We start from the raw sequence: 68288 nt of genomic DNA, 5'->3' as shown, positions 1-68288 counted from the left end.
GAGGAGTCTCTCCCACAATATAAAAACAGCTCTGTTCCTCCTCCCAGACTTAAGTCTTCCGACAGAACTTGCCAACATGGCGACGGTATTTTTTACTGCGTCATTCCAAAGCTCTTATACTTTCCACGATCTTCTTGAAACATGCTTTGGTTAGAAAATTATCTCCACACAGTCATAAATCCACAGCTTAAGTCATTTTACACGGCATTACTAACTTGTGACTAGTGGGGGGGGGGGATTCTTGGTTAATCACACAGAGAAAAGAAAGGAAAGTTTTTTTCCCCTCCCCCATCCAGTCCCTTTGCCATACCGAGCCTCTGTGTGTCTTCTCATGATTTATTCTTGTTCCTCCGACCCGTCTTGTTTATCAGAGATCTCTTCAGTTAGCAGTCTTTACTCCCCCTTCTTCCTTGAAATATGTGCATTCGCTTCCTCCTAATTGTTTCTTTTGAAGTTGCTGCAGCTAGGGGCACGGATCAGAGACAGCGTCCAGGAGCACCGAGATCCACAGGAGGGCTTTCTGCCTAGTGCCCCCATCCCCACAAATTCGGGTGGTGGTATAGGGCACAGCAGGCAAGGGCTGTCCCCCCCACACCCTTGGGGGGGGGCAGGGAGGCTATTTACTCCCATCACAGCCTCCTAATTACCTCGTGTGGGTCGGAGAGATGTTATTGTCAGCCATCTTCCGATGCGCCCCTAGTGGCCCCTCCTGTGGGATAGCCACTTGGGTGCATGGAGTGGCGTGTGTGCCCTGCAGCCAGGGGTGGAACGAGCCGCCAATGGCGGACATTTGGCGCACTGCCCACCCACAACTCCCAAGCCTCCCCCAAGCTGTCAAAACGAAGGGGGAAGGGGGGAATGCAACCGGCAAAGCAGCGCAGCTCCCCACTTCCCCCAACAACTCGGGGTAGGCTTGGGAGTCGAGGGCGGGCAGCACGCCAAATGTCACCCCCTCTTTTTTTTTCCATTTTAAAATTTTTTATTAATCTTTCCATATATATACATTAAATCCGTGTTTCATACATCTCATTCTTTTGGACTTCCTTCAACGTCCTTGACATTCATTCGTATTTATCTCTTTATAACGCATTCCAATCTTTCGTACTGCCATTAGTACCATTTTTCAGACATTGTTTTCCATAAGCAATACTTCTTAGTGTTTTACAGTGCCTCTTTAAATCCTACTAGCGTTGTGTTTACTAAACATTTGTTCTCCAGATAATCCGCAAATTTTCCCCAGTCATCTATAAATTTTTGATCCTTCATATATCTAATTTTCCCTGTTAATTTATCTAACTCCGCATATTCCGTCAATTTTAATCTCCACTCTGTTAACGTTGGGCTTTCTTCCTGCTTCCACTTCTGCGCCACCACGATTCTAGCTGCTGTTACCGCATATTGGAAGATTTTACAATCCTTTCTTTTAATATCTTTTCCGACCATACCTAATAGAAAAGCTTCGGGTTTCTTTACAAATGTGTAGCTTAATATCTTTTTGATTTCATTATAGACTTCGCCCCAGAAGCTTTTAACCTTCCCACATTCCCACCATTGGTGATAGAACGTCCCTTCTTTTTGTCTACATTTCCAACATTTGTTATCTGTTTTATACATCTTGGCTAGTTTAACGGGTGTCATATACCACCTATATAACATTTTTAACATATTCTCCCTTAACAGTACACATGCTGTAAATTTTATATTCACTCTCCACAATTTTTCCCAATTCTCCAATTGAATATCATAGCCGAGGTCCTTTGCCCACTGAGTCATCACTTTTTTGACTTTCTCATCTTTCATGTTCCATTCTAACAGTATTTTATACATACTTGACAGATTTTTCCGATCACTGTTTATTATCTCTCTCTGAAATTTCGATATCTTTTCATCGTAGCCCCTCTCTTTCACTTCTTTTTTAAATATCTCATTTATCTGATAGTAACTCAGCCAATCGTATGTATATCTTTTTACCTGGTCGTATGGTTTAATTTTCCACTTCCCTCCTTCCTTCAATACCATTTCTTCGTACCTACCCCATTTTTTCCCCATATTGACTTTCTTTACACTTATTAACTCCACTGGTGATAACCAGTGTGGGGTTTTTGGTTCTAATATGTTCTTATATCTATTCCAAACTTCTATCAAAGGTCCCTTAAAGATATGGCTGCAAAATCCCTTATGTACTTTTATCTTATCTCTCCACAAATAGGCATGCCATCCAAATTTGTTCTTATACCCTTCTAAATCCAATAACTCTGTATCCTCCAACTTTATCCACTCTTTAATCCAGCAAAGGCATGCCGCTTCGTAGTACAGTCTCATGTCTGGCAGGGCGAAGCCCCCTCTTTCAGTGGTATCTGTTAATATCTTAAACTTAATTCTGGGCTTCTTTCCTTCCCAGACAAATCTAGAAATCACCCTTTGCCATTCTTTAAAGTTTTTTGTGCCCTTTATTATCGGGATTGTTTGGAATAGAAAAAGCATTTTGGGGAGTACCATCATTTTGACCATGGACACTCTACCCCAGAGTGATAATTTCATCCTTGCCCAAATCTCCAGATTTTTCTTAATTTCATTCCACACTGGGATATAATTATTTTGGTATAGGTCAATATTTTTATTGGTAAGCCAGAGTCCTAAATATTTAACTTTTTTAACTACTTCAATTCCTGTTTGTTCCTGTAGTGATTCTATCTTGTCTTGGTCTAAGTTTTTAACGATCATCTTTGTCTTATTCTTATTTAGTTTGAATCCAGCTAACTTCCCGAATTCCTCCATCTCCTCCAGAATTCCCTTTAAGCTGTTTATAGGATCTTCTACCGTTAATACCACGTCATCAGCATATGCTTTAACTTTGTATTCGTTTGAGCCTAATGATATTCCCTTAATTTGTTTGTTTTGCCTTATTGCGTTTAGCAGAACCTCCAACACCACTATAAAGAGCAGCGGAGAGAGCGGGCAGCCCTGTCTTGTCCCTTTAGATATTTTTATATCTTCTGTTATGGCATTATTTATTATCAGCTTCGCTTTCTGTTCGGTGTATATTGCTTTTATCCCATTCCAAAATTCTTGACCCACTTCCATAATTTCTAAATTTCTCAGCATGAAGTCCCAGGTGACGTTATCGAAGGCTTTCTCCGCGTCAATAAAAATCAGACTAGCTGGCTTATCAATTCTGTCTGATAAATATTCTATTATATTAATTATGCCTCTTGTATTGTTTTTTATTTGCCTTCCCGGTAGAAAACCCGCTTGGTCCTCATGCATTATCTTCACTAATATTTTTTTAAACCTTTTTGCCAAAATTCCCGCAAAAATCTTATAATCTGTATTTAATAAGGAAATGGGTCTATAATTTTTTACTTGGGTTGGGTCAGTATCTTGTTTTAGAATTATTGTGATAAATGCCTCCTTCCAGGTGCTTGGGATCTCTTTTTCCTTTAGGGTCTTATTCATCACCTCAACTAACGGAACCGTCAATATATCTTTCATTTCTTTATAGTAGCTCGCAGTAAACCCATCTGGGCCCGGAGCTTTACCTCTTTTCAGTTCCTTTATCACTTCCTCTACTTCCTCTCTGGAAATGGGGGCATTTAACATTTCTCTTTGCTCTATCGAAATCTTCCTTACCATTTTCTCTTTTAAATATCTCTCTATTTTCCTATTGTTGTTTCTATCCTTATTCCTGTATAGTTGCTCGTAAAACTCCGCAAATCCTCTTCTAATCCCTTTTGGTTCAGTTATCTCTTCTCCGTTTATTTGTATTTTGTTTATTGTGTTTTGTTCCTTTCTCTTTTTGACTTGCCACGCAAGCCATTTTCCTGGCTTATTAGCAAATTCAAAATTTCTCTGTCTTAATCTTTTGATGTTCCACTCAACCTCCTTATTTATCAACATTGCAAATTGGGTTTGGAGGGATTTTATTTCCTGCAATATCCTTTCATTATTTGGTTTTTTAATTAGTTTTTGTTCACAATCCATAATCTGTCTCAAAATCTCCTTAGTTCTTTTTTCTTTATTTTTCCTTTTCCATGCATTTTGTTGGATGAGCAGGCCCCTCATGACTGCCTTACTCGCGTCCCATACCACGTTTATTTTAACCCCTTTGTCTTGGTTATCTATGAAGTACTCCAATAATTTCGTCCGAATCTTTTCCACAAATTTTTGATCATCCCATAAGTTATCATTTAATCTCCATCTGAAAGTTCGTCCTTCAACCCCCTTCATCTCCATTATTATGGGGTTGTGGTCGGAGATAATTTTGGCCTGTATTTCAATTTTTGTAGTTCTTACTGTTAGTTCATTTGATATCCAAATTTGGTCTAATCTTGACAGTGATTCATTCGGTCCTGAATGAAATGTAAATTGTTTCTCCATGGGGTGTCTCAATCTCCATATATCTACCAAGTTATAGTTCTTCACCATTTCAAAAAATATCTTAGGTAGTTTCCCTCCTTCTGTCTTAGTTTTCCTTAATCTATCTATTTCTGTTGAGACCACCCCGTTCATATCTCCCATTATTATGATTTTTTGGTCCATGTAGTCAAATAATCTCTCTTCCAATGATCTGAAAAATTCTGTTTTATTGCCATTTGGTGCATAGACTCCCACTATTATCATCATTTCCCCTTGCCATTTAATGCGGACTGCGATCATTCTCCCTTCCTCATCCTTAAATAGCTGGTGTGTTTCAATGTTATTTTTAATATATAATACTACTCCTCTTTTTTTCTTTTTATCGGAGGAGATAAACTCATTTCCTAACCTCTTATTAATAAGGATTTTCTTATGTTTACTGGCCACGTGGGTTTCTTGAAGGCATATGATATCTAAATTTTTCTTTTTTAGAATGCGTTCAATTCCATTGCGTTTTTTCTTATCATTCATTCCATTAACATTCCAATTCCATAGTTTTAAAGACATATTATTTTAGGTGCTACTCTGAGTTAGGTGTTACTCTGTAACCTTTCTGTTTCCTCTCCTTCTTCCTCCTCTTCTTCTTCTTCTAGTTCTCCTCTACTTTGTTCTTCCTCTTCACCTAACTCTAAATCCTCCCTCAATCTAGATCTACCTTCTGCACCCTTCTCCTCTTCCTCTCCCACTTGGAGCTCTTTATATCTTCTTGTGAATTTTCCTATTTCTTCGGGACTAGTCAATCTTCTTTTAACACCTTTATAGAAGAAAGAGACCCCTTCCGGAAATTCCCATCGGAAGTCAATTCTATTCTTTTTAAGTAGTTGAACTAGTGGTTTATACGATTCCCTCCGTTTAAGCAACCTTGTGGGGATGTCTTTAAATAAAATAATATAATGCCCATCGATGTATAATCTTTTTTCCCTGTTTCTTTGCAAAACCAAATTTCTCATCTCTCTGTCTTTAAATGTAACTAAACAGTCCCCTGGATATTTCCTGGCTTTATTTGTTTTAATTTTCATTCTATACGCATTTATGATTGTTCTAGCCACATCTTCCTCTTCCACTTCCATCCACTGTGCTATTTCCTTCACTAATCTTTCTTTTATATTCTCGTTTTGTACTTCTGGAATTTGTCTCAATCTTAAATTAATCTCCCTCTGTTTTAGATCGTTCATTGCGATGGAGTCTTTAATTTCTTCCTGTATTTTGTTTAACTCTACTATCTCATTTCTCAATCTTTCCTCCTCTCGCTTCATCTCTTTCATTTCCTGCTTTGTCTTTTTTAGTCCCTCGTCCACTCTTTTTGAAACCTCTTTAATCTGTCCTTTTAGCTCGCTTACTGTCTCTTCAATCTTTTTGTCCATTTTTCCGATTTTGTTGTCCACCTGTTCCAATTTTGTTTCCAGATTTTTTTCGCTTTGTTTTATTTCTGCGAACATCCTCAGTATTTCTGTCCTAAATTCTGTTTCTTGTTTTGAAGCTCTCCTATCAGTTGGGGTACCTCCCTCTGCCCCTTTCTTCTGCGTATGTGACATTGTCCTTAAACCTTGGGAATTCCTTTTATGCCGGAAAAAAAAAATGTAAATGTATTCCTTATAGTTAAACTATTCAGCTTTCAATTAGCCCCCAAGAGGTCTTAGTCCCTCGGGATAGTATAAACCTTCTTAAATTTAACCACTTGAAATAGTCCCTTGAAGTCACAGAGTCTGTTTCCCCAACAGGAAAAAAAAAAAAATAAAAAGAAAGCTATCCCTCCCCTCCAGAGATTTTAAAGAGGTTAGTTAGGTCCACCAACCAGATTCTGATTACACTCTTCCCGCCTCAATTCAGACTCTTCCACCCACTCTTTAACAACCACTTTAACAACCACTTAGCCTGTGAGAGTCTGAATCTCCAGTTAATCTTTTCCAAAGTTTAGGTGCAATGCTTAATTTAGTCCAGCAGGGGGAGTCAGTTCTTAAGCAGAGTTCTTAAGTGTAAAGAGAGTTAGTCAATTAGTCTTTCCTGTTTGTGGATTCACGCTGTTCACACTGTTCTTCCCCCGTTCCTGCCTCTTCCCGTGACCCAAATGTTAAGTCCAAAAAAGATAGAGAAAGCATAACAAACGTAGCAGATAAAGAAAGCTCCCAAACAGCGATACAATAACAAACGTGATTCCGAATGTCCAAAGAGTAGTCTTCCCTACCCCCGGAGTTTTCTTATAAACCACTTGGCGTAATGTCTCACAGGAGTCTTAGTAAAAGTCCTCTTAACAGTAATCTCCTTTTGTCTTTTTTATGTAGATTGCTCTTTGTAGTTCTGTGTCTCCGTTGCCATGACGACTAAGTTTTTTTCTAGTGCCGCATTTCTCTGCCCTCCCTCGGTTGTTTCCCTTTCCCCTCTACAGTGGGAGAGGGTCTAATTTCAAAGTGAGTCAGTGGGGGAGGGACAGACAATGTAGCCACTAGCAGTAACTTACTTTCTCCTTCGGCTCTGCAAACCACACTGCGTCTTTTCCCACTGAAGACAAGCTAACGCTGAACTCGGCTGTTTCTCTTTCTTCTCAGATACTTCCTTACGCTCTCCCCTTTGCAATTTCCAGCACTCTTTCTGCGTATCTGAGTTTCTTTGTATCGAGGGCAAGGCGCTTAGCCTGCAGGCTCGAGGCTTCGCTAATTCGCCGCTGTAATGGCTGCCCAAATTGCCGTCTCTCGTTCCGTCGCTCTCTTCGCCTTTATACAAAGGCTACCTGACGACCAGACGAGTGACACCTTCGCACTGCTGGGCACCAAGACCTCTGGATACCCTCCAGAGGGTTAGCGGGAGTTTTGTCGCCCTCAAAAACTCCCAATTCGGCCGAAAAGCTAGAGCTCTCTCCGGAGAGACAAACCCTCGCCTGCAACCGGATCTGCGCCCGCCGGAAGTCTGCTCAAATGTCACCCCCTCTTAGTGAAGACACCTGGAGCGGTCCACCCCCACCGCACCGCCCTTCCTCCGTCCCTGACGGTGGGGATCTTCTGTATGTTCCAAAGCTAGGCATTTAGGAATGCTGAAAACAAGTGCTTCTGTTTCCAGAGATTGGTGTGCAGGTTCTGTTACGTGCAATCGAACTTCGTGGAAAGCACAACTCGGGTCAATCCAAATTAAGGTACTGGAGCACTCAAAATCCTTTGCCCAGCTTCGTGCACAGAAAATAGCAGATCTAACCGAAAGGCAACACATGGATCCCCTATCATTATTACTGTATAATAATGTTGTATATTATTGTTAAAAGGTAAAGGACCCCTGAACGGTTATGTCCAGTCAAAGGCAAATATGGGATTGTGGAGCTCATCTCGTTTTCAGGCCGAGGGAGCCAGCGTTTGTCCACAGACAGCTTTCCGGGTCATGTGGCCAGCATGACTAAACTGCTTCTGGCACAACAGAACACCATGACAGAAACCAGAGCGCATGGAAACACTATTTACCTTCCTGCCGCTGCAGTACCTATTTATCTACCTGCACTGGCGTGCGTTCGAACTGCTAGGTTGGCAGGAGCTGGGACAGAGCAAGGGAGCTAACTCCATTGCTGGGATTCGAACCGCCAACCTTCTGATCGGCAAGCCCAAGAGGCTCAGTAGTTTAGACCACAGTGCCACATAATTTATAAGATTATTGTACAGGCAATTTTCATTTTGCATGGGGGTTCCGTGCTGGACTCCCGTATGTGTTGATGCACTGTGCCTAGAACCATACCATTCTATTATTCTATGACCCCATCTGAAACCCAAACAGCCACTGCCAGTCAGTGTAGGTGGTACTGAGATAGCTGGACCAATGGTCTGTGTTATGTACTGAAGTTCTCACCCTGAGCCAGCAGGGGGATACTGTAGATAGTTTTCACTCAGGTCCACATATGCAAATAAGGAATTGAAAGTGACGTTCAGTGATTGGATAGTTACAGAAAGTTGTTACTGTTGCGTTGTAGTGGAGCTCTACATAAGCAGGCTGGCTGAACCCTTCAGTTCAGTTCTGTTCTGGCCTGTGAATAAACAAGAGCTGTTTGAAGAATCACTGTGTCGTCTGATATGTTCACCCACAACTTAACAGTCTGACTCAGCCCAAGGCAACTTCCTAACCTACCCACTTGATGGACATGTGCTTCCAAGAAAAAGGGAAGCTGGGTAGGGAACTGAAACCCAATTTCAAACACTAATTTTTTGGGGGGCCGGATTTACCTAACAAACCCAGTGCAAAGACTTCTCTTGCATGATGGATCTTTCCCCCTTCTTCTTCCCTGCGCCCCCTGAGGTTGGCTGGGGGTGCGTGTTGTTTTTTTGGAAAAACTCCCTGAACAGAGTGTGGAGGGATGAGAGGGAGGATCTTGCCATCTGGCAAGATGAATTGCATGTGCAGGCAGAGAATTTGTAAGAGAGCAACATTGAATTCTACTCGGATAGCCTAATATTTATCAAAATATTTCAAAGGCATATGTTCCGACCAAGACAAGCAAGTTAATTGCTTATTATATAATTACCAGTGCATTTTTTAAAAATAATTATAATAAAAAATTGTGTCCCAGGCTCTCCCAGCTAGAATGATGTAGAAGCCTCCCCGCCAGCCGCCTGAAAAAATGTTGTTTGTCTTAATGGCATTCTTTTAACTTCTCTCAAAATCCTCACAGATGTTTTGCTTCAATGGGACTCTCCAGATTTGCTTTGAAATGTGGTGGCAGATCTAATTGTGCTCCTGGTTCCTGCCGAGTAATTAAAGGTGCCATTTTGCGCTTCCCGTTGCGCTTTAATTTGTTGCTTTGCTTCCTCTGCTCTTGTGCCTTTAACTGGCATGAAAAGATAAGGAACTGCCTTTCCTCCCTTAACTGATGCACGACAAGCTGCGGTTAATGCCATAGGAAGAGGGGCAGCATTTTTTAAAAAAACCAAACATTGGCAATCTCTCTGCCACTCATCCAATTGTTGCTTATTATTTCACAGCAATGGCCAAGACTCTCCCAGTTGTGTGTTTACTGTGGGGCTCTCGAAGCTTTATAATAACCACAAATGTCGAGGTGCAAAGCCCCTGAAACTGAACTGGCACATCGCCAAGGGATTGGGTGCCAATTCTGGGACAAAGGCCCAGGTAATTAGCTTCTGGGACACCTGGTTTTATCGTTAAAACATTACTCCGTGAGCAGTGTGCGACATCTCCAAAGGGCCTGTATTTGAGTTTTGTTTACTTGCAGTCCCAGTTTCTGATTTGATCCCAGAATGTCCCTATTTACGACGTCTCTATTTCCATTGGAGAAACGTTGGCGGGTATGGAGCTATGTGACCCCCGAGGCAAGGAGATATGTAACTACCCTACTTTTAGAAGATGTCTGAAGGCAGCCCCAAATGTTTTGTTTTTATATACAGTGGTACCTCGGGTTAAGTACTTAATTCGTGCTGGAGGTCCGTTCTTAACCTGAAACTGTTCTTAACCTGAAGCACCACTTTAGCTAATGGGGCCTCCTGCTGCTGCTGTGCCACCGGAGCACGATTTCTGTTCTCATCCTGAAGCAAAGTTCTTAACCTGAGATACTATTTCTGGGTTAGCGGAGTCTGTAACCTGAAGCGTATGTAACCCGAGGTACCACTGTATGTTGGAATCCACCCAAAGTGGCTGGGGCAACCTAGACAGATGGCCATAAATAATAAAATTATTATGCTTATCATTATTATGGAATAGGATGTCCCTGTTACAGATAGGTAGCCGTGTTGGTCTGCCATAGTCAAAATAAAAAAATTCCTTCCAGTAGCACCTTAAAGACCAACTAAGTTAGTTCTTGGTATGAGCTTTCGTGTGCATGCACACTTCTTCAGATACACTGAAACAGAAGTTGCCAGATCCTTCTATATAGTGAGAAGGTGGGGAGGGGTATTACTCAGAAGGGTGGTGGGAATGGGAGATTGGCAGATAGCTGAGATGAGCCTGTTGACGACTCTTAACGACTGTAATAGGTCTTACAGGAAATCTCTCCTTTCAGCATAGTTTAGATTTTGTTGTAAGCGATGGTGTTTTCTGGTCACATCTGTTTGGATTCTGTGGCGGAAGCAGTCAATGTACAAGTCCAGTGTAGGATGTCCCTGTTTTCATTGCAGAAATGTTGGTGGGTATGAGGGTCCCCGTGACACCAAAGACTTCCTGAGCCAGTGCTTCAGCATCCAACCCAACCAGCCTTTGCCCCGCCCACCCTGCTCTGTGATGTCATTGGGACTCATAGTTTTCTAAGGAAAGGACGGAACCAGCAGCTGCCCAGCCCACTTGGGGTACAACAAACCAGTCCCTCCATGTGAAGGTGGTGATGGATGGACCCAGCTTCTCCTTTCCCTCTTAAGCGGTCAGTTTCCTTCTTGCTGTTTGTGGGTAGCCAGGGGATATCCTGAGTGGTTATTTCCTTATAGTGTGCACAAACACAAGAATTCTCATGGCACAAAACCACTCTGAAACGGATGTTGCGGCTCACCTCTTGCAGTGTTGACTCTAATAGCTCAGAGCAGAGGAAAACACCTCACACAGGCCTATGACCACCGCTGTTTTACTATAAAGGTGCCCATATTCATGTCTGAGGCCCTAAAAAAACCGACATCAGCCCCAAATACTTGAAAAACAGCCTCTTTCTCTACAGACACTCTTCGGTGTTATGATTGTCAGAGGTGAGGGTCCCTGGACAGTTTTGCTGCCCTCAGAAGTTCAGGGGGTGGCAGGCCCAGGAAAGGGCTTTTTTTGTGGTAGCCCCTCAGCTGCAGAATTCCCTCCCCACAAAGGTGAATCTGCCACCTTAGTTATGTACAGTGGTACCTCGGGTTAAGAACTTAATTCGTTCTGGAGGTCCGTTCTTAACCTGAAACTGTTCTTAACCTGAAGTACCACTTTAGCTAATGGGGCTTCCCGCTGCCGCTGCACCACCACGGTACGATTTCTGTTCTCATCCTGAAGCAAAGTTTTTAACCTGAGGTACTATTTCTGGGTTAGCCAGGTCCGTAACCTGGAGCATCTGTAACCCGAGGTACCATTGTAGTTTTTGTTGAATGCTAAATATGCAAATATTTGCCCTGGCTGTTGACGTCTGAGCTATATAGATTTGGACCCACCCTAATATCTCGATTGTCGGATGTTTTAAACCTTTTAATGCTCTGTTTTCTAATCACTGTACTGTTGTTGTCAAATTGTTGTAACCTGCCCTAGGATCTCCTGGTGAAGAGTGTGTGAGAAGGCATAAAAGTATTAGTAATCATCATCATAGCAACAATATCATATTTTATCTTGTTAAGTTGCTTTGATATTTTCTTTTTTGCAAAAACAACAAATGTAAACAACAACAGCAATAAGGCTACCCCAATCTTGCAGAGGCCCAGCTTGCCTCAGCCAGAAGTCGGACATTTAAGTTTCTCCATTCCCGTACTTTTCCAGCAGAGATTCAGCGGGCATCCTTGCTTTTGACTTTCAGGTGTCTCTTGAAGGCTTTTTTTTTTAAAAAAAAAATGCCCACAGGTCTATGCAGTTGTTCAAAAGTTTTATTTCATTTTAACGATCTTTTGGTATTGTTTTTTAAGTTTTCTCTTTGCAGTACACCTCCCTGATGTCTTACGAGAGGGTGATACTTTCATAAACAAGATAAACAAAAAGACATATTGCAAGCCCAGTTTTGAAAAATGACTCCGAGAGTGAGCATCCCAGAACAGATACCTCAGAAAAGAGTCTCCGCCCCACCCCACCCCCGCAATACCTCCCACGCCATTTGCTAGAATGGCCTCCCCAAGTAGACCCACCCTTACACCCACTTTCTTAAGGTTTAGGTGCTAAGTTAGGGTGCTTCCATTTGGGCATATTGGCAGAACACGGATTTTCAGAGCAGGGACCTGATGGGATATTCATATCGCATTCCTGTAATCACTGTTTTATCTGGGGTGTCTCATTGTTATGCTGCTTCTGTCGTTTTTATGATTTCTCTTTTAAGCTTCTAAATCTATTGTTATGGTGATTGTCTCGTGCTCTTTTTTTATGATGATAATGTTATTTATTATGTTGCCTTACAGTGATTGTTCTGTGTTTTTAGCGTGAGCCGCTTTGGGAATGTTAGCTTGAAATGGGAAATGGGCTATAAATATTTGAAATGATATATAAATACAAAACAGTCCCTTGTCACCAACCAGTGGCCCAATACATTAACAGGGCTGCTTCCGCTAGTCCATGTTGGTTGATCCCTGCTAATGCTCATGATTTTATTTAATTCATCATTGCTGCGTCGACAGATGACACAGGAACCTTTGGATTTGTCGGCCGCTCTGATTAGCTTTTCTTGTGTCACAGGGCGGGAATAAAAATAGCTTAAACAAATAACTAAACAAATAAACGGAAGGCTTCCTAGGTAAAGGGTCCAGCTGGAGTAAGTGCCTTGTGTTATCTCTTCCTCCTCTGTCTCTGTCTCTCTATCCTGGAAAGCTTCCCACAGTTTTCTTGGCTTAGTTGACTTTGCACAGATAATGGTATAAAGTTCTTACTGTTATTTCGAAGGAGAATTTAATACATTTGTGCCTTATCTAGCCTGGCTAGGACAAATGCAGTTCCCACGTGGTTATTCTCAAGGTTATAGCAACAACCAAGTTACTGTGTACTTTATAATACTTGAAATAAATGGAAGGAAGTTTCAGTGGTGGTAGGCTGGTAATCGCAGCAACGAAACTCTCATGATCTCAGGGAGAGGGTCATACAGACCCCCCCAGGTGTCCCTATTTTCCAGGGACAGTCCTGGATTTACAGAAGCTGTCCCGTTTTCTGATTTTATCCCAGAATGTCCTGCTTTTCTTTAGGACATCTCTATTTTCATCAGAGAAATGTTGGAGGGTTTGGAGTCATGCAACCCCTCCCCCCACTTGAGCCAAGGAGATAAGTAACTATACACCTTTTAGAAGACATTTGAAGGCAGCCCTGTAAAGGGAAGTTTCTGAATGTTTAATATTTTATTATGTTTTTTAATATATGTTGGAAACCACCCAGAGCGGTTGGGCCAGATGGGTGGGGTATAAATGTTGTTGTTGTTGTTAAATAGGATGTCCCAATTTTCATTGGAGAAATTTTGGAAGGTATGGGGAGATACATGTATCTCCGCACCCCAAAATTTCTCGCACTGCTCTTAGCCCAAAATGGTTGGCACCCAATCCAATCCTTCTTAAAACTAGGGTCATATATATACTATTAACTGTGTGACCTACAGACCTTAACTCACTTTAAGTCCACTTATATCCACACTGTAAGAGTGAAATAAAAAGCAAAGGTTTGGTCTCATGTCCAGTGAGTGAGCAGCCATATATTTACCCAGTTCAGGAGTGAATTACCGTATTTTCCGCTCTATAACACGCACCAGACCATAACACGCACGTAGTTTTTAGAGGAGGAAAACAAGAAAAAAAATATTCTAAACGAAATAGTGGATATATGATTTTTGTGGTTCATGCTGTGGCCACAGACATGTGATCTGACAGTGAGTTTGGAGTAGCCCAATGCAAAAATCCTGAGGATCCATGTGGATCCATGCTTTGTAACCACGGAGGAGGGAAGGAAGGGGAACCATGGATCCTCTGCTCACGACTGCAGCAGATCCCCCCCCCCGCCACCCGTAGGCATTCCCTCCATAACACACACAGACATTTCCCCTTACTTTCTAGGAGGAAAAAAGTGAGTGTTATGGTGCAAAAAATACGGTACCTGAGTAACCCCTGAAGGCTGCAACCCCCATACACGCATTACCTGGGAGTAAGTCTCACTGAACCCTGAACACTGAGAATCTACAGGAGCCTCCTGTGTGAAAGGAGCCCAAAGTTTCCAGCTGGCTGCTTGGTTTTCAAATGCCAGCCTGCTTGTATTTTGCTGCTCATGAAAATGAGCCCTTCTAGATAAGACCAAGGCCATGTTCACTCCATACACTGAAAGCCCTATGCTACCACTTTAAATAGTCATGGCTTCCAGCAAAGAATTGTAGAGGGAAGAACATAAGCTCCAGCATTTCTCCAATGAAAATAGGGACGTCCTAAGGAAAAGCAGGACCTTCTGAGATGAAATCAGAAACCGGGACGGCTTCTGTAAATCTTAGAAAATAAGGACACTTGGAGGGTTTGGAAGAATTCCAGGTTTGCTAAAGGTGCGGAGAGAGCTGTTAGGAGACCCCTGTTCCCCTCACAGAGCAACAATTCCCAGAGTTCCCTGTGAAAAGGGATTAGTTGAAAACAACTCTGAGAATGATATATCTGTGAGGGGAACAGGGCCTAACAACCCTCAACACCCTTAACAGACTACAGCTCCCAAAATTCTTTGGGGGACACCATGACCTTGTAAAGTGGTACCATAGCGCTTTCATCTTTTGGTGTGAATGGCCCCCACTATTATATCTAATACAGCAGGAGTAGCCGATTTCATGCCCTCCACATGTTGCTGGACTTTAATTCTCATCCCAGACCACTGGCCATGTTGACTGATGGGTGCTGGAGGCTGACAACATTTTTGAGGGTACCACACTGACTATCCCTATATAACACAGCAATCTCCTTCCCAGGGTAGCCAACCAGATAACTCCAGAAAGCCCACAGCCAGGGCTTGATGGCAACAGTCTTCTCTTATTAGTATTCAGTGTAGGGTACCAGATGCAAAAGATGACAGAGCGCCAGCTTGTCTTGCATGACAAGCTACACCTGCTCAAATTCCCTCTTCTAACATGAACAACTTGCCCCTTCTGCATGACAAGTGACAACGCAGTTATTGCAGGCGCAGGAGACCATCTCGATTCGTATCTGGCTGCTCCAGCCAAGATTGGTTCCTTTTGCTTGTTGGGTTCCTTGCTTTTGCCACTCTCTCTTCTCTCTAGACCCGCCCCCCCTCCTGCCTCAGAGCCCCTTTCCTGGTCTGCACCTGGCCTGGCATGATGCAGGTAAATGTGAATCTCCATCAAGAGCCATAGAGGGGAGTGACTAGTTAGCAGGGTGGGCAGGTGGCAAACCTTCTGCACAGCTGCTACAGGTGCAGGAGCGTTGTCCGCTTTTGTATCTGGTCACCCTGGCTGCTACTAGGAGAAGGGCTGTAGATCTGTCGCAGGCAGGTTCCACGGTTCAATCTCCGACAGCTCCAGGTAGAACCGGGAAAGATCCTTGCCTGAAATCCCAGCCAGTCAGTGTAGACCAGGAATGAGGAACCTACAACCCTCCTGAGGTTGCCTGACTACAACTCCCATCACCCCGACCGTTGGCCATGCTACCTGAGGGGAATTGTAGTCCAACAATATCCAGAGGGCTGCAGGTTCTCCCCACTGGTGTAGACAACATTTAGTGTACACTGGTGTAGACAAGATTTAGGGGAACTAGTCTCAAACGTTTGTTGGGGGAGACCTAGGTTTTTTTGGGGGGGAGTTATTTGTCCGTCTTCACGCTTTTTATGATGGAGGACCGCTGTAGCCACCCCCAACGACACGTTCTCAAGATGGAGGGGGAGGGAACAGCTGCAGTCGCCTGCGGTTCCTGCGCAATGTTTGCCATCTTGCCAAAGGTTGCGGGCAGCTTTACCTGCAGCAATTGCATGTTGATTGCCCTCTTAGAAGACAAAGTCCAGCAACTGGAGGAACGTGTAGCTACGCTCCAAAGAATTAGAGAGCTGGAGCTCTTCTTGGAAGCAACAGAGCACACCGTCTCCACCAAGGAGGAGACAGGGGACTCCCCTGAGAAGGAGGCTAGTTCACCAACACAGGAGCCAGATATATGGAGAAACGTGACTCAAAGAAGTAGGAGGCCCAGGGTTCGCTCTGATTGTTTAGAAATACACAATCACTTTGAGGTCCTCTCCCCTAGCATGGAAGACGGAAGAGCAGACTCCATTTGAGGATCTCTCCCTCATTACAGTCGATCAGGTATATGAAGACGAGCAGCAAAGTCAGTCCTCAGGGAATGTGCAGGCGACCTTGGAACGGACAGCCCACGGAAGAACCCCGACCAAACCTAAGAGGAGGCGTGTAGTGGTGATAGGGGATTCCCTACTGAGGGGAACAGAAGCAGTAATCTGTGGGCCTGACAAGATGTCTCGGGAAGTGTGCTGTCTCCCCGGGGCTAAGATCCAAGATGTAACTGAACGACTGCAAGGAATCATAAAACCCACTAACAAATACCCCTTCCTCTTGGTTCATGTGGGAACCAATGACACTGCAAGCAATAGCCTCCAGAAGATCAAAAGAGACTACGAGGCTCTGGGCAGGAAATTGAAGCAATTAAATGCACAAATTGTCATCTCATCTGTCCTCCCAGTTGAACGACGTGGCCCAGGGAGAGAGTGAAAAATAGTGGAAGTGAACAGCTGGCTTCGCAAATGGTGTAAACAGGAACGGTTTGGATTCTTAGATCACGGACTGCAGTTTCTTGAAGATGGACTTCTGGCAAGCGATGGGCTGCACCTCACAACGGTTGGGAGGAATGTTTTTGCTAAAATCTCAGAAACCTCATCAGGAGGGCTTTAAACTGACTAATGTGGGGGAGGGAGACAGTGCTCCAGAAGGTAGGAGTCTATCAATTGATGAAGATGATCATCCAAATGTCATAGACCAAATGGAGCAAACAGCACGCAGACCTAGTGGTGGGAGGAAAAAATCCTTAAATAAGAGACACGGGGGAATGATTAATGGACTTCAATGTCTGTACAGTAATGCGCAAAGCATGGGAAATAAACAAGATGAGCTTGAGCTCTTGGTACAGCAAACTAAATATGACAGAATAGGCATCACTGAAACCTGGTGGGATAAGTCCCACGATTGGAATGTAATAATGGAGGGATACAATCTATTTCAGAGAAACAGACCAGACAAGAAAGGAGGAGGAGTGGCGTTATATGTCAGGGATGTGTATACCTGTGAAGAGATCCAAGATTTAGAACCTCAAAGCCAAAGTGAGAGCATTTGGGTCAAAATTAAGGGAGAGAAGAATAACAGTGACCTCACTGTGGGAGTTTACTATAGATCCCCAAGCCAAACGGAGGACATAGATGATGCCTTCCTGGAACAGATGGCCAAGCATGCAAAAGGAAGGGAGATAGTACTAATGGGGGACTTCAATTACCCGGATATTTGTTGGATGTCAAACTCAGCCAAGAGCATAAGGTCAAACAGATTCCTCACTGGCCTTGCAGACAACTTCATTGTCCAGAAAGTGGGAGAAGCAACAAGAGGAACAGCCATTTTAGATCTGGTCCTAACCAATGTTGATGACCTGGTTAGTGGGGTAGAAGTGGAAGGATCATTAGGCGTGAGTGATCATGCTCTTCTGAAGTTTACTATACAGCAGAAAGGAGCAGCCAAGCATACTAGGACTCAATTTCTTGACTTTTAGAAAGCCGACTTCATAAAACTTAGGGAAGTGCTGGGTGAGATCCCATGGACAGTAATACTAAAAGGAAAGAGAGTTCATGATGGCTGGGAGTTTGTTAAGAGGGAGATAGTAAAAGCACAACTTCAGGCAATACCAACGAGACGGAAACATGGAAGGTGCCTAAAGAAGCCAGGGTGGCTATCTAAAGAACTTTTAACTGAGTTAAGATTAAAAAAGGATGTGTACAAAAAATTGAAAAGGGGGGAAACCACCAAAGAGGAATTCAAACAAATAGCCAGCACGTGTAGACACAAAGTCAGAAAAGCTAAAGCACAGAATGAACTCAGGCTTGCTAGAGAGGTTAAAAGCAACAAAAAAGGCTTTTATGGGTATGTTCGTAGCAAAAGGAAGAACAGAGAAACAGTGAGGTCACTCAGAGGAGAAGATGGTGAAATGCAAACAGGGGACACAGAAAGGGCTGAACTCCTCAATGCCTTCTTTGCCTCAGTCTTCTCCGATAAAGAAAACAATGCCCGACCTGAAGAATTTGGAGCAAATGATTCAGCAGAGGAAACACAGCCCAGAATAACTAAGGAGATAGTACAAGAATACTTGGCTAGTTTAGATGTATTCAAGTCTCCAGGGCCAGATGAACTGCATCCAAGAGTATTAAAAGAACTGGCAGATGTGATCTCAGAACCACTGGCAGTCATCTTTGAGAATTCCTGGAGAACAGGCGAAGTCCCGGCAGACTGGAGGAGGGCAAATGTTGTCCCTATTTTCAAAAAGGGGGAAAGAGAGGACCCAAATAATTACCGCCCAGTCAGTCTGACATCAATACCAGGGAAGATTCTGGAGCAGATCATTAAGCAAACAGTCTGTGAGCACCTAGAAAGGAATGCTGTGATCACCAATAGTCAGCATGGATTTCTGAAAAATAAGTCATGCCAGACTAACCTGATCTCGTTTTTTGACAGAATTACAAGCCTGGTAGATGAAGGGAACGCAGTGGATGTAGCCTACCTTGATTTCAGCAAGGCATTTGACAAGGTGCCCCATGATATTATTGTAAAGAAGCTGGTAAAATGCGGTCTTGACTATGCTACCACTCAGTGGATTTGTAACTGGCTGACTGACCGAACCCAAAGGGTGCTCATCAATGGTTCCTCTTCATCCTGGAGAAGAGTGACTAGTGGGGTGCCACAGGGTTCTGTCTTGGGCCCGGTCTTATTCAACATCTTTATCAACGACTTGGATGATGGACTCAAGGGCATCCTGATCAAATTTGCAGATGGCACCAAACTGGGAGGGGTGGCTAACACCCCAGAGGACAGGATCACACTTCAAAACGACCTTGACAGATTAGAGAACTGGGCCAAAACAAACAAGATGAATTTTAACAGGGAGAAATGTAAAGTATTGCACTTGGGCAAAAAAAATGAGAGGCACAAATACAAGATGGGTGACACCTGGCTTGAGAGCAGTACATGTGAAAAGGATCTAGGAGTCTTGGTTGACCACAAACTTGACATGAGCCAACAGTGTGACGCGGCAGTTAAAAAAGCCAATGCAATTCTGGGCTGCATCAATTGGAGTATAGCATCTAGATCAAGGGAAGTAATAGTGCCACTGTATTCTGCTCTGGTCAGACCTCACCTGGAGTACTGTGTCCAGTTCTGGGCACCACAGTTCAAGAAGGACACTGACAAACTGGAACGTGTCCAGAGGAGGGCAACCAAAATGGTCAAAGGCCTGGAAACAATGCCTTATGAGGAACAGCTAAGGGAGCTGGGCATGTTTAGCCTGGAGAAGAGGAGGTTAAGGGGTGATATGATAGCGATGTTCAAATATATAAAAGGATGTCACATAGAGGAGGGAGAAAGGTTGTTTTCTGCTGCTCCAGAGAAGCGGACACGGAGCAATGGATCCAAACTACAAGAAAGAAGATTCCACCTAAACATTAGGAAGAACTTCCTGACAGTAAGAGCTGTTCGACAGTGGAATTTGCTGCCAAGGAGTGTGGTGGAGTCTCCTACTTTGGAGGTCTTTAAGCAGAGGCTTGACAACCATATGTCAGGAGTGCTCTGATGGTGTTTCCTGCTTGGCAGGGGGTTGGACTCGGTGGCCCTTGTGGTCTCTTCCAACTCTATGATTCTATGATTCTAAGAATTATACCATACTGGTGTAACTCGGTATAATGCAGCTCCCTATGTACAAGCCTTCTCCTCCCAAGAAGGGATGGGTGGTTTACACCGGTGGGGGTTCATTTGTGTATCTATGTACACATGCCAGAACCATTTCACCCACAATGTGCTATGCAGGGGGGAACTGTGAGGGTTGCGGCAGCTAGACTGGTGACTGGGGGCGGCTGCCGAGACCACATAACACCGGTCTTGAAAGACCTACATTGGCTCCCAGTATGTTTCCGAGCACAATTCAAAGTGTTGGTGTTGACCTTTAAAGCCCTAAACGGCCTCGGCCCAGTATACCTGAAGGAGCGTCTCCACCCCCATCGTTCTGCCTGGACACTGAGGTCCAGCTCCGAGGGCCTTCTGGCGGTTCCCCCACTGTGAGAAGCAAAGCTACAGGGAACCAGGCAGAGGGCCTTCTCAGTAGCGGCGCCCGCCCTGTGGAACGCCCTCCCATCAGATGTCAAAGAGATAAACAACTACCTGACATTTAGAAGACACCTGAAGGCAGCCCTGTTTAGGGAAGTTTTTAATGTGTGACATTTTAGTGTATTTTTTATCTTTGTTGGAAGCCGCCCAGAGTGGCTGGGGAAACCCAGCCAGATGGGCGGGGTGCAAATAAATAATAATTATAATTATTTACCTTTTCGGGCACAGAGTGAAGTGACTTGGATTCCTGGCTTGCTCAAAGTTTGCATCCCACCTAGAGCGGCTGGGTGCAAAAGGGGAGAGAGTTCCTGTGCCCTGAATAGTTGTGATGAAGAGGGGATTTCAGAAGGGAGAGCTTGCTGTGCATGCTTAAACCTGCTGAAGTTTCCTCTACTATGCAGCTACTCAAAGTGCCAAAGTCCTGTCTCCTTTTGCACCCAGTTAAGCTAATTCAGTGGTACACGGCCTCTGAACATGGGAATGCCAAATGACTGTTGTTGGTAAGAACCATAAACAGACCCATCCCCATCCCAGCCACCAGCCATCACCTCATCTGGGGACAAAACAGTCCTTGAATTAGGAATGGAGGGAAGCTGTGGACCTTCGGATGCTGTTACAACTCCAACTCCCATCAGTTCTAGCCAGCATGGCTGTCCAGGATCGGGGCAATACTGTATCTTTGAAACATAAATTACATTTCTTAATGTTCCTAAGCTAGCACAGCTTTGCCTGTTTCCATAATGCCTCTGTCCACCACAGAAAGCTGCTTTTCCTCTAGGACTCGCAATGGGACAATCCTTTGGGCACTGAAGAGTCTGAATTGAACCTTTCAGTGACGCAGGTCTAGATCAGGGGTGAAAAACGTCATGCCTGGGGTCCAGGCCTCTCTATTTGGCTCTCGGGACCAGGGCCCACTTATGAGGCAAGGTGATCCACGGGGGCAGAAGATCTCAATGCAGATCTTCATTATCCCCTTGTTCCTTCATTATCCCCTTGATCTTCCCTCCTTCCCTTGTCGGGAGGAGGTGAAGCATTTTGTGGTTCACATCAGGTGCCAAAATATATTGGTCCGGACTTGCTCAGGACTCTTTGCAGGTCACATGACTCACATCCCTTCTCCCCACCAGACCCCACCCCTCACTGGCCTGCTTCACCCCTTGGGTCTATTTGTCTGTCTGGAATGTGTCCTTGAACTGTGATAGTGCCTCTTGAAGGAGAAAGGTGTGCGAGCTTGTGTAGAAATTAAGTCTACTGTACGAAGGGAAAATGTGCACCCGCTCCTCTTTTGTCTCTGGACCTGCCCACCGTTGCCATGTGGCCCTGGAAAGGTTCCCCAGAAGAGAATATGGCCCTTGGGCTGCAAAACGTTCCCCACCCCAATAGAGGACTTTAACTATAGAGACACTAGGGACCAGACTGTACCAGCAATACCACTCTGCTGAGAATCAGGGGAGCTCTCCGTTTAATACAGAAGCACAGCCCATTTCTGACTTTTCGGTCGCAATGGGCTTACATTACTTTCTAGAACACGACTCCCTTGTTGCGCTAATGATGGAGGGGAACGCATTTCTGTAAAATGAACATGTGAAACACACGGCATCTGTACAGTACCTAATGCTTAAAAAAAGAAAGAAAAATCGTTCGTTCCCCTGAAGACTGTTTTGGCTCGTCCAGTGTTCAGTATGAGAAAAAAAATCGCACCAATGTCCGGCTGCTGGCAAAAATGCAAGAGTCCTGTAAAGATTGGGAAGGAAATGTCGGCTCTGAAAGTTTTTGTTGTGCGAGGCTGGGGCCAGTTTTACTTTCATTTCTGCACAGCTGCGGACTTTGTTCCCCAAAGCAAAGAAACACTTGAGGGGAAAACCTTTGTGTGATGTGCGTGCACGAAGAGTCAGGTTGCGCAAAAACTTCAGCAGCTTCCCTGCGGCAAGCGAGGCCAAAGGTCCAAGTGGAAATTCCCCAGGTGGAGAAACCCGATCTTCACATCGCTTCAGGGGTCTGACTCCTGCCAATATCTCAACATCTCAAGCCTTGAGATACGATCACAGATTCTGCCCCCCACCACGCAAATTTACTCTGCTCTGTTTATCTCACCGCTCTTTGCCCAGTTTTCTTGAGAGGGGCTGTCATAATCAGACCCCCTGCCGTTTCCTGGAGGAGGGCATTCCGGGCCTATCTGCTTGCTCTGCTATGCGAACGCTGCGTCTGCGAAAGTTAAACGGGCAAACAAAGCAATTTGTTACGAGGGTTCGGTTCCGAAACGTGTCCTCCCACCCCATCTCCAACAGGCCCAGCCCATCAGGGGAATTATTATAGACTGCAAAAAAAATAACAGCCTGCAGTTACAAGAAGTAGACTTTGCGTCGTACCCCCACCACTCCGTAATTTCCCATGCGGAGAACAGCCGCCCGATCTGGTTACGGCTGGCACCATCGGACTCTCCTGGTGTGTGCGCGCGCGTGTGGGGCTCCCCAAATTCTCAGACCCATCATGCCTGACCCTAAGATTCAGCTCCTTCTCCTGTCGGCCGGCTGCGAAAGTTGCGGTTGGCCGCAGAGTAGGAGAGGGAACTTTCACCCACCGCAGCCGCCTTTGCGGTGGCGCGACTATCTTCCCCCGCGTCTGCAAGAACTTAGAATTTAGAATTGCGCCTTCGGTTAGAGACGCGCCAGCAGACCAACTCCGCCGGCGGGTGAGTTGGTGCTGGGGCAGAGAGAGACGCAGGGCGCCCTGCCCCGCTACCTTTCACTTCCCGGCTGCCTTCTCTACCTCATCCCCGCCCCTTGCCCCCCCCCGCCTCCTTTCCCGTCGCACTTTCTTTGTGCCTTTCGTGCTTGAACTTCTATACACCCCGACGGCTCTCTGTGTGCGCGCGTCGACGGAGCTGCGTCTTCAGTTCCTCAACTGGCCGCTCCGGTTTAGTTTGTTATTAACTTCTTCCCCCACCCCTTTGGCGCGGGCAAACAAGTACAGAGACGCCTCTCGGTCTCGTGGGGGGAGAGACACAGAGAGAGAGAGAGAGAGAGAGGAAGAGAAAGGTTGGTGCGCAGGGGAAGCAGAGGTTGGGGAGACGGTTTGTTTCGGGGTCGCAGCCAGAGCGCCCCACTTCCTTCTTCTGTTAAGCACGGCCGGTTTCCCACGCGCGGGTGCGAGGCTGCTAACGCGGTGGCTTTCTCGCTTCTTTTTTCTCTAAGGGCGAACCAGGAAACGGAGGAGGGAACTTTCTCATTACCCAAAACAGAAGGCAGGCAGGCAGCAGGGCGATGATGGCGCAGTTTCAACAGAAGCTCTTCTGGCTGGTGGCGGCTGGCCTGGCTGTGACCCTGCGCACCAGCCAGGCAGGTGAGTCGAATGGCACAACACTCTCGAAAACAAGGAGCCGGTGCGGAATTCACTTCGCTGGCCTACCTTTTAAAACTGCCCCGTGTTCCTCCTGCCCCTTTGTTTTGGGAGGCCAGGGTGGTAGGGCGGGTGCTTGGCATGCAGAAGGTCGGGTGTGTGTGTTAATCCCCGGAATCTCCCATTTAAAAGGACCAGAGAGCAGTTGATGGGTTGTACATGTTTGCCTCAGACCCCAGAGAGCTGCTGCCAGTCAGAGTGGGCAGCGCTGAGTGAGATGGACACATATGTAGCAGCTTGACATTTTGCAGGCAAAACCTTTTGATTGCTTCCTGTTACTTGAGCATTCGCTCTGCAAGTGTTTTTCCACACTGCAGATTTGGGAAACTGGACTTGTTGCACAAGAGCGCTAATCTCATTTTAAGTTGTACAACCTGAATTTGCCGGTGGGTAACCAAATCCAGCATGGAAGTAGCGAGCGCCTGGAAGCTTTTCTGGCTCGATTTCTGCATTTCACATTGTTGCCGAAGGCCTTGTGAGAAAGAGCTGGCAATCTTCTTTCCCACTCTCACGAAGCTTTAGTTCTGCTTCTGTGTGGTAAGACCAGTTGGGCTGGGAGATCTTGAGAGGCAAGGGAAGAGCCAGTCCACCCCAGAATCAGCATCAAAAACAGAGTTTGTAATTAATGAAAGGATGGCGAGAAGATGAACAAGAAGTGTTTTGTTGAGCCAGCTGTATGGTCACCTACACACTGCAGCCGACACACTAATGCGTCACGACGCACAGTTTGGAAATCTCCGGTGTAGTGGCCAGGAGACTTAACACACACAGCATACCTTTAAAGCACATTCAAAGCGCTATTCCCCCTGAAGAACCCTGGGAAACGTCATTTGTTAAGGGTGCTGGGAATTGTAGTTCTGTAAGGTGCAAACTACCATTCCCAGGATTTTGTTGTGGTGGCAGGCAGGGGAAATGTCCTTTGAGTGTGTTTTAGAGGTGTGGTGTGTATGCAGATTGTGTTACAACTCAGAAAGGTCCACTTGAATCTTAATAATAAGTATTATTGTTGTATTATTTATATACCCATAAACTCTTTTGACTGCGTTTGACAAGCCAGTCTGTCCCACCTACTGTAGCCACCCTCTCTAGAAATTTGGAGGTCACCTTTCTTGCAGGATTGTTGTAAAGACTACAACTGGATGCAAATGCTAAATATTACTGAAAGAGATTTTCGGTCTCAGGCCTGCCTGGGTGCTTGTAGACATGTGTGGGCTGGCTTTGGGTTCTTGGAGAACAGATCTAGGAAGTGTTTGCAGAGTCAGGCCATCTGTCTGTCTGTCTCAGTATTATTCATGCTGACTAGCAGCAGCAACTGTCCACAGTTTCTACAGGGGTCTTCTTCTCTCACTGCCCGACTTTTGAGATACCTGCAACCTTTTGCTTTCAAAATGCCTTCTTAGCCGCAAGCTGTGACCACATCTTTTAACAGAAGGTGCTCTGTGCATGCTTGTTTTGCCCCCAGAGTTGTGTCAAGGGCCTATGGGACAAGTTCTGAGGTTGAGCCTCCGCAATCAGTAAGATTAGGAGGCAGTGTGGTGCAGTGGTTAGAGTGTCGAGCTAGGATTTGAGAGAGACCAGGTATTCAAATGCCCACCTGGCCATGGAGCTCACTGGGCGTCCTTGGGTCAGGCACTAGCTGCCTCTCAGGCTAACCTACCTCACAGGGTTGTTGTGGACATTAGAGGAGAACGGGGAGAAACATGTATGCCACTGTGAGCTCCTTTGAGAAAGAGAGTGGGACAGAAATGCAATAAATAAATAATAAAGATATGGTTTGGCGAAAGGGACACAAAGGTGTAGAAATGTTTGCATATATATAAATAAACATTTTCCTTCCTAACTGAAAGCACCAATCAAGGCTGCTTAAGACATTTAAAGGTTTCAGTTTCAGTATATATCTCAAGCGCAGTGGCGTAGCATGGGTTGTCAGCACCCGGGGCAAGGCAAGTAATTTGCGCCCCCTAACCCGTGGATTTGCGCCCCCTAACCCATGGATTTGCGCCCCCTAACCCTAACCCCCAGATGTTGCGCCCGGTGCGCCCGGCCCCCCCTGCACCCCCAACGCTACGCCACTGCTCAAGCGTGAAGTTTATTAGGGGCAAAGTGTTGACAGTTAAAAACCTAAGCAGAAAAACAAGCAGAAAATCACCAACTGAGGCTGCTCAATACATTTAAATGATAGTTTCATCATAATGATGATAATGATGATTTTAAATTTGTACACCACCCTTCAGCCAAACATCTCAGGGTGGCTCAAAGCACAGAAATACAAAAGCACGTAATAAAGACCAGAACAAACCCATAATCCCTCCCCAACCAAAATGAAGGACACAAAAAGGTTTCCAGTGTAGAACAAAAATAGAATGAAAAATGACCTTTAGCAACAAAGAAACCAAGAAAGGAGCCGACCAAACTTCATGGGGCAAGGAGTTCCATAATCTCCCTCTCACCCCTTGTATCCAGACGCACTACGGCCCTGGGTGAGACAGCAGGAAAAGCCTCTCCTTCCCACCTTAAGAGAGCAGGAAGGATGATACAGAAGGAAGTCCACACCATACATTTAAATCACTCTTATGCTCCCCCACCTCAAAGGAACTTGGGAACTGTAGTTTGTTGCAGGGACTGAAAGTCTTTAGGATACCCTCACAGACCCACAATCAACTACTGTTCCCAGGATTCTTTGGGGGAAGGCTAGGCTTAGATTCGCCATCCCAAAATGTACAAGGATTACATAACATAATTCTTCATGTGCCTTATCCACGAAAGGTCCGGAGAGTGTCAACACAAGTAAGGGCCTTTTCTGCAGTGGCTCCCCGTTTATGAAATGCTCTCCCCGGGGTGGTTTGCCTGGTGCCTTCATTATACACATTTAGGCACCAGGCGAAAATGTTCCTCTTCAACCCAGCCTGTGGCTGATTGACGTCTGATGCCCTTTTAAATGTGCTGTGTGGAACAGAGGACTATTGGTTTGTTTCCGTTCTTATTTTTGACATGTATTTTGTTTTGTTTTGTAATTTTGTGTTGTAAACCACCCTGAGACCTATGGGGTAGGGCCGTATACTTTTTTAAAAAAATAAAAAAGTAGAAGATGAGAAATAAGAAGTGGGTGCTGGAGATGATCTAGCCAACGAGCTTGGGGGACCCTTGGCTCAAGAGTGTGGGTGGCGGCCTCTGTCTCATGCCATCCCCTCTTTTATAATTCCAGAGGTCTCCATCGTCCTTCGCAGCGACCAGGAGGGTCCTGTCCTTGAGGGCGGGAACGTGACTCTGGAGTGCCTGGGCAATGAAGGAGAGGAGATGAGCGGATTCACTTTCCAGAAATACAGCAAGGTCAGAATAAACTTACAGGTGTAATTGCAAGACAAAGCAGCGAGGAGGGAGATGGGTGGCTTGCTCAACAGGGGGCGCTGTGCTGCAGTTGCGGAACACTTGGTGGCAAATAGTACAATGGGCAGCACCCAGAGGGGCATCCAAAGTTGTTTCCTAAGTTCAGGTGTGGGTGCTGTTGCTTTTCAGCGTCCAAAGTGGGCCCCATCCACGCACAGCGGAGGAGCGATGCAAGTAGGACGAGTGGCTGCAAGGTTTGCAGAAGTGGAACGTTGTTGTTTTGAAAAAGCCTAGGGCAGGAGATGGGGAAATCCCAGGGCAGCGCAAGGGAAGCTGAGCATGCTCTGTGCTGCGGCTGCCGAATGCTGACTCACTTGCGGCTGGAGATAGAGAAAAAGAAATTATAATACTGGAATGTAGCAGACAGGCTCCTGAGCAGCAGAACTCCATTCTGCAACACCCCCACTTTTGGACTTTGTAACAGCCAGGCCTTTTTCTCAGGGAATCTGGGAGTGGGGTTGTATTAGCTATCCTAGAAGCGTAGAGTTGGAAGGGGTCCCATGGGTCATCTAGTCCAACCCCCTGCAATGCAGGGATAATGATCCTGACCTGATAATCCTCAGTACTACTTCACCATGCTAAAATTCCCAGGATTCTTTGGGGCACAACCGCGGCAAGACCAGTATAAAAGGCAACATCCTAGATAGCTCAGTCGGTAGAGCAGGGGACTCTTCATCTCTGAGTTGTGGGTTTGAGCCCCATGCAGGACAAAATATTCCTGCAATGCAGGGGGATGGAGTAGACCCTCGAGGTCCCTTCCAATTCTACAGTTTGGTGGTTCTTATGTGGGCAGGACCCTTTTGCTAGGCCTCAGGTGGGCAAGTTTCAGGTAACTCTCAGCCTAACTTCATGTGGTGGGTAGAATGTAAATTGGGGGTGGGGAATGGCAGAGAGATAGAGAGAGAAAAGGGCGACAGAAAGGAAGCGAGACAAAGGGATGGATCTTCTGCTCTGATGTCACCTACACTGGGCTCCAGCCCACATTAGGCTCCAGCCCTACCGTCTGCCAATGTCTACTCTACCCCCAACCCCAAAGGATTGCCCCAAATGTGACAGCTGCCCCATCTCTGACTCAGGCAAGAACAAGCTAAGGACAGAGATTGGTAACTTAGGCTGAGCACACACTATACATTTGAAGCACGTTTCCCATCCCTGCAAAGATTCCCGAGAACAATAGTTTACCCCTGGTGGTGCTGCACCCTTACCAAACTACAGTTCCCGGGATTTTGGTGGTGGTGTTTTTTGAGGGGTTGTGGTTTGAATGTGTGGTGTGGGCAGCCTTACTAGTAAGGATTTGGTAGGATAAGAACCATGTGATAGCATGGACAAGTATATTTCAGAATTGGTCTGGACCCAGTTTCGTTGTAGCAACATCCCTCACTGAACTTGAGAAATTGTACATTTGCAGTGCGGCTGGTAATCACTTGTCCCAGAATCCATGCTGCTCTTTGAACGACGGTTCTCCTCTACCCAGCCCACTCAGGTCTCTTGGTTCGCAGCCCCTATAGTGAAACAGGTTTGTTGTGTGAACATGCTGTTCATGAGGAGGAAAGGTCTTTAAAGAAAGGCTTTGCTAAACCCAAGCTGCTCACATGTAGACTTGAATGAAGAGTTCTGGAGGAGGTATTTTATGACAGGTGTTTTGTTGACTGGAGAGGGAATGGGAGGCTGCTCTAAGCAGGATTGGGAGATGGGAGAAATGGGGAGGCCACAGCTCAGGATTAGGGAGTGTCTGGGGAAAACAATAATCAAGGCCACCAAGTGGCCACTAGGGGGCACTGTTTCTAGGATGTAGAACCATTCTCCTGCAGCTGCTGGGAGTCAAGAAGGCAGCAATTAGAGCAGGGATTGGGAGCTTTTGGTCCTCTAGATCAGTGTTCCCCAACCTTGGGTCTCCAGCTGTTTTCGGACTGCAATTCCCATCATTCCTGACCACTGGTCTTGTTAGCAAGGGATGATGGGAGTTGTAGTCCAAAAACAGCTGGAGATCCAAGGTTGGGGAACACTGCTCTAGATGCTGTGGGATGACAACTCTCTTATTTCCTGACTGCCTGTTGGCAATGCTGGCTGGGGCTGATGGGAGCTGGAGTCTAACATGATCTAGAAGGCCACAGACTCGACATACATGGCAGGAACACTGTTAGAATTCCTGCTCTGTGATTGCAGTCATGGGATTATTGTCTATCACATGACGGTGTATGTTTTGACTCCACAGAGTGGGAAGTGACGGAGACAGGATGTTTGTGTTACTGTGTTCCGTGAAGTGGGACTATAGTCCTTTGTTCTTTTTCTCTTTGCTGTCTGATGCTAGAGAGAGAGGGAGCCATGTTGCAGTGCTCCGTGTGTTTATATGTAAATAAAGTAGATTAGCCAAAATGCTGAGTTGCTGAGGTCTGTTACGCAAGCTGCAAAGACTCTGCGGATCCCTAAGTGTGCCGTTGTCTGTTGGCATCGGTCGCTGGGATGTTCAGGCTGAAGAAAGCTTTTGAAGCTCCCGAACGATCGACCAGGAGGGAGAGAACATGCCAGTTGGGCATGTGTCTCTGCCAGGCTCCTGCTCGAGTGTAGGACAAGCTCCTGACAACTAAAGGCCAACTAAAGGAACCTTATTTTTGGCTCCCTTTGCTTCCTCGCTCAACCGCGGTGCAGCTGCTCCGATTGCCGTGTGCCACCCTAGACTCCAAACACAACGCTTAACAATGGTCAGGTCTCCAACCAAAATGCCTTAACGTTCACTGAATGGCCCCAGAGTGCATTGAAGCCCATGTCGGTGTGGCTTGAGTGGCGTGGTGCTCAGAAGGGGACCTGTGCCACCGCCAGTTGGCATTTCGGGTAGCGCCATCTTGCAAAGGGCGTTGACTAATGCGAGGCATTCCTCTCCCTGTTGCAGTGGCTCCACTCCTGGATCTCCCTCGACAAAGCCAGCGAGATGCGCTGCTGGTTTTACGACGTCAGTGTCAGCTACGACGACGGCCGCCTCCAACTTGCCATCAGTGGACTGAAATCTTGGCACGCTGGACCTTACCGCTGCGCTGGCTCCAATGGCACCAACAATGCCTCTGTCTCCAATGAGCTGGACCTGCAGATGGAATGTACGTGAGAAAGTTTCTTCCTTCCTCTGGCTCCTAGTGGGTGATGGAGAAATAGCAGGTGGGGAGGATTAGCGGGGCTGCCCTTGCAACTGGCCTTTGGCAATTTGTAGGTAACTGGCAGGAGTGTAACCTCTTGCAGGGACTGTTGATGCCAGCCCTGCCCTCGCTCCCTTAGCCACACACACCCCAGCTGTGGCCATGGCCTTTCTTTATGGAAGAGTAATAAAGAAGAGCACTCCTGAGCACCAACAGAGTGCTTTCTAACTTATCCTGAGCACATGCAACTTGTCAACACACATTTAGAATATGAACGCCACCTGCACTCTCCTCAGGACACAGGAAATGATCAGCCCTCTTTTGACAGCATCCTGAGCCCATAAAATATTTCAAAACTTTTCTTCTTCTTCTTCTTCTTCCTCTTCTTCTTCTTCTTCTTCTTCTTCTTCTTCTTCTTCTTCTTCTCCTCCTCCTCCTCCTCCTCCTCCTCCTCCTCCTCCTCCTCCTCCTCCTCCATCATCACAGATGTTGTTGTTATTATTTTGTTATTGCTTATTAAATTTGTATACCGCCCTATACCTGTGGATCTCAGGGCAGTTCAAAACATAAAACCGCAATATAAAAAAACATAAAATACATCATAAAAATGACAATGAAAACAACACATTTTAAAGGGGCATTAGATGTCAATCAGCCCAAGGCCTGGCTGAAGAGGAACACTTTTGCCTGGCGCCTAAAAGTGTATTATGAAGGCACCCGTCTCAGCCTCCCTGGGAAGAGCACTCCACAAATGGGGTGCCACCACAGAAAAGGCCCATTCTCGTGGTGCCACCCTCTGGACTTCTCGAGGAAGAGGCACACGAAGAAGGGCCTCAGAGGGTGATCTCTGGGTCCGGGTAGGTTCATATGGAGAGAGGTGGTCCTTGGGGTATTGCAGTCCTGAGCCGTTTAAGGCTTTATAGGTCAGAACCAGCACTTGGATTTTGCCTGGAAACTAATTGGTAGCTGGTGCAAGTTGGACCAGTATTGCTGAACTCCAATCCCCCATCAGATTACTTGCCCCCGGTATAAAGCCCACTCAACTACTTTGATCTGTGGAACTGACACATTTACAAGTGCCACATGATGTTCTGCACTTGCAAGGAGCTGATCCCTCAGTGTGGTGTCACTTTGGGACTCCCTGCCCATTGATATCGGGCAGGTGACTTCATTGGGCTGCTTTTGGCACCTGCATGACTAAGCCGCTGAATCGAGCGCCTCCAGACATGTAGATTTGGTGTGTATTTTAATACGCTGATTTTATTTCAACCGTGCATATTTTTAAAACTGCTGATCTTAAATACAGAAATGAATTAAGCCAGCTTGTTTTTAAATATCTGGTTTTTATTGGCAATCCTCCTGCATGTTTTATGCAAACCACTGAAGAGCTTTTGATGATTAAGTGGTACGGAAATCCTCTCTGAATAAAATCAGCCCCATCTGGTGTGGTCAGTGATGATGAGAGGTGATGAGCCCAACCACATCTGGAGTGCCACAGGTTCCCGAACTTTGGCTTACTGCGAAACCCTTGTGCCACAGCGAGAGTCTGTGCTGGTGCTCTGTGCCTGATTGATTTAACCACGGACTGGTGCATATGTGTGCGGGATTGCAAATTCTACAAACTTTGGTCCCAACGGAACAGTAAAGGCAGCGGCTCATTACCCACGTTCTGTATTTCCGGGCACGCATGACCTGTCATCAAATGACAGCACATACTGAAGATCAAACCTTCAGGGATTTTCTGCATGGGCCGTCGCAGCTCTTAATGGAATGGGGAAGCCTTTTAAAAGTTGTCTCTCACAATCTAAAACATCTCTCTGGAGCGTATCCCTGCAGCAGACTTTTTTAAAACAACAACAACAAACAAGCATCACCTTCTTCCCAGGGAATCCTGGGAAATGTAGTTTTGCAAGGCTTCATTAGCAGCACCCTTGCTAAAGAGAAATTCGAAGGATTGAACTGGGCAGGAGTCATAGGAAGTTATAGTGGACCTAAAACCTACCGTACACAACTGTTTTATAGCATTTTGATTTAGCTACTCACTTTCATGATTACTTTGTACTCTTTTTCTTTTGTTGTATGCTGCTGCCCTGGTAGTGTTTGTTTGTTTGTTTGTTTAATGCCACGTTGGCATATACAGAGTTTTTATACGTAGATTCTATCAGCAAAGCTCAATCAGCACAAACTCTCATTTTGCATAACTTGCACCTAAAACTCAGTAAAGAAGGGGTTAAAAAAGGTAAAGGGACCCCTGACCATTAGGTCCAGTCGTGGCCGACTCTGGGGTTGCGGCACTCATCTCGCTTTATTGGCCGAGTGAGCCGGCGTACAGCTTCCGGGTCATGTGGCCAGCATGACTAAGCCGCTTCTGGTGAACCAGAGCAGCACACGGAAACGCCGTTTACCTTCCTGCCGGAGTGGTACCTATTTATCTACTTGCACTTTGACGTACTTTCAAACTGCTAGGTTGGCAGGAGCAGGGACCGAGCAACAGGAGCTCACCCCGTCAAAAGGATTCAAACCGCCAACCTTCTGATCGGCAAGTCCAAGGCTCTGTGGTTTAACCCACAGCACCACCTACTAAAAACATCAAGAAAGGAAGGAGAGAGAGAGAGAGAGAAGGGAGAAAGAAAGAAAGAAAGAAAGAAAGAAAGAAAGAAAGAAAGAAAGAAAGAAAGAAAGGCAGGCACATCTGCTTAAGCCTCTCCTTCTGCTCATATTATTTTGCTAGGGAAAAACAAAAGATTTAAATGGTTAACCAGGCTTGGAATTCCTAAGTTTATGCCTTCATATAAAAGTTGCTTGAATCCGGTCAGGCTGGAGATATTTATAGCAAATGCTTTGAAATTGTGATTATGGAATATTAACAACAACAACAACAACAAATATAAAATATCAATAATGTGTCAATATTAGCCCTGATATTTGTTATTTATTTTGTTGAATGTTTATTCATTTTGTTAAATCTGTGTTCTACCCTTCATTCAAAGACCACAACATATATTAACTTTTAAAAAATGTTTAACGGTTTAAACCAATCAATCAATGCAGGTTACTTGTTTACACAGCAGCAATAGGATCTAGGTGACAAAAACCCAGGGGTGGCATTATGATGATGATGGTGATGATGATGATTACTATTACTATTACTATTACTATTACTATTACTATTACTATTATTATTATAACCTCTCTCTTGCTCCAGACCTGCACAGCATCCTCCTTGCTCGTACAAACACCTGGTGTGGGACAGTAGGAGATTCTGTCACGATGCTTGAAGGCAGCGACTTGCACCTTCGGTGCTCTGCAGGTGCTTCAAAGCCCCCACTCTACGAATGGACCCGAGAGGTGAGAAGACCTTTAGATCTTTAGAGCAGGGCCAGGGAATCTATCTCTGCCAAGGCCCAGCGGCCCGCAGACCAGTTAATTATGTTATAAAATACATGTTGCAACACGTAAGAAAAATAGCACAGGGCTGGTTGCCAGGTGGAGAGCGGCGCGGTGGCGAAGCTGCCAGCACCTTTGCTAAGCTAAGCAGGCTCCGGTATGGTTTCAGATTGGATGGGCAACTGCGCGTTGAGATTCCTGCATTGGGGTGGGCGGGCTAGATTACCCTCAGCTCTACAACTCTGTGGCCCTTTCAACCCTTGGCTGCTCCTATTGGGATCCAAGAGGAGGCCTAGCCAAGAATATGTGGTTGGGGCAGGGTGGGGGCTTAATGTAGGGGAGGGGAGTGCCTGGGCACATGTGGGGTGCACCAACTCCACCCCCAACCCATGGGTGTTTATGGGGGATTTTTCCAGCGGAGGCCAAAGTAAAACACTGAATGTTGGGAGCAAGCTAGTTTCTCACCCAAAAACTGGGGAGAAAAGCGCCTGAATATTTTGCCTCATATCTCAGGTTTTGCAAATGCTGTAAACTTTTTTTTTTCAAGATTAAAGGCTGGCAATTACGATTTCTGCGTGGGGGAGGGCAATTGCCAGCTGCACACATATACGTGGCCGTGCCTCATGCCTAGGAAAGCGCCTCATAAGGATGGTCAGCCTGTCAGAAGCTGCTTTTGCACCCAGGCCTTTAAAGCACGTAGCTTCCCCCAAGGAATCATGAGAAGGCGTAGTTTGCCCCCCTTCCCAGAGCTACAGTTCCCACCACCTTGAGTGAACTACGGTTCCCAGGATTCTCTGAGAGGGATCCATGTGTTTTAAAAGTATGATGGGGGGGGGTGGATGCAGCCAGACCTGTCCAGAAAGAACAGGGAGAAACGGATGCATGAAGCATGTGCAAGGACACATGTCCCCCTCCTGGGTTTAAGCCCTCGCATGTCCCCTTAAAATGCTTGATTAGGACTCAGAGCTACACTAGAACTAATCCTGAAAAGGGAGGCAGCTGAAATGGCACACCTACCCCTTCTATTGGAGAATATAGTTTTAAAATATACACACGCACGCACGCACGCGCACACACACACATTTTATATATATATAATAAAAGGTTGTTCAGGTTGTTGGGTTTTGTCCTAGGCAAACAGTGTGGCTACTTAGCAACCCTGGAGAAAGGAGTCGTTTCCCCCCACTAAAAGTGGGCTTGCAATATCCTGACCCCTCTGGGCTTTGAAGAACCTACCTGCTCTTTCATTCCAAGGCAGTCCAATGAGATTTTCGCACCACAGGGAAGGAAGGGACCCCCCCCCCCAGCCCCAACTCTCCAACACATACGTCAAATGTTTGCCCCTTTTCTTCACAAACAGGGCATTTCCTGGAATCTGCACCCCCCCACACACACACCATCATTCACTGCTGCTGAGGCAATGTTTGTCAAAAACCCAAGTCCATTGTCTTTTTCCGCCCTCGCCTTATTTGCACATAGTTCGACATGACGATGGAGAGTGCTATTAAAGCCATTGTGCGAACGCAGGGGAGAGCATTTCAAGGTGAAACCGGCTTCTTGTCCAAACACAGTGGCTTTCCACCTGTGAATTTTGCTCCTTCGTAGCCACCTCAGCTCCCCCTTGGCCTTGTGCCCATGTTAGCGTTGTGAGGTAAAACACAGATCCAGGAAGCCCGTGTTTAGCTCATCGTCATAACAGGCTGTCCTGCTCTTCGTTAACAGGACTCACCCCCCAAAATCACAAGGTGAGGAGAAAAGTGTGGGTCGTACATATTTGGGGATTCGAAGATGGATCCCCAAATGTGCTCGGCCAACATTTCCCCCCTCACTTTGCGATTGGGGGGGGGGCGAGTCCAGTAAGCAGACATTTTGTGCTGAGGGGAGCTGAAGGGGAAGGATACGCTCCTTCTTAGAAAGACAAAAGGGCTGTCTCAGTTAAATCCTACTCAGGCTGGGCCTAAAGTTAGTCACATCCATTGTTTTCAGTGGGTCTACTCTGAGTAGGACTAGCATTGGCTGCAACTCAAACTTCTATGTCGTCATTCTCTGCCCCCGTTCTACTAGGACGCCTGGCTCCTCAGGGATACCCCAGCCCCTATAACTATTACACACACCCTCAATGTAAAAAACACACACTAATTTCTAGAAATTTAATTGCGGAAGAGGGGGCGGGGGATGAGTGCAGGCAGTATTTGACTCAGGTGTTCCCAGTGTTGTTAAAGGGTGTGTGTCAACGAATGTAAAGATACTGCAATAACTGATAACCAAGTTAATCTTTCTGTTTGTTGTTGTTTTGTTTAAATGGAATAACTTTATAAACCTATTGCAGGCGACTAGGATTTAGGTTTTTACTGTTTAGCATCTGCTTCTCTTGCCATGCCTAGTTCAGTGCTGAGTTTGCAAATGGCTGGAGGCTTGGATCTTTAAAAAAGTGCTCATAATTTTAACGGGGTTTCCCCCCCCCTTCCCTGCACCCCCTCTTGCAGGGAGCCGACTGGGTTGTGGTCTCCAGCGACTTGACGCTTTCCAAGGTGGACCGGGAGCAAGCCGGGACCTACACTTGCCGGGCGCAACACCCCACCTTGCCCCAGTTGACCAAGAGCAAGTCGATCCGTCTGTACGTGGAGGGGAGCGAGCGCGGATTCACCCTCGGTGAGAACAATCCTTTGGCTTCACCCACTGAGCCCTCCCTGAGCCCACGTTTCGGAGGGTGAACCCCAGGCACCCCACCACCCTGGGCTGTGCCTCCCACTTCCTTCCTGAAGGCAGCTGGCACCTCCCTCGTCAGGGACCGTCTTCAGTCTTTACCCCCCAAGTCCTCTTTCTCAAAGAATCATAGAATTGCAGAGCGGGAAGGGCATGGAAATTCCTGAAATGCAGGAATTCTCCCTTTACTAATCCAGTAGCATCACGAACTTGATACAACCATAGCCCAGTCCTGAATGCGTCCGTAGGGAAGGAAAACCCCGCTCAGTCCAAGGGGGCTTTATCCCAGTCAGTATGCCCAGGGCATGGGCAAAGGCATGCTAACAGGACCATTGGTAGCTGCTAAGCCACAGAAATAAACCGAGCCTCCATGTTTGCAGCTGTAGCTAGTTTCCGCAACACACAGACACAGAAAGTGTGGTTTCTAAGAGGAGTCCACACATGTCACCAACCTGCAAAAGCAGGTTCAAAGGCATGGGCAGAATAATGTCCAGGTGGACATTATTATTGTTATTGTTGTTAGTTTTTTTTCTGGGGGGGGAACTCACCAAGAAGTTTGTTTGTTTGCTGGGGGCCCAGTCACAGTGCCACACACCCCGCCCCAGGCAGTGGCTAAATGTAACATGTGATTAATAAACTCAAGCAGTCAATGATCAAGAAAGGGCCACAACTTTATGTGATGATTGATTTTTTTTGGCTCAAGCATTGAGTGTAGGCATTCCAGCCTCCAGACAAAAAAAAAAAAAATCATTATTTAATTTTTAAAAGGTACAGGAACTCAGTTCCCCTGAGTTCCTGCTAAAAAAACAGCAGCCTTGGTGATGATGCTTACTACTACTACAAGTCCCCTCATCCCTGACCGTTGACCTTGCTGGCTAGGGCTGATGGGAATTGGAGTCCACCCCCATCCAGACGACCACAGCTTCCCTGTCCTCCTTTTCTAAAGGGCTGCTGGTCAGAGGCAGCAAGACGTCTGAATGCCAGCCTCTGGCAACTGCAGGAGAGGAGGGCGAGTGCCCCAAGTTCTGCTTACCACTTTGCCACGGGCACCTGATTCACTACCAATAACCACTGGCCTGATCCAGCAGGCCTCTTCTGGCACCCTCCGCTGAAGGTGCTGACCTGGCTTGCCTTTGTCATGTCTGCCTTGTTCCCTGCAGAGTCCGTGCTGTCCCTTAGCACCCCAATGCTGGCCCTGGCTGTGGCATTGCCTGCAGTGCTGCTACTGCTGGTGATCTTGGTCTTTGCCTTCCTGATCCCCCGGCATCGGGCAGCTGCCAAGAAGAAAGCCGGCCTGTGAGTACTTTGCGGGGTTGTATTGCTGGGGGAGCTTAATGGTCTGCTGTAACCCTGCTGCAGTGGGTGGGTGGGGTGTTAAAGGGACCCCTGACCATTAGGTCCAGTCGTGACCGACTCTGGGGTTGCGGCACTCATCTCGCGTTACTGGCCGAGGGAGCCGGTGTACAGCTTCCGGGTCATGTGGCCAGCATGACTAGGCCGCTTTTGGCGAACGAGCAGCGCACGGAAACACCGTTTACCTACCCGCCGGAGCGGTATCTATTTATCTACTTGTAATTTGACGTGCTTTCGAACTGCTAGGTTGGCAGGAGCAGGAACTGAGCAACGGGAGCTCACCCTGTCACAGGGATTCGAACCGCCAACCTTCTGATCGGCAAGTCCTAGGCTCTGTGGTTTAACCCACAGCGCCACCCGTGTCCCTGGGTGGGATGTTACTTCACTGTTAAAGCAGGAGCAGGGAACAGATCAGGCTGAAAACCTGGGGTTTTCCATCTCCTTAGCCAGATCCTTCTCCCCAGGCTCCCTCAAATACTTGCACCCCAAGTATTTGTGCATGGGTGGAATGTGTCCTTGATGTCTATAACACCTCTTGTTTGTCTCTATATAGTGAAGAGAGAGGGGTTTGTGTGTATGAAACCTTTACACGCTATGAAAGGGGAGCATTTACCTTTGTAGCTCCACCCACTTTTCCCTCTGGCCCCACCCATCTCTGGTGTGCAGTCCCCCCAGGAGGAAGGAAATGTGGCCCTGGGCTGAGAAAGGACAGCTGGCTGTGCAGATAACCCAAACGGTGGTGGTTTAATTCTTCCTTCCTTGGGGCCTCTTGCGATTAATTGGTTCCATTAATATACACATACGGACGAACCTGTACATGTAGAATGATCTTGAAAGATGAACCTCCTCCACTGGACTTTTGTGTCGGTCTATGGCAGCTTAATTTCTTTTTTTTAAAAAAAAAAAAAAGAAAGAAAACGTTTTGCACTCTTATTCAAGTGATGGAGAAAATGAAACCCGAATGCTACTATCCACCTTTCTCTTTCCAGGGAAGACTCCGGCCAGCGTACCCCAATCTACAAAGGCAGCCTGGAGTCTGTGCCTTCCTCCGTTGGAGATACGCATCCCCTGGTGATGTAATAAAGAAGACACAGGTCAGCAGAAGTGCAAAGGATGTCTGACGCCATCCCCTTTCCTGTCCATTCCCTTCCTTTAATCCAAAGGTCCAAAGTCCTGTAGGGGCAGGTGTTTGCCTGTTTTTGACGACTCCTCAGTTCGGAATTCCGTAGGGGATCTAGAAAGCAGCGCAAAATCTGGGGTCCGCCTGAGAATATTTGCAGCAGACGGCCTCTTGGTCATTTATCAAGGGCAATCTGCTGTGGCATCCGTAAGTAACAGCTGTGCAAATGCTCCTCCGTGTGGACACAGGAGGGTAGTGCAGGCACAGGTTTCAGGCAAGGGTGTAGTAGGAATGGCTGAATCGGCCCAGTTTGGTTTCTCGTCGTTCCTCGCCCCCCCCATCTTGAATTTCCTCCCCCCCCCCCCCATTTCTGCTAGAACACTTTTTTTAAAAAAAGCCCACATGAAATTCATATGCATTTTCAATATTATTCCTCTGGATATATATATTTTTGTGTAGGCTTAACTCTTCATGTGTGCCTTTGGGGAGCGTTGAAGTCAACTGCGTCAAAAATGTGGAGACATTCGCTTCGCATATTGGTTTGGGAATTGCATTTATACCCTAATCTCCAATTTAAAGACCAGTTGGCCGGCCCCACCATTAGGGTGAGGCAGTCACATGGGGCAGCAGCTGCTGGGAGGTGAGGCAGCAGCAAGGGGTCGGAGCTTTGTGTGCCACACAACACCCCCCCTCGACCCACTAAGCTATCCTCCTGTCTTGAGGTATGATAAGAGGACACCATCTCATTGTCACCGTTGAAGTAAAGTTCAGTTTCTAGTCCAGTTAGTTCTGTACTTGGCAGTGGGAAGACACCTTGTTGTTCGTCTCAGGCAGTTAAAACATCTCAGGCCTGTCCTCCTGAGTATAGCCTGGCCAGACAGATATAGCGGATTGTGCCCTGTTCTTTCTCCCTCTCCGCTGCCCCAAATCTGCCTCCTGAGGTGCTCACCTCAGCTCCTCACACAAGGACTGCTTCACCCCTGAGTGATAAGCGGCACCTACCAGAAATCCCCCCCCCCTTATTTCTGTAGAACCGTTAAAATATACAGAAACCTTCACCTCATATGCAGCTGTACTAAGATGGATGTTGCAAGCAGCCCAATACGTAACAGCGACTTTAGCTTAAAAGACGTGCACTCACTTACCACGTTGCTACTTAAAATATCACTTCCTTGGGGTACCTTTCCTTACCCTCCAGCTCTGGTTTAAATATTTAAGCAGCTGGCTGGATGCAGCTGAAGAAACAGATCCAGAATAATATGAGAACCGGAGATGTAATGAAGGACTGCTCAAAATTAGGGGAGTCACCGTAGGGATGGGGGAAGAGGTCTAGAACAACACGTGGCTGTCATTGACTGTTTTCATTCTCAAGCCTTGTGTAAGTGGCAGGACCAGAGCTAATTTTTTTTTATGGGGAGGGGGGGTTAAAAGAAAAAAAGGTGCCAGTATTTTTACCTTGATAGAAATGTTGTAGGTCCCAGCATAAAATGGCTACTGTGGACAGCAAGAAAGAGAAGCCGCTAATTTGTACGGGTCATAAAAGAAACACCATCACAAAAGAAGCCCTGGGTATAGCCCACACTTCTTTTTGTCCTGCTTCTTTTCCCCTGGGGGAAAACCGCTCTTTAGTGCTCAGTCAGAGCAATTGGCAGTTCAGATTTCCCTTGGATTGCTGTTTGTTCCGATCAATCGCTAAAGAGCAGGCTTTCCCTCGGGAAGGAGCGAGGCGAGAGGGAAACCGCTTGGGCCTGTGTGCTTTCTAAGCATGCTACAAAGGAAAGTGTGTGTGAGCCCCGTGTGGCCCCCTAAGGGAGAATGCCCTATTTGCCTGCAGTTGGTTGCTGCGTTCCATTGGAGATGGGAGGTGCCACTCAAAGCGGGGTGGAACTGTGCCAATGCTGTGGCTCAGCCCACAGTCGTAAGATTTCACAACATCCTCAGCTCTTTTCTTTTCTTTTCTCCCAGGGTGAAATGGATCTCCCTCCTTTCTTTTGTCACTTTCAAGATCCAGCTTCTTCGGAAACTATGGGATGGTGGGGATGCTAACAATGTACAGCGGTTGTTTTTTGTGTATATGTTTGGGGCAGTCATTGAGTTGTTGTTTTTTGGAAGGAGGGAGGTTGGAGCTATCGAGACCAAAAATGTAAGGGGCGATGGTGATACTGAAGTGTGTATGAATCCCCCCTCCCCTTTCTGGGTTACTTGCTCTTTGCAGTTCTCCCCTTCAGGAGGTTGAGATGTTCTTTTCTGCCAGCGGACTGCTTTTTGACCTTTTGCTTGTCCTCGCAAGTGTTGGCCCCTTCCGGTTCAGAGGGACGCATGCCACCTCGGAAAGCGGTTTTGCTTCCGGTCGATTGGCGAGAGTTAGGCTCAGCGCCACTGCAGAAGGTCTGTGCCCTGCGGGATTTCAAAACAAATAAACCTGGCCCCTCAAAGCCAGAACTTGCCCCCTAGTTCCCCACAGACTGTTTCGCTTGCCAAGAAGGAAAACCGGCACAAGAGTGTGGCTGAAATTCTTTTAAAGATCCTATCCAGGACAGGAACTTCCTGGGCTCCTTGATGAGGAAAGGCATGGTATAAATTATATATGTAATATAATATTAAGCTAAGTTTAAACACTTTCTAGAATCCCCAGGCAGCAAAGAGGGGCTCCTCTCATTTTTTCCTTCCGAGAGCTCTCATCCTGGAGTCTTGGTGTCACCTGCCATTGCTGTTTCTTTATCTTGTTCTGCAGCAGACTCTGGATTTCTGCCTGACACTGCAAAGAGCAAGGCTAAATAATTAGTAGTCCCTTTGTTCCTGTAGCGATTGTTGAGGAGTTCTCCCACTTTGGGGGAGGGAGGGGGGTTCTGCTCCTTGCTTCGAAACGTAACCCCTGCTCAGGGTTCCTTGGGGTTCTTCCTTTCCGTGCCTTCCTTGGCCTCCGCTGCAGTCCTGCACCAAAACGCACAGAGCCTTCTTGCCTGAGCTCTGTGCTAGTTCCGAGACCAGGAAGCGGCAAGATGTGCCTTGGAATTTCTGTTGTTCCTCGCTATTATTTGCATGCTAACACGCGGGGGGCGGGGGTTGTAAAGAGGAGTGAGTGTATATCATGCTTGTCTCTGCAGCACGCAGTTTAAATGTCCCCCTATCCGGCACTTCCTTTCATCAAAATAAAAAATAACAAAATCTTGCAACGGTGGCTGTTTGGAGCGTGCGGCGCCGGGGTTCCCCCCTCCCCCTTTTATCACCAGTGTTCTCCATGGGACCCAGGGGGAATATAAACCAAGCCAAGCCACGGATGGGCACGGCTTCTCACCACTTCTTCCAGAACCAGAGCCATAAAAGGCCTCTCTTGGAAATTAAGTCCTTGTAAAAACACCACCATCCCCTGTGTCTGCATATAGGTCAGAGGCGGAGGCTGTACATCACGCAAAACCGGCAGTCAACTCGTTCACCCTGGGCAAAGGGTGAGCAGGATGGTGCAGTGGCTGCAGCGTTAAGAAACCGACCTGCAGCTGGCTTTCTGTGGCGGCTGTTTCCCTGCTGGGGCAAACTAGCTTTTGGTCTGTTTTGGCTCTGGCGCATGTTACTGTGCTGGCCTTTGTAATAATTAATTTTATTATTTATACCCCGCCCTTCTGGCTGGGTTTCCCCAGCCGCCCTGGGCAGCTTCTGGCACATATAAAAACAATAATGAAACGTCCAACCTTCAAAACTTGTACTCTGCATAGAGGCAACTGTTGCCCCAGCTACATACATCTGCACACACACAAACCACCTCAGTGAGCCTTATCAAAGGTGGCAGAGCAGGATATGGCTTGACATTTTTAATGCTCCAATTCAACTAGCTCCTTGTATAATCCCCGTTGCTGTATTGACTAAAAATGGTGTTCACAGAGTTGGAAGGGACCCTCCCAGGGTCATCTATTCCAACCCCCTGCAATGCCGGAATCTCAACACATCCAGTTTGAAGCAACACACCCCACCTAGTCCTGGGTTAATAGCAGAGCAAACAGTACATTGCAAACCTCTTCCCCAGAGCGTTGACCCCCAACTGTAATGCAATCTACTGAGAAGTACAGTATAAATGCAATTGGTGGGGCTGGTCACTTAATAGAAACTCAAAGTGCATTCAGTGAGCTCTCCCCAATCTAGTGCCCTTCATCTGCTTTGAACTGCATGTACGCTGGCTAAGCATGGTGGGATTTGTAGTTCAAAATGTCTGGAAGGCACTAGAACAGGCTTCCTCAAACTCAGCCCTCCAGATGTTTTTTGAGACTACAATTCCCATCATCCCTGGCCACTGGTCCTGCTACCTAGGGATCATGGGAGTTGTAGGCCAAAAACACCCGGAGGGCCGAGGTTGAGGAAGCCTGCACTAGATTGAGGAAAGCAGAGTTAAGCGGTGTAATGAGGAGGCTTCTGTTTTTGTCTACATCAGTGTTTCCCAACCTTGGGCCTCAAGCTGTTTTTGGACTACAACTCCCATTATCCCTAGCTAGCAAGACCAGCAGTCAGGGATGTTGGGAACTGTAATCTGAAAACAGCTGGAGAACCAATGTTGGGAAACACTGGTCTACATGGATGTAAGATGATGCTCAGCATATTATTTCTCCTGCCATAACCCTCTCTCTCCAACTTGTGTGAGGTCTTGTAAGATAGTTTGGGACAAATGGAACATGCTTTACTCAGCAACTTGCAATCACACCTTAGCACAAATGTCTTTGAGCTGGAGGCTCCATGTGTTTAAAAACCTCCAAGGAAGAAGAGCTCGCCACCTTCCAAAGTAGTCCATACCACTGTCAAACAGCTCTTAACATCAGAAAGTTCTTCCTAATGTTTGGTCATAGTCTCCTTTCTTGTAATTTAAATCCATTGGTTCAATCCCTCTGAAGCAATGAGAAAACAAGCTTGCTGCATCTTCCCCAAGATACTTCATAGCCCTTAGCTGACCCTGCTTTGCCGTTAAAGACAATTTTTTTACTATAAGGGACAAAGATTGCCAACACGCTCAGTGTAGCTTAAAAGATGCCTCAGTCATTTGCCGTCAGTCATCACTGCCCAACTATCTCTTGCAGTAATTTCATTTCTCACTGAATCCCAGGACACGAGACACAAGAGGGTTTTGTGCCAGCAGCTGCAATCCTAACCCCACTTTTCGGGGAGCGAGCCCTACGGAATGCACCGGGACTTCCTTCTGACTACAACTCCCAAGTTCCATCCTCAAAAATGACAAGTTGATTTGAAGAGGGGAGGGCATAAGATTAGCACAGTGGGTGCCCTCCTTCACCGCCCCCAGTGCCCAGTAGGGAGCTGTTTGCAGAGACAGAGCGGTAAAAGTTAATGTGGGATGTAATGCATGCAGCACAGTCTTATGAGCTGTTGCCATTTGATGGCCGCCATGAAAGTTGGTGCCCATGACTGCAAAAAGAGAACAGAGTTTCTGCAAAAGGGGCAGAGGCGGCACTGCCAGGCAGCCTTCTAAGCCAGCTTGTTGCAGAAAGGGAACTTCAGTTGCAGATGCAAGCCGGAGAGAGAGCTGTGCCCCACAGTTTGCATTGCTAAATGTCCTCCCACTTCAGTAGGGCTTCCTGTGCTTTGGACAGCTGTAGGACAGGTTGTCATCCAACGGGTGAAGCTTTCCTCTCTGCCATGTCAACATCTTGTTTGTGAAATTCAGCCTAGCCCAGTCCTTCCCTTCTCCCTCTCTACCAAAAGGCACCATTTCAGCTTTCAGGAAAGAGGGATGGGGTGGAGGGTGGAGTGCGCTCAGCTTCCAGCAGCGGGGAAAGGAGTGATTGACAGCAAGGCTCAATTTTCTCTTGGATGTATTCAAGATTAGATTGCAAAACTGCAGTGCATTTTAAGAGGATGTGGCTACATCATCATCATCGTCGCCAGAGAGAGAGAGACGTGATCCTGAAGAATAATTACACGCGGATGGAAACACAAGAGGACTGCCCCCCCTTCTCCCTACTCTCCCTCCCAAATACTGAACCCAAAGAGGGTCTGGTAGAAAGTAGACTCAACTGCTCATACTCACGGCAGGCTGCAAATTTATAATGCCAGATAACCCACAGCAGATTCCTCTCCCATGCTTCGCTCCCTTCCTACTGATGAAGCTCTCCTGGAGGTCTTCGTCTCTCTCATCACCTTGCACTTTGTTCAGATGCTGTACCCTGTTTCCGCAAGGCCCAACCTACCCCAGCCCTCTCTATGGGGTGGTACAGCCCTCAGTTGCTCTTCTATCACTCTTCTCTTCCCCCCGCCTCCAGGGAAATAAGTATTGCTACTTTATTTCTTTCTGGTTCACCTGAGTATCATAAAATTGTAGAGATGAGAGAGACCCTAAAGGTCCTCTAGTCCAACCCCTCTTGCAACGCAGGAATCTTTTGCCCAACGTGGGGCTCGAACCCTCGACCCTGAGACTAAGAGCCTTGTGCTCTCCTGGCTGAGCTATCCCAGTCAAGCCGGCAAGCAGGATTGAACTTCCCTGTATCACCTGATGGAATACAGAGTTCAATCCTGTTTTCTGAAGGGCAGGTTTTGGCTGCATGTCTCTATGCTCCACACCAGGCATCACACAGGATGTCCAGTGTGGGGCAGGTGTTTGGGGCATGGAGGAAACAGTCCCATGGGACACATGGGGAGGTCTGGCAGACCGCATCTGGCACAGAGGCTGACCGTTCCCCACTACTGCTTTAATCAGGGACATTGCAGGGGGTTGGACTAGATGCCCCTTGGGTACCTTCCGATTCTAAGATTTATTTATTTTTTCATCAAAAAGGGGAGGAAGGGGCTTATCAGAGGCCTGGTACTTGAGCCCCCTGTGCCTGTCACTCTCCTTTTATCAAAGTTCAGCCCCAACTTTTCCTTGAAGTCTCATCCCTCCTCGCCAGCTGATGCAGAAGCTGAAACGCAAGGAAGGCTGCCTTGCCCTCTCCTTATCCTTGCCTCTCCTGCCCCACTGTCTAAATTTAGGCTGCCAATTCCTCGGGGCAGGGACCTGCCTTTTGTCTGTGCATCGATGTGCCATGCAGCCTACGCTCTAATGGAGCTCTGCGTGCAAATCAATGAAAACACAGAAAACCAATTACCATCCTAATTCTAGGTTTGCTCGAGAGACATGTTCCTGAAGAGGAAGCGGCAGAAAGGTCCCACTCGCCGCCTGCTTTTCCTTTTCCAAGAATCTCGTTCCTTGCAGCTCTCTCGGTTCACAGCTATGGCCTCTTGTTGCCTCTACCCTAAAGAGGCCGGGGAGCCCTCTGTCCCTCCGTGGCGTAATCCCATCATGTCCTGCCCATTCTCCCTGGGCAGCACTTGGTTCTAATCTCAGGACTCTCCCTGGACTACAACCCTAAAAAGGAGCATGTTGCTATACCCAACGGTGCAGTGGTCCAGGGTTGTGCAGGGTCAAGGAGGGACACGGGTGGTGCTGTGGTCTAAACCACTGAGCCTCTTGGGCTCGCCGACTGAAACGTTGGCGGTTCGAATCTGTGCGACGGGTTGAGCTCCCATTGCTCTGTCCCAGCTCCTGCCAACGTAGCCATTCGAAAGCACACCGGTGCGAGTAGATAAATAGGTACTGCTGCAGCAGTAAGGTAAACAGTGTTTCCGTGCGCTCTGGCTTCCATCATGGTGTCCCATTGCACCAGATGCGGTTTAGTCATGCTGGCCACATGACCTGGAAAGCTGTCTGTGGACAAACGCCGGCTCCCTCGGCCTGAAAGCAAAATGAGTGTTGCAGCCCCATAGTCACCTTTGACTGGACTTAACTCTCTAGGGGTCCTTTACCTTTAGCAGCAGCAGCAGAAAGAGGCGAAGGAGGAAGTGGGAGCGAGGCAATGGGGTCGCCACCATCCCCATCCATGTCCCCACCATGGAAGGCTGTGACTCTCTGGTCCAGCGGGCCTCCAGCCATCCTTCCTGCCGGCCATGTCAAATGAAAACAAGGAGAAAGTGAGCCAGGACTGGCCTGAAGAGAAGTTGGCAGCTGGAAGAGACTCTGGGTGGGGAAGGGTGTAGCTTGTAGGGTGCAGGCAGGCCCGTAGGGGGCTGGAGTTTGAGGGGGGGGGTCGAGGAGGTTATGGGGGTCAAGTTAGCTGGAGCTAACTGGGCATCATAGGTGGGGTGGGGGGTTGTCTGTAGCATGAAAAACTTTAATAAAAATCTTAACGTGCCAAAGAAAAAAGCCCTCTTTTCCTAGTGATGCTGCTGTAGAATAGAATGTCCCTATTTTCCTCTGAGGGATATTGGAGGGTATGTCAACGTAGCCACTATTCAGTCTAGTCAGGTTCTCTACATGGGGAGGGGGGGTGCGTCTTGTCCTTTGCCTCAGGTGGTAAAACATCCCTGTCTTCTTATCCGCTCGGCATCTTAACCGGTCGCTTTGCTCCTGCCCCGACAGTGGCTGGGGGCTGATTGGATTAGGCACCCAAGGAAACCCTCTCGACCAAGAGGCCAGGAAGACACTCACCTAGCTAATGAGCAGAATGAGGCTCGTTAGGAACAATTTGATTCCGAGATGAGTTTGCTGCCCCAACGATCAGGCGCCATCCATCTTTGTTCTGCTGGTCGCCGTGACATTTGGGATTCGGGGACAGATGGGCCCAGCGGCCTGATTCGGAAGAGGCTGGTGAAGAGCTGCACGTGGGCCTTCTCAAACGATTACAGGTGGAAGGCTAATAAAAAGGGCCAAGGGACAGGTAGGTGCTTTTATTCCGTACCGCAGAAGCCAGGTAAAGGAGTGCAGGCAGTTTTGTTTTTTTTAACCAAAACTGAGAAGCAGGGGCTACTTAAACTTTGCGCTAAAAATGGGATGGTATCCATGTTCTACCTCCACTGGTAGGAGCAGAGTGTCTTTGAGTACCGGTGGCACAGAATCACAAGTAGGGATACAGCTCTGTTGGAAGAGCGTGAGACTCTTAATCTCAGGGTTGGGGGTTCGAGCCCCTCATTGGGCCAAAGATTCCTGCATTGCAGGGGGTTGGACTAGATGACCCCCATGGTCCCTTCCAACACTACAGTTCTATGATTCTTAACTGTTGTGCACAGGCCCTGCTTTTGGGGCCCTGGCTTCTTCCCTCCTTGTCCCATTGTGTGCTGTGGTGTTGTTTCTTCAGACCGTAATCCTGCAGGTAGAGACTGCCTTGTTTTGATTGCCTTTGAGCTGCTCCGGCAGCCTTTTGGCAGAAGGTAAAGGTAAAGGGACCCCTGACCATTAGGTCCAGTCACGGACGACTCTGGTGTTGCGGTGCTCACCTCGCTTTACTGGCCGAGGGAGCCGGTGTACAGCTTCTGGGTCATGTGGCTAGCATGACTAAGCCACTTCTGGCGAACCAGAGCAGCGCACGGAAACGCCGTTTATCTTCCCACCGGAGTGGTACCTATTTATCTACTTGCACTTTGACGTGCTTTTGAACTGCTAGGTTGGCAGGAGCAGGGACCGAGCAACTGGAGCTCACCCCGTCGCAGGGATTCGAACCGCCAGCCTTCTAATCGTCAAGTCCTAGGCTCTGTGGTTTAACCCACAGCGCCACCTGCGTCCCCTTTTTGGCAGAAGAGCATGGTACAAATGCTCTAAGCGATCATCATCGTCACCATCTGGCTGGCCAATGTGAGGACAGGATGCTGGACTAAATAAGCCACTGGCTGGAACCATTAGGGGGCGCTTCCATAACCTCCAGATGTCCCTATTTTCGAGGGATAGCCCCAGAATTACGAAAGCCCTTTCTGATTTGATCCAGGAATGTGCCTGTTTCCCCCACCAGTGCCAAGCTCAGGGCGGAGGAAGAGCCAGTGCTTGTCTCAAGCATTGGTGGCTGTGGCAGTGGGCGCTGTGAGGGAGCATTCCATGGCCTCTCTGTGGCCGCCACTCCTGGCCTCCTCCCTTGGGCAGCTCATAGTGGCTGCTGGAGAGCAGGCGAGGAAGAGGACAGGCTGTTGCCTGATGTGCTGGCTCTGAGGGGAAGGCAGAGGGCAGGGCTGGGTTGGAAAAAGGGGGGCAGAGCAGGATGAAAGGAGCCTTGATTTAAAAATAAAAATGCTTTGTGCGTCCGCATCTAATCTTGCCCCTTTTCCAAAAGAGCCAGTGTGGTGTAGTGGTTAAGAGCTGTGGACTTGTAATCTAGTGAAACGGCTTCACATCTCTGCTCCTCCACATGCAGCTGCTGGGTGACCTTGGGCTAGTCACACTTCTCTGAAGTCTCTCAGCCCCACTCACCTCCCAGAGTGTTTGTTGTGGGGGAGGAAGGGAAAGGAGATTGTTAGCCGCTTTGAGACTCCTTCGGGTAGTGATAAAGCGGGATATCGAATCCAAACTCCTCCTCTTCTTCTTCAAAATTAATTTATTCGTGTGTTTTTCTTCTTGTAAATCTACCAATGAATAAAATAAGATAAAATCTGGATTCATGTTTTGTTTTTTCAGGATAGTGGAGGGCATGTGTGCTGTGTCCCATAGGTGTGGTGACACTCGTCCTTCTTCTGACAGGAAATGCTCTGTGGGGTGGGGGGACCAAAATTGGGGGCTGAGGAGTGTCAGTTGGGGGAAGTGAGACATGTCCTTATTTTCATCTGACGAATGCTGGAGGCTATGTATGTGCTTCTTAATGCTCTGAGAGGATGGATGTGAGAACAACGGCAAGGGCCTTCAAAAAGCTACTGTCTAGAAACACCTATCAAAGTGGTTGCGCTGCAGCAAGGATCCAGAAGGGACAAAGCTACAAAGATGACCTGGAAGCACGAGACAGATAGAAAAAAGGGTCCATTGTTGTGGAGAACAATCTCTGGAGAGGGGCAGAGTTAGGTTAAGTGGAAATATGGCTGTGATCCAGCAAGATAGAAAGCGCTGCAGGTAAATTCAGGCCAGGGAGATGAACACTGCAATCCCAGGCAGGGCCGGGGCCTGAAAAGAGGAGGGTGGGCGCTTTCTTTTTTCTTTTTCTAGAAGGCAAATTCTTCTCCCTCCTCCTCCACTTTTCAAGAGCCCTCATTTCTTGGCTGCTCAGCATTGGACTCGCCGTTCTGCGGTGGTGGAGCTGGGCATCTGGTCATATTAGTTGCCCAGCGAAGCCCAGGACTGTGATGATGGGAAGACACTCGCCCGCTAATGAGCACAGCGAGACTCATTAGGAGCGATGTGATTCCCAGACAGCTTTGCCTGCCTCCAGCTTAAGAGAGTTCACCGCTGTGACCCGGAACGGGGAAAAGGCAGGCGAAAGGGCACACCGAGGCAGGCAAACAGAAACTCTTAAGAGCGATGAAAGCGGTCTGAGCAACACACACACACACACACACACACACACACACACACACACACACAAACGGCAGCCCAAGGCTTCTCTTTTCTGGGCAGAGACACTTCCTCCACTTCTAAACTGCTGTGCTCCTTACCATATTACCTGCCTTCATCCTTAGCCTATGTGTGGAGGAGGAAGTGACAGCCTTGGCAGCAACAGGGCCGGCTCATGGCATTTTGACACCCGAGACAAGCTACAAAATGGTGCGCCCTTCCCCAGCCAGGGAAGGAGAAGTGAGGAATAAGGGTGGAAAGAGACCAGCAGGGCTTGCTGTTCACCAAGACTCTGCTGTAGAGGCAGATACAGCCTTGCCACGGCCTTAGATGCCACCACAGGGTGGTGCATTCCTTGGAGGCTGATCTGCTTCCCCTGTAGATCCTGCCACCCGACGCAGTCACCTCCCTTTGCCTCATGGGTGGGCCGGCCCTGAATGGCAGCATGGGGCATCCTCAGGCAGCCACTGGGATCCCAGTAAACCAATGTTTGCCCCAATGAGCACTGGACTGCTGGGTGCCTCCCTTTCGATTTCTGACAATGCTCCACTGCGAGTTGTTAACATGGTGCGCCACCCCCCCCCTTTCACCCCCTGGAAGGAGTGCCCATTTAAATTTCCGACAATGCCCCAGACCAGGGATAGCTAACATGGTGCTCTCTAGACAACCCTATCTCCAATCGGCCCCAGCTACCCTGGCCAAGGATGTTGAAGGTTGTAGTTCAGGAACACCTGGAGGAAATCATGCTGGGTACCCTGCCCCAAAATGATGCTACATCAGGACACGGCAGGCTCTCAAAATGGTATGGCTGGCCACTGTGAGAGCAGCAGGCTCTTCTTATGTAACCTGGAGCTGGTGATTTGCATATATATATTATTTCTTCTCCGGCCCCCTCATGCCTTGGAATGCAGTGTGCATCTGTCCAAATTGTTTTCATCACGCTGGGAGGCACGTCTTGGTCTTCGTCACTCAAAATCATGGGGGTGTCATGATGATAGCTGGAGAGTATCAGCCAAGAGGGTGCAAAAGGGATCTCAAACGGAGATCACACCAATAGATGAGGTCATGGGCATGATCCAAAAGGCTCAGCCAGATGGGCTTCTTGGCCTGATCCTGACCAGGGAAACCACAGCTGTAGGTCAGGAATAACAGAGTCCAAGGCAGGAGGACTGCATGGAGTGCTGGGTCTGTTGCTTTTACCTAGATTGCCACTCCAGCTTCTTGGGCAAGCGCAAGCAGAAAGTGCCGCAAACCCAGAATTTATGCCATTTTGTTGAACATTAAATTCCCCCCACTCCTGCAATTGTTTTAAAATATTTTTTCCGGTAGCTCCCAGTCGGAATGTTTTCCACGAGAAGAGAGTTTTGTACAGAATGACAGATGGGGGACGCGTAGAGGGACCCGGCGGAGTAATAAAAATGAGAGTGAAGGAGAGAAATGGAAGGGAAAGCAGGAACTAATGTGCAAGGCTCTCCGTCCTCAGCCAAAACGGGGGCTTAGCGCATTTGTTCAGGGACTGGAAACAGGCACAGCAGAAGACCAGGGCAGAGCAGGCGTGTGAGTATAGATGCTGCATAAAGATGTGAGAGCAGTGCATGTAGCATGTTATGGGGCAAGAACGTGGACAAGAGAAGCAAGAATCCAGGACCGGGACAGCAGTGGGGCAGAACGGCCACGAAGCGTTAGGGATTGCAGGACGAGCCGGGCTATGGCTGCATCTCTCAGGCCCCAACATAACCGTGAAAATAAATCAGAGGGGTTGGGGAGGCATTTCCGCAAGGCCCTCAGAGAGGGAACGTGAGGAGGCCGATCTAGAGGACAGAATGGGATCCGGCAAAACAGAGATTCGAATCCAATTTTTGGCACAGGTGCTTGTGCAGCCTTGGTTGGGGGCAAAGCACACTGTTCCAGCCTCCATTTCTTATCTGTGAAATGGGAGCCTCCGTGCCTCCGCGGATGAGAGTGGCTTTGGCGTTTGGCTGAGCGACGGCAGTGAACCCCCATGGGGCTTTGCTGTCCCTGTCGGCTTCATATGTCTGTCCTCGCCCCCCCCCCCGCCCCCGCTTTTGCAGCAGAAAGATTGTGACGGCAAAAGCACCGAATTTGCTTGCTGCTGCTTTAAGCTCTGTCAGTAGCATCCCCGACACAGGAAAACAAGTTGGATCTCCTGCACGGGGTTTGCTCCAGAGGACATTGAGGCTGGGCAGCTTGCTGGGGTTCCAAGACTGGGAAATAATAGCCCCCACCCCACCCTGTTCCTCTCCACTTTTACTGGGCACCTGGCTAGAGATGGATGCAGTGGAGAAGAATTCCCAGTTTGTCTGCTTCAACTCTTGAAGGATTGGGGAGTTGGGCAGGCGAAGAGAGCTCACATCATTATCTCCACTTCTGAATACCAGTTGCTGGAAACCACAGGAGGGGAGGGGGCTGCGCAGCTCAGGTCCTGCTTTTAGGTCTGTCATGGGAGTCTGGCTAGCCTCTGGGAAAACAGGTTGCTGGACTCTATGAGCCCCTGGCCTGATCCAGGAGGGTTCTCCTCATGTTCTTTGCATTTCCAGAGCCAGAACCGCTTCCACAGGACGCACTCATGAACAAGGATACCACAACCACTGGTGTTAAAAGAATTAATCAGGGGGATTTATTGAAGTATCAAAGGTGGTTAAAAGGCAGACATAGATATTTACATATATATTAACTTTCGGGCGTGGGGGAAACAGTCTTGGGCTGCAGAGGAACAAGCCCCCCTGCATACTCCCGACCCCCAGTTATATATTAATTATTATATTTTCCATTCTTTTCATTTTTTTTTAATCTCCCCTTCCGAGACACAAACAATATAAAATAAAAACCGCGAGCCAGAGACGGACACAGAATCACACGTCGGTTTCTTTTCTTCTGTTTTGTTCCCCAGACAAAAGACAGAGGGAAAGGGGGTGGGATGGAAATTCGAGGGAAAGCGAGGAGTGGGCATCTACTGGCACAAAATGAGGGACGTCGGCAAGGATGGAAGGAACCAAGAAGACCAGGAGTGGAGTGTGGGGTGGGGGGAGAAGGGAGCGGGGAAGAGACGGGGTTCAGCACCCCCCTTTTGTGGTTCAATGCTCAGTCATGGGGCTGGACCATGGGGTGAGGCGGCAGCTGCCTCTGGAGCAGCCATTTCCACAGGGGATTCCTCCCACTGGTAGTCACCAGCATTGCACCCTGCAGCAGTGCATTGCAGCCACCTCTGGGGCAGAGCAGCCATTTGTAACAGGGGTTCGCTCTTTTTACAGACCCTTTACCGCAGCTGTGTTTGGGGGAGGTTGAAAGCAACATCCAGACAGGTGCTGAGGGAGGGGTGCCTATTGCTGAGCCTCTCGTCCTGCTCTTCTTCGCCGATCCCAGCTGCTTCCGGGGAGGGAGGCCGAGCAGAGAGGGAGGGAGGAAGGGGCAAGGGGGTGTTGCGAGCGACACAGCGGTTTCTCTCTCGGGGTCTGGGGATGGGATGGCGTAACATCGTGGCCACCAGGCCCAAAGGCGAGGAGGAGGAGGAGGAGCTGAAACTGGCCACAGTCAAATCTGCATATGCTGGCAAATTCAGACGGATGCAAATTCTTTCCCCATGTCCTCCACTCTCTGCAGAAGCTGGGCTGTGGGCCAGGGGGCAACGCTTGGCTGTCAAGGACAAAGTGTGGGCTGTGGGGGGTCAATGCGCCGATGGGGCTCTGTAGTCCCATCGCCTGTCCCCAGCTGGGCACATCACATAACAAGGACGACAGAGACAGACAGAGACACCCCCTTTCCACTTCCCACCCCCCCTCTCCCTCCCCAAACTATCATGGCTTTGAAGGAAGAAAAAAAAAAAGAGTCCAACCTGCTTGATAAGGCCCCACACGGCTTGAGCGGCCCTGGGCTTAGCAGTGGGGGGAAAGGTGCGGCTGAGAGAGATATGGGGCCAGGCGCCCTGAAGTGAACTCAAGGCGACCCGGCGACTCCCAGCCTCACGCTCCTGTCATGCTGCGACCAAACACTCTGACCCGGCGGCTCCCCTCCTCAGCGGCTGGGGCAAAGCACACCCGAGGGGGGTCCCAACTCACAGAATGGCTCTCTCCCCCCCTGGTCGCCTTCCCTGAACTCAAGAGTCTCCTCCAGGGCTGCTGGGAAGATCCTGGCGCTCCAGAGCAAAATATGTTCGCCCCATCTCCCTCCCCAGATATTTTGAAACTCAGTGCTAATATCGGAAAGAAAAGCAAAGAAGCAAACCCAGAGCTAAGGGGCCACAGTCCCTCCAAGGGGAAGGGCCCTTTGACACCCTGACCCACCCTCGCAGTCTCAGCAGCCCGGGATGTTTGGGTGTCCTTTCCCCCTCCCTCGCTGGGTGGCTTCTATGCTATTTACAAAGAGACCCAAGCCCTCCCCCAGGGCTTTGCCTGTCCCCAAAGAGAAAAGGTTTGCGGCTATCCTAGCCTTCTGCTCTTTTTTATGGAAGTGGGGCCAGGCACACGCACACTCTCTCTCTCTCTCTCTCACACACACACACACACACGCATACATCCTCCCCAGAAGTAACAGGAAATAGCTCTGGTGCAGAGGGCATGGAGGGGGGAGGAGTCAGCCAATGGCAGGAGGCGGAGCTTCATAGCTGGGGGTGGGGCTAAAGTCCTCGGTTTCAAAAATAAAACCGAACAAGTGGTGGCCATGTGTGTGTGTCCCCCCTTTTTTTTACACAATGGATATTTTTTTAAGCTTTTTTTTTCCTTTTTAATCCAACCCTTCTTTTCCCCTCCCTCCCCCCCCCAGCAAGAGCGGCAGCTTTTCTATAAACGTCTCCCCCCCCTGCCTTCGGCGCTCCCCCTCCTCGGCCATTCTGCCCCCAGCGCTCAGCCCCCAGCACCCCTCCCCTTCCCCCTCCCCTCTCCCAGGCTCAGATGAAGAATTCCTCCTTGCGTTTATGGCCGTCGCCGCCATTCAGAAAGGCCTCACGGGCTTCTCCGTGCTCGTCCAGGCCGCTTGCCTCGTGCGTCAGGTAGGAGCCTGTAAAAAGAGGACGGGGGGGTGAGTTGAGGAGAAGGCTGGGCACAAGCAACGGTAAGTGGGGCGCACAGGGCCCTGGAGGAGATGCAAGACCTTGCTAAGGAGACTCCATTCATAGAATCATAGATTTGGAAAGGTGCAGGAATGATTGCTGGGTGCAGAGCACATTCCCCGCCCGCAGGCAGCCTCAGCTGCCTGCTCGCATGACCATGGGGTGTGGAGCACACTCTCCCTCACAGATAAGACCACAGCTGTCTGAACATCTTCCCCTCTGTCTAACCTTTTGCGGTCTCAGTAGTCTGTGGTGTCCTGTCTGTGACCTTTGTCTCTGAGACCTTTGTCTCTTTCGTCCTACATTGTCCAAGGGGAAAATGACGCGGTGGAAACAGGGGCCAAAATAACTTTGTACCACCCCACGATCTCGGGACTGGAAGATGTGTACAGGTCACAGCCCAAAATGTATCTGCCTGGGTTTGCATATTGTGTCAATAAAAGGAGCCTCCACAGAGCTGGCCGGCAGCTTGCTTGCAGCTCACCTGTGCGCAGCTCACCTGCATTATCAATTCCTGCCTCATGTACTTCACTTCAGAAAGGACCCCAAGGGTCTCCCATTCCAACCCCCTGCGGTGCAGGAATCACAACTCTAATTACATGTGTTGGTCCTCATCCCACAACTAGAGAACAGATCCTCGCTTTGGCACTATTTCTGTTTGCATGAAAGCCACACTGTCACCTTCACGTTGGAATGGCTCTGAAGACACATCGCCAGCACATACGTCCCCACTGGACTTAACGTTCAGCAATAGCTACGATCAAGGAAGAGGAATTCTGGAAGGCAGAGAATATCAGGTTCTGCTCTCTAGCGAGTGTACCCACAGCCAAGGGGGTGTGCAGTGGCAATTGCAGGAGAGCAGAATGTTCCCCCATCCGAACATGTGCACCCTAAACCGGCTGGTTGGTTACACTGCAAGCTGGCGCCAGGGTTTGGTACCATCGCTCACTGGCTGAGCCCTGAAATCTCAAGATTGCTGCCATGGGCGGCTGGCCTGCCCTCTCCAACTAGCTGTGGGAACCGAAGGAGCAGATTTCTCTGCTTCTCCTTCTTCCTTTGGGGCCGAGGTGCAGACTGGGGTCAGAGGGAGAGGGCAAGCAAGTGAGAGGCCACAAGGAGAATGGGAACTCATTGAGTGTCTTGCCCAAGAATTCCTCTCCGAAATCTGCAGCTGGCCGTGAGTGGCTAGAAGAAAAATGCAGGTGGTGTACATTATGCATCCTGTAGGTTTCTGGTGTGTTTTTTTGAAATACTAAGCTTGGATCCATTTCTCCGCAAACCACCTTTGATCCGAATTGAGGGGAAAACCCACCTCGCTGTGTTTTAAGCCGGCAATTGTGTACACAGCCGTAGCGTTCTCCTCCCCACGTACAAAGAGGATTGGGAAAGACTGTGAGAGAGGCTGGTTTTAGGAGCCACAAAGTCCTTCCTACGGTGGCAGGAAGCCTCACTCCCAAGCCCTGCGGGGTCTCCCTGCTTTTATCATTTCAAGCTCCTCACTCCAACCCCAAAGGCTAGAAATATGCTTTTTGAAGAGAGAGAGACATGAAATGACTGTGCTGCAAGGCAGTTTCTTAGATCAGTGGTGAGAGATAGATGCTAGCCATGCAGCAACCCAGCTTTCCTTCTATAAATCAGCACTCGTGTCTCTTATCTGCCCGGCTGGCACCAGGTTTCTGACACTGACCTTTCTGCCGGATGGAGCACCACACCATGACTATAAGCACACAGATGACGAGGAAGACCAGGAGCGCCAGGATGCCCCCGACAATGGCATAGGGCACTGAAGTCTGGGCCTCCACAATGGCCCCGGGGTCTGCCAAAGACAGGGAAAGGTTAAGGTGTGAGAGGCGGGGTGAGTGGCTGGAGGCGGTGCCCTCCGTGAGCTTCATACCTTAGTATGGGCCAGGGCAGAGGACCTGTAAAGGTAAAGGGACCCCTGACCATTAGGTCCAGTCATGACCGACTCCGGGGTTGTGGCGCTCATCTTGCTTTATTGGCCGAGGGAACCGGTGTACAGCTTCCGGGTCATGTGGCCAGCATGACTAAGCCACTTCTGGCGAACCAGAGCAGCGCACGGAAACGCCGTTTACCTTCCTGCTGGAGCGGTACCTATTTATCTACTTGCACTTTGACGTGCTTTCCTGCCAACTGCTAGGGACCGAGCAATAGGAGCTCACCCCGTTGCGGGGATTCAAACCGCCGACCTTCTGATCGGCAAGTCCTAGGCACTGTGGTTTAACCCACAGCGCCACCCGCATCCCTGCAGAGGACCTGAGCCTACCCTACTTTTGGCTGCCCTCCTGGCAGGGGGAAAGCAAACACCTCCGTTGAGAGACGCTGCCATATGAGCAAGAGTAAGGAACTGGCGGCCCACCAGCCCCAGCCAGGATGGTGATGGGACTGGCACTCCACCGACATTTGGAGGGCCACGGGTCCCCCACCCCTGGCATTAGGCGACAGCACCTAAGACCCTTAATCTGGAGCAGGAAGAAAGGGTGTGGTTCCACAGATGTTAATCGATTAAGTTAATTTTATTTGAAAGCAGTATTGGAAAACTGCTACAATGACCTATATGGAAACTCAGCTAGGGGGATTCAAGGAAGTCTCTTAACAATGATAGGAAAATTGGGATATTAACAGTGAGGATAAATGTTTGTTTTCTGTTTTTATATTGCAATGTTTTCTTATTTGTTTGTTATAAATTTGGAAAAGCAATTAAAAAATTTGAAAAAAAAGAAAGAGTGTGTGTTTTTTTGGGGGGGTCTGGTCATCAGAAACAGCTAACTATAACTCTCACATGACTCACATCACCCGAACAAAGGAAAAAAATATTTGGCAAGCAGAAAGGTTTCTCCCTGACATGCTAACTTTCTATGTGCGGGGTTTTAAGAGCGTTCTGTCATGTGACACCCCCCGCCTCCCACTGACCCTGAAACAGACTTTTAACTCCTCACCTGCCGCATGTGAACATCAGGACAGCAGTGAACTCGGGGGTTCTGGGCTGAGCTTAGGAGAGGGGGCAGGAGCAGGTGAGCTGTAGAGCACCAGAGAACAAGTGTTGCTTACCGTAAACCACCAGCACGTACTGGTCCGACGAGCGGCCATGTTTGTTGGCCACCTGGCACAGGTAGGTTCCGTTATCCAGCATGCTGAGGCTGGGGATGGTCAGCACCTCTCCCTCCGTCAAGGCCCGCTCCGGCAACGAGTCGTTGGCTCGGCTCCACTTGATGTCCGTGGGGCTGAGGGCGGAAGTCAGGACAGCCGGCGTTAACCTTACCCCTCTCCTCCCAACGCCCATCTCCGGTGGCCCCTGCGGGTCACAAGCGCCTCATCTCCCCCACATGAGCACACACAAACACGCACCACTTTCCTTCCTTCCATCAAGGTTATTCGCGGCAAGCGCTGCCAGAGCCCGTGATGGATGGGACACGGAGCCGAGCGGCTGGATCAAGGGGCGCTCAAGTAATAACTCCGCTCGGGAATTGTATCCATCAGTCAGAGCGATATAGAAAGGCAAGGACAATTTGCCCCGCGTGTACAGGGAAGAGGTGCCACAGAGCAAGGATGGGGGTCTTATGAAGTGGGGGGGGCGGCGTTTCCAGCAGGTGCTGCTTTCGTCATGTCTCAGAAGAAGGAAAGCCTGCCCCAAATGCCCTCTGTTATGCCTACTGCTCAGAGGATGTGACCTATCTCCAGTGTGGTGTAGTGGTTAAGAGCGATGAACTCGTGATCTGGTGAACCGGGTTTGATTCCCTGCTCCTCCACATGCAGCTGCTGGGTGACCCTGGGCTAGTCACACTTCTCTGAAGTCTCTCAGCCCCACTCACCTCACAGAGTGTTTGTTGTGGGGGAGGAAGGGAAAGGAGAATGTTAGCCGCTTTGAGACTCCTTTGGGTAGTGACAAAGCGGGATATCAAACTCCTCTTCTTTTCTTCCAGCTGCCCAATAGCAGGGCCTGAGGATGAGGGGTGGCTAACCTGATGCATTCCACCTCCCGCCCAGCCCCCCCCCAAAGATGTTGCTGGACTACAAGCATGTTGCTGGGCCTGATGGAAGTGGACTCTGGAGAGTCAAAGCAGATTCTCCTGAAATAGTCAGGCAGGAGTTTTTTTGAATAAGAGCAGAAGAGGCTTCGGAGAAGCATCTATGCCCACTTCTTTTGCCTGTGGTCAAGCAGGTTTTGAAAATGGCCTGCAGGTAGGGCTGAGAAAGACTGGCTCTGCCTGAAACCCAGGAGATAGGACTGTCTGATAGGACAGGCAGTCTGGAGGCAGGTGGACCTGTCTGACTCATGTGGGATGTAAACACAGGAGCAGTCAGTGACAACATTCCTAGAGTGTACATGTTAGAACATGGGGAGGGATGTCTGTCCAGCAAGCAGGTAAACTTCCTGGGGACGGACTTCCTCCGAATGTGACCAGAGGTGGGTGTGGCCTCACCTGTGCAGGTAATGACAAAAGCACAGGGCAGGCAGCCATCTCTCTCTCTCTGCCATTTTCCTTCGATGAGGAAGCATGTAAAGATGCCCTCTTGGCTCTCAGCCAAGAGAGGAGATAAGGTCTATCTTGCAACAAGATAGATTCTAAGTATATGTAACCTTTTTAAGCCTGTCTGCCTTCTGGGATCATATTGTGAACAGAACGTGAGAAAACTCTTTTATACTTTTATAAAGACTGTGTTGTGTCTTGTATTTTAAGAGGGAACAAAGGGGAAATTACCAGGGTAATTATTATAGAGGTTCTAGCGAACCTGTGCGCACGTTACAGTTGCAAACTTAAAGGGGAATGTCTATAAACTCTGCTGATATTTTGGGAACTTGTTACCACAAGTTGGATAAGGATATAATTAGTCAATATATCCTCTCCTGCACCCCAGAACATTCCCACAACTCAGTCCAAGGCAACTTCCTGTGTTTCTATTCCAGAACCTGCCCTCCCCTGCTCACCCCCACCTCCAGCCTCTCCTCTAATTATGGCTTTCCCCATCCTGCGGAAGTACTCACCGCGGGTTGCCTTTGACGTCACAAGTCAGAACTAAAGTGTCTCCTTCCCGCATCACCCCCTGAGACGGATGGATCCTGGCTGTGGGAGCGACTGGGGTGGAAATAGAGAGAATAAACAGGAGGTCATGAATCAGCCCGTGCACAGAACAGTCACACTTCTCAAGCAAGGCCCGACAATTTGCAGCCCTCGCCGTGGAGAGGAAATGCTTCCTTCAGACGTCAGAGCCATTAGAAGCCTGGAATTAAGGTTTTCACTGGCATTGTGGCTGATATCAATACATGCATCCCTCCTCCTTGTCTCTTCCTTCTAAAAGAGCTGCCTTGCCATAGAAAGAATGTGAGATTGCAAAGGAAGGCTGGAACAGTTTCCCTGGATTTTTCCATCACCCACGAAAATGAGCGATAGAAAACAGTATGCATAAAAAGCAAGGAGATCTATATATCCAGTATATATAAACAGAAACACCAAAATGACACTTATTACACTACAAGGAAATTGAACATGCAAGGAAATTGAGAGCCCACTGAAGAAAATGTGTTGGAAATTTCAGAAGAGATCTGAGTTCGCCCACCACACTACTGAACAGGGTCTCTGAACCAAGGTTTTTCTGCATTGCTATTAAAAGGCACGTGGTTTAGGCTCAGGTCTGCATTGCACTGAGTTCTGGTCCACATGCCACAAGGAGCCAACCAATGGTTTGGCATGGATGCGTGTGAGTGTGCAGGCTCCCAGAGAGGAGATTGCAGCCTCTGTGGTCCTCTCCTTGGGGTTTAGCTGCTGCACTGAGCGAAGCCATGGCTTGCCTTAAGTGTGGAGTCCAAACTCAGACGCATGGTTCAGCTCCCAAGGGCAAACCTTGGTTGTGGTTGTGGTGTGTGGGGGACGAGAGCTAAACCACAAACCTGCAGAGAGCAGTGGAAGAGCCACCAGGGAGGAGCAAAGCAGCCATGACCTCCTCTGTCAGTGCCTGCACACTCACACATTCACTAGCAGTGTCTGCAGATGTAGAGCAGGTTATTTTCACTTATTGGATTTTCCACGGCAAGGGGAAATCCGTTTTGAACGTAAAAATAAATAAACATATGGGCTGGCGCTTAGACGACGATATCATTGGAAGGTTGCTGAGAAAGAACTGTAGGGTCATCAACAGCACCGATTTCACAATGAAGTGGCCAGGTTGCTTGCTCACTGGGGCAGTGGCGTAGCGTGGGGGGTGCAGGGGGGCCCGGCCGCACCGGGCGCAACATCTGGGGGTTAGGGTTAGGGGCGCAAATCCACGGGTTAGGGGGCGCAAATTACTTGCCTTGCCCCGGGTGCTGACAACCCACGCTACGCCACTGCACTGGGGCAAGACGGCTTGAGCATATTACACCAGCCTTGTACTGGCTGCCAATTAGTTTATGGGCCCAATTCAAAGTGCTGCTTTTGATGAATAAAACCTTAAGCGGCTAAGGACAGCAATACCTCAAGGATCACCTCTCCTCATATGAACCAGCCTGTGACCAACATCTCAGGCCTTTCTTCATGTGTGCCCTCCACAGTAGCTCTGGAGGGAGATGACAGGACTTTTCTGGGGTGACTCCCTGCTTTCCCCAGAAAGGCTCACCTGGTGCTTTCATTACATATCTTTAGGCGCCAGGCAAAAACATTCCTCTTCTCCCAGGCCTCCCAAGCAATCTACGGCCTTTTAAGCTGGGAGGAAGGGGAACATTATTGTTCTGCTTGTTATGACATTGTGCTGGTTTTTTGTGTTTTTATACTGTAAGACATCCCTGTGATCCTCGGATAAAGGGTGGTATAGAAATTCAATAAATAAGCCATTAAATTCCCTTCTGGAAGCCCCCTGCTCTCTTGCCCAGGGCATTCATTCCTCCAAGAGAAGTAAAAGGTAAAGGACCCTTGGACAGTTATTTCCAGTCAAAGGTGACTATGGGGTTGCAGCGCTCATCTTGCTTTCAGGCCGAGGGAGCCGGTGTTTGTCCACAGGCAGCTTTCCAGGTCATGTGGCTGGCATGACTAAACCGCTTCTGGCACAACGGAACACCATGATGGAAACCAGAGCGCACGGAAACGCCGTTTACCTTCCCGCCGCAGCGGTACCTATTTATCTACTTGCACTGGTGTGCTTTCGAATTGCTAGGTTGGCAGTAGCTGGGGCAGAGCAACGGGAGCTCACCCCATTGCGGGGATTCAAACCGCCAACCTTCTGAGCAGCAAGCCCAAGAGGCCCAGTGGTTTAGAGCCAGAGGCCCACAGCTCTGTAACCTCTGCCCACCCTACCCAAAGGAGAAGGGGAGGATAAAGGGGCCCAGCTGGGCCCAGAATGCACTGCAGCCCTGCCGCTTGATGCCAACCCTGCCTTTACCCTCTTCCCCCGCCAGCAAGGCCCCTGCGGTCACTTACACTGTACATCTAGCACGTACTGCGTCTCCTTCCGCTGCCCACGCAGCGTGGGGTGGGTGGCCTCGCACGTCACGACGCTGCCGTGGTCCCTGCGCTCCACCCGGAAGCGCACCACGTTGGTGATGCTGAACACTTTCCCGTTCTCCTGCTTGCTGCCTATTCCTGGGGGGGAGAAACAAATAACATGTGCACCAGCCCCGCTGGCCAACCCCGCCGAGCGCCTGCAAGCGTCCCTTTAAAGCTGAGTTAAGGCGCCACGCCTTGCCGCGGGGCTCTTTTCTCCTTTTCTAATTTTTAAATTACATACAATTAAAATGCAACCGCCGTGCTCGGGAGGGGTAGGAGCGCATAACATTACTCCTACTTGCCTCCAACGCAAGCGCAGAGAACTTGTTCCTGGCAGCCAAGAAGCGCTGGGAGAGACCCAGAAGCAGCCTACTTACGAGTCTAAAAGGAGCCCCAGAAGAAACATCTGCCTTTAAGATGCCAAAAAGCCCTTCTATTTTAAGTATTTTCTGGGCAGGCAGGGGGAAGAGTAGGAGTAGCTGCTAATAAACTCAGCTCGTGTATATGGTGCAGTTAAAGAGACATATGGATGCAGCCTCAGCCTCAGGCGTTTGGAGATGACAAATTTTATTGGGGAGACGCTCCCTAAAACCGATCCCAAGCTGAAAAAGAGCCAGCACCTTCTAGAAGTGTATTAACTGGATATCCCAGTACTAAGCTAACTCATGTCCCCAACGACAGATCAGTTCCTACCATGTTCACATGTGTACATTCTGTTCCACTACTGTATTTTTTAAAAAAGTGCATAAAAATATTTAAATATGTATTTCATCTCAGTGCACACGTTTCCAAATTTATTTCACCCTAAATTATTTTTTCACCCTAAGATATGCATTTTTGATGGTTATTATTATTATTATTATTATTGCTTCACCCAAGTAGGAGAAAAATCTAAAGGAAAACTATGTCCCGTTCTGCACATTCCACTTCGGAAGGTCAGCTGGCATGGGAATTCACAGCTCTGGGGCCAAACTCCTGCCGGAAGCTAAGTCCCTGGTTTCCTCCCTCCTTCCCTCACCTTTCAGCTCTTTCCGGTCCCGGTCCCGGTACCAGCGCAGCGTGGCAGCAGGGCGTGACCTGGGGACGCTGCAGGTGAGCTCCACTTCTCCTCCTTCCACGGCCTGTTCCTTGATCTCCACCAAGGGGTTGTCAGGGGGCACTGTAAGGAACAGCAGTTGGGTTATGGGGCAGGCAGTGGGGCTGTCTCCAACACAGCACCGGATCCCACCACAGCATCACCTCCACAGGCACCCAAATCAGTCTCGGATCTGGTAAGCCCAACCAGAGAAGGAGTGGGGAACTTGTGGTCCTTCAAATGTTTTATTCAATTTATATCCTATAATAGCATACAACTCAAACAGGCATGTCCAATAGGTAGACCGAGATCTACTGGTAGATCAGTGGACGTCTGGCTCCCCCCAAAGAAGCTCAGAAACTTTGGCTCCCCTAAAAAAAGCTCTAGATCTTTGACCTGCACCCCTAAAAACGGGGCTCTTCTCCTCTCTATAAAAAAGCTCAATAACTTTGACCTGAACCCCCCAAAAGGGGGTAGATCTCTGCCAGTTTTTAACTCTGTGAGTAGATCACAGTCTCTTGGAAACTGGCCACCCCTGAACTAAAACATCTCAAAACAATCTTTTAAAAACTGGCAAGACCTTCAAAAAAGTAAACCCAGTTAAAATTTTATTTAGGAAACCCAATAGCCCACACTCTCATAGCTAATAATTCCAGCGCTTCCAGCAACCTTTCAGCCACCCAATGCCTGAGACAGATGCACCTCACTAGGGAGGACATGCCACAAATGGAGAGCCACCACTGAGAAGGCCCTGTCACTGGGTAAGCAGGTAACCCCCAATGGCAGCTTCCACCAGCCCCAGCCAGTGTGGCCAGTGGTCAGAGAAGACGGAACATCATCTGGAAGGCAGCCAGTTCCCCACCACTAACTAGGGGGTCCAACGGCAAGGGTGGTGAGCTCTTCAGGTGGGCCTCTGTGACTGTTCCAGGATTCCTCAAGATCACCAGTACAAATGCATCCTGGGAAATTCCACTTTCATGTCAAAAACAAAACAGGCCTTAAATTAGGGTGGGGGAAAATAACACCTCGGAAGCCACGGATGCAAGTGAACAGAATATCAGAGTCAGGAAATGGGATTTTGTTGCTCTGCATTGCTCTTCGTTGTCACAGACACCCCCCCCCTCGCCCAGCCCCAGTTGCAAAATTAGAATTATGGAAAAGAAGCAGACATTTGCATAATTTCCTAAGAATACCTGATTTAGCTTCTGTTAGTGCAGAATGTGGAGGCTTCCCCACCCCTTCCTTTGGGCAAATTATACAGCATACTGATTCGGAGCATGATCATACGGGTTGTCAATGCTTGGCCTTAAAAGAAGCATATGAATGTCTAGTGATTGTGTGGGAGGTTAGGTAGGTGCTTGAAATTACAGGCTGGGGAATGCAGAAGGTCTCTGCATGCAGGAGGAGGTCTCAGTTAAGGTTGCAGGAAGCCTCCTTTCTGAAAGCCTAGAGAGACTGAGCGAGGCGGACTAGCGATCTGACTCGACGAGGCAGCTTTCTGTCTCCCTCTCCATCTCGCCACATCCACACCACACCATATATTTATGGCTAAAGAATCCTGGGGACTTTAGTTTGTTGTGCACAGAGCTGCAATTCCCAGAGCCCTGAACAAATGAAATTTCCCAGGATTCTTTGGGGGAAGTCAAACTTAGCTCAGCGCAGGTCCTGGGAGCTCGTGAACAGACCTCACAAACAGGGGTGTTTGTGAGGGAGTTTAAGGGGGAGGCCCAGAGTTCTGTCTCTTGGTGGGCATAGGGCCAGAGACATGGAGGGTAGGGGAGCTGCTGCATTGACCTGCAACACCTGCGCCATGTTTGTCATTCTGCCAGAGAACAAGGAGCAGGACACTTGCAGCAAGCGCAAGCTGGTTGTCTTACTGGAAGACAAGGCAAAGCAACCCTAGTCACACCTCAAGCAACAGGACAACATGAGGAGTTGCTTGATCAGAGCTGGAAGAGAGGAGACTGAGAGGAGATATGATAGCCATTTCAAATATCTTAAGGGCTGTCACAAGGAAGGGGGAGCGTGCTTGTTTTCTCTTACTCCGGAGGGTAGGACTCAAACCAATGGCTTCGAGTTGTAAGAAAGGAGATTCCGACTAAACATTCGGCAAAACTTCCTCGCGGCAGCTAAAAAAGCCAATGCAATTCTGGGCTGCATCAATAGGAGTATAGCATCTAGATCAAGGGAAGTAATAGTGCCACTGTATTCTGCTCTGGTCAGACCTCACCTGGAGTACTGTGTCCAGTTCTGGGCACCACGGTTCAAGAAGGACACTGACAAACTGGAACGTGTCCAGAGGAGGGCAACCAAAATGGTCAAAGGCCTGGAAACGATGCCTTATGAGGAACGGCTAAGGGAGCTGGGCCTGTTTAGCCTGGAGAAGAGGAGGTTAAGGGGTGATATGATAGCCATGTTCAAATATATAAAAGGATGTCATATAGAGGAGGGAGAAATGTTGTTTTCTGCTGCTCCAGAGAAGCGGACACGGAGCAATGGATCCAAACTACAAGAAAGAAGATTCCACCTAAACATTAGGAAGAACTTCCTGACAGTAAGAGCTGTTCGACAGTGGAATTTGCTGCCAAGGAGTGTGGTGGAGTCTCCTTCTTTGGAGGTCTTTAAGCAGAGGCTTGACAACCATATGTCAGGAGTGCTCTGATGGTGTTTCCTGCTTGGCAGGGGGTTGGACTCGATGGCCCTTGTGGTCTCTTCCAACTCTTTGATTCTATGATTCCTCACAGTAAGAGCTGCTTGACAGTGGAACAGACTCCCTCGGGAGGCTGTGGGCTCTCCTTCCTGGAGGGTTTTTAAGCAGAGTTTGGATGGCCATCTGTCATGTATGATCTAGCGTTGCAGGGGGTTGGACTAAATGACCCTTGGGGTCCCTTCCAATGCTAAGATTCTATGAAAGCTGTGTGAGAGAGAAATTATTATAATTACCAGGGCTTTGTTTTCAGCCAGAACTCTCTGGAACAAAGTTCCGGGACCCTTTCCCCTCAAAAAATAAATGCAGTGGTACCTCTGGATGTGAATGGGATTCGTTCCAGAGCCCCATTCGCATCCAGAAACAAATGCAACCTGCGTCCGCGCATCTGCATGGGTCGCGATTCACCGCTTCCACGCATGCATGTGACGTCATTTTGACCATCTGTGCATGCGTGAGCGGCAAAACCCGGAAGTAACGCGTCCCTTTACTTCCAGGTCGCCGCAGCGCACAACCTGAAAATACTTATCCCGATGCTACTTCAACCTGAGGTATCTGTGTTTTAAAAATCCGAAATTTTGGATTTCTTTAAAAATATGTTTTGATTGCTTTATCACAGGTGTGCTTGCTGCCCTGGCTCCCTTGGAAGGGTGGGGATATAAATAAATTTTGCACAAGGCCTGCATTGGCCTTAATTCATCATAACACCGCAAGGTAAGAACGGACTGACCTTCTTGCTAACCTGCTCCCACCTTCCAGCATCCTGTGGCCAAAGGTCACAAAGGTACCAGGGCTGGATGAAAAACTATTTGGACACCTGCCACATCTTTCAATTCCACTAACTTTTTAGTTGGATTTAACAAGCTGAATATATACGCAAGCGGTGCTTTCTGAGGCTTCTGTTGTTCCACGTAGACCTAGAGTGGCTCCATCCGTCCTTAGCCATCGCCTGTGCCAACATTTCTGGCAATGAGCCCAGTCGAAGGTTAGGCTAGAGGATCACCCCATTTCATTCCAGTTCCATGATTCTCTGAGAACTGTGCTTGTGGGTTTTGTTAGTATTTATTTTAAAAAAATCTTAATTGGCTTTAATGTATCTGTGATGTGTTTCGATTGTTGCAGAAGACCCAGAGGATCTGGGTGGACCGAAGAGGGTGCTTTAGGAATAATAACAACTATTATTATTATTATTCATGGATATGGTACTGTAACTCCTCTTTCTTCCAGTTTATGTTGCAATCCCGAAATAGCTGTTGGCAGAGGTGGCAGGAGCGGGAAAGCGGCACGTACCCAGCACAGTGAGGATGGCGATCTGGTGGTGCGTGTCTTCTGTGTAAAGCTGGCAGAAGTAGCCGCCCTCATCTTCCAGGCGGGCATTGGAGAGCACAATGCGGACTTGCTTCTGGGTGAACTCCACCAGCTGGAACCGCTCATCCTTCAGGGCTGTAAGGAGGGTGAGGAAAAGGTGTCTCATGTTATGGACCAGTGAAATGAGAAGAGTGTCATCAGGGTGTGATGCTGTACGGTTTTCAATTGTATTTCCATTGCTTCTTTTATTTCTTATGTTTTATTTCGTGCTGCAACTTGCATTCCATAGAATTCAAATACACAAGAAGCAATAAAAATACAGTCTTGGGGAGGGGGTTTCCCCACTTTCTCTCAAGGGACTGTCTCTATTTGAGACAAGATGCCAGGTGGCATGGAGGTGCCGTTCATGGCTTCTCTAAGTGAGGATCACTCAGTCCAGGCCGGCCCCACCATTAGGCAAAATGCAGCAGATCCCTCGGGCAGGAAGATTTAGGGCTGCTACCGAAAGCTGCAGAAGTGTCTAGGGCTGGATGATATC

The 68288-nt window shown here is 48.3% G+C and overlaps 2 protein-coding genes across 5 annotated transcripts in view; one reads left to right on the top strand and one right to left on the bottom strand.

Moving 5' to 3' along the window:
* Positions 1 to 10629: 10629 nt before the first annotated feature.
* Positions 10630 to 42024, top strand: LOC308590476 (basal cell adhesion molecule-like). 4 transcript variants are annotated; one of them, XM_081200566.1, is made up of 9 exons: positions 10630 to 10753; positions 23563 to 23710; positions 26973 to 27097; positions 30045 to 30246; positions 33488 to 33630; positions 36156 to 36321; positions 37536 to 37671; positions 38718 to 38822; positions 40814 to 42024. In XM_081200566.1, exons 2-8 carry the CDS (start codon positions 23632 to 23634, stop codon positions 38806 to 38808), a joined length of 942 nt encoding a protein of 313 aa, XP_081056692.1. In that variant the 5' UTR covers positions 10630 to 10753; positions 23563 to 23631; the 3' UTR covers positions 38809 to 38822; positions 40814 to 42024. The 4 variants fall into 4 exon arrangements, with proteins under 4 accessions (XP_081056692.1, XP_081056691.1, XP_081056694.1 ...); XM_081200565.1 differs by lacking the exon at positions 10630 to 10753 and adding an exon at positions 22745 to 22813; XM_081200568.1 differs by lacking the exon at positions 10630 to 10753 and adding an exon at positions 23213 to 23406 and having other exon boundaries at positions 23573 to 23710.
* Positions 42025 to 52735: 10711 nt separating this feature from the next.
* The window catches only part of CADM4 (cell adhesion molecule 4), a 139766-nt gene continuing 124213 nt past the window's right edge, over positions 52736 to 68288 (bottom strand). Inside the window, exons 3-9 of the mRNA XM_081200538.1 lie at positions 67733 to 67885; positions 63679 to 63819; positions 62595 to 62756; positions 60191 to 60281; positions 58255 to 58427; positions 56873 to 57001; positions 52736 to 55133 (exon numbers count right to left, since the gene is read on the bottom strand). Of these exons, the coding sequence (XP_081056664.1) occupies positions 55024 to 55133; positions 56873 to 57001; positions 58255 to 58427; positions 60191 to 60281; positions 62595 to 62756; positions 63679 to 63819; positions 67733 to 67885 (959 nt within the window). The 3' untranslated portion in view covers positions 52736 to 55023. The remainder of the gene's footprint in view (positions 55134 to 56872; positions 57002 to 58254; positions 58428 to 60190; positions 60282 to 62594; positions 62757 to 63678; positions 63820 to 67732; positions 67886 to 68288) is intronic.

This window comes from Podarcis bocagei, assembly GCF_964188305.1.
Source record: "Podarcis bocagei genome assembly, chromosome: 7".
In the NCBI taxonomy this organism is placed as follows: domain Eukaryota; kingdom Metazoa; phylum Chordata; class Lepidosauria; order Squamata; family Lacertidae; genus Podarcis; species Podarcis bocagei.
The sequence above is the reverse complement of the archived record's forward strand: the minus strand, read 5'-3'. Positions and strand labels throughout refer to the sequence as shown.

Bases quoted from the DNA above. Each gene is read 5' to 3' on its own strand.
- LOC308590476 (XM_081200565.1), top strand. From the start codon at position 22,760: ATGCGGAGAACAGCCGCCCGATCTGGTTACGGCTGGCACCATCGGACT. The intron at 36,322-37,535 runs GTGAGAACAATC...TGTTCCCTGCAG, and splicing joins CGAGCGCGGATTCACCCTCG to AGTCCGTGCTGTCCCTTAGC. The intron at 37,672-38,717 runs GTGAGTACTTTG...TTCTCTTTCCAG, and splicing joins GCCAAGAAGAAAGCCGGCCT to GGAAGACTCCGGCCAGCGTA.